General features: G+C 38.1%; 1 pseudogene; it reads right to left on the bottom strand.

Annotated features, from left to right (window-relative positions):
- Positions 1 to 5,181: 5,181 nt before the first annotated feature.
- LOC138088340 (HIG1 domain family member 1A, mitochondrial pseudogene) lies at positions 5,182 to 56,333 on the bottom strand (annotated as a pseudogene).
- Between the last annotated feature and the right edge of the window lie 15,756 nt (positions 56,334 to 72,089).

The following is a 72,089-nucleotide window of genomic DNA, read 5'->3' on the forward strand; positions in this document are numbered from 1 at the left end:
GCGTTAAGTCATGAGGTGTTTGTACATGGTTGCTGCTTAATACTATCTCTATTACATATTAAAGGGATACATACTATCTCTGTTTACATATTAAACCTCCTGCTCAATTCTCCCACAAGAAAGTTTGTGATTGGCCAACATCACTATCAGTTATCTGAAAATAAAAAGGGAGTCAGCAGTCACCTCAAAAGAGAGAACAGGTTCGATCCATGTATTTAATTATAGCAAACTTATTTCTTCTTGTATCATAGACTTTGGGGGTTGGACAATAAAGGGTGATCTTCAAATCATTAATGTTGATTTTGAGATGCTGATTCTAAAGTCTTTATGAAGGCCACAAGGCCAAGAAAAGCCAAGGCCTTCTTAAGGAAAAGGACCATTCAAGGAGGGGGATTTTGTCTTTAGATATTGTTTGCATAAATTTGTAATAACCAGGAGAGTGCAATATTTGGCACAGAAATAAGAGAATTCTATTACCAAAGTAATAGAACAGAGAGCTCAGAAACAGATCATTGTCTGTGGAAACTTGATAAATGCAGAGGTAGCATGTAGCCTCTGAGAAAAGGAGGATCTACTTAAATAATAATGGAAAAACATATTATCCATGAGGATTACTGTATTTTTAATTTCACACACTATGTAAGAATTAATTATTCCTCTAGAAATATAACAGAACTAAAATTTCCTTTGACCCATCTATCCCCAGTGTTAGCACTTATGCCCGCTATCCTTGGGTAATAAAAAGAACTAACATTTGTTTAATTTGAAATGGAAATTTGGCTAAGATATCATGAGACAAAAGGACATGTCAAAGGAGGTGCTCAACCATATTCAAAATTTATAAACATAGTATTAAGAAATAAGTTACATGACTCATCCCTTCATTCACATCAATTGCATTACAGTATTCAGAGTTAGAATGGGGAGGTTTCTTTGGAGAATGCTGCCCTGAAGCCCAAGAAAAGGGAACTGAGAAGGTCAATATATGTCACATGCAATGCAAAGACCACAGTGGACGGGAATCTGAGGGACACTTGGAAAATCCAACAGCAACAGCTATCTTGCTTCTTTGACAATGTAAGGAGAAGAGGTCAGACAGGACGCCCAGAATTTTCTGGGTGTAGGAAGTACGTGTTTTTAAGGACCCAGTATGTGTCACACGTAAGAGAGAGCTGTCCTGAAGTCATTATCTTCATTCCTATCAGGTTAACATGTGCGTGTTCAGTCATTTCTGACTTATTGCAACCCCATGGACTGTAGCCCACCAGGCTCCTCTGTCCGTGGGATTTCTCAGGCAAGTATATTGAAGTGGCTTAGCCATTTCCTCCTCCAAGGGATCTTCCCCACTCAGGGATTGAACCCAAGTCTCTTGCATCTCCTGCACTGACAGGCAGATTCTTTACCACTGTGCCACCTGGGAAGCCCATCAGGTTAACAGACCTTATACAAAGAAGCAAGCAATATCTTTGGGCTGAAAAAAGCGTGAGCAACCAACAAGAGTAGGGGTGTGTTTGTTCCCATCAAGCGGGATTCTTTTAGGAGATTCCCAGCAAGGGTGTTCTCTGGAGAACAAATGTTAGTACCAACAAGAAAAAGATTCAGCTCTAAACACCTGCCAAGTCCAGCATGCACCGATAGCAGACCAATGTAACAATACTGTCCAATAGGAACTTCTCTATCTTCTCCCTTCCTCCACTGCTATTAGCAAGAAGAGATTAAAGTAGCAGGTTAATTGAGGGGAAAAAAATTAAAAATTGACCACATGGTTACTTCCTCAAACACAGGCTTCCTTCTTGCCATAGAATTGAACTCAGAAAGGGAAGGGGGGAGGTATTTTAACTTTAAAGCAGGATTGAAATTTTGGCTGTCACGTGGACTGACTGTGTTGATACAAGCTTGAGACTGCATTTTATTGTTAGAGAGCTGTTTGTGTTACTTAAACATTACTAGAAAAATTATGGTGTCTGCTCTAATTTCCATGCTGAGACAGAAGAAAACTAGACCCAGAGAATGGATGTAATGGGGTGACGGGAGAAGCAAACAGCATGGCTGCATGTTTGTCCCACAACTGATGCTATTAAATGTAATAATTAGAACTGATTTAACTCTAAAAATAATCCTATTGGAGAGGTTCTATTATTGTTCTCACTTATTAGCAGAGGAGTCAGACTCAGATTAAATAACTTTTTACAGCAGATCCAAGAGGTAAATAACAGAACAGGATTGCTTCTTTATTCTTACAACAGGGGATGAAGGTGGCTTCAGGATGGAGAGGGAGTCAAAAGAAAGTTTGGAGAGTACATGATGAAGGAGCATTTCCTGTCTTGAAGTAAGGTGTTATACTTGAAAATAGATAGAAGGCAGAGTCTCTTCAGAGCATGAAAAAATACCTCCACTCTGCTGCTGCTGCTGCTGCTTAGTCGCTTCAGTCGTGTCCGACTCTGTGTGATCCCATAGACGGCAGCCCACCAGGCTCCGCCATCCCTGGGATTCTCCAGGCAAGAACACTGGAGTGGGTTGCCATTTCCTTCTCCAATGCATGAAAGAGAAAAGCGAAAATGAAGTCGCTCAGTCGTGTCCGACTCCTAGCGACCCCATGGACTGCAGCCCACCAGGCTCCTCCGTCCATGGATTTTTCCAGGCAAGAGTACTGGAGTGGGGTGCCACTGCCTTCTCCAACCTCCCCTCTGAGTTTCCTATAAACTCAAGTCAAGCACAAAGAGGTTTATTTACTCTTTCCTTGAGGTCAAAATTAGCCAAAAATGCAAGGATAGGCATATATGCATGGTTCTTTATCATGACTTTCTTATGTGTTCCATTGAATTAGTCACCTATTCCTACATTATATCATGCTTTTAATTGCCGTTGCTTTACAGTATGTATTCTGATTGGGTTGGGCAACTTAAATCTCTTTGATTTCCTTTTTTTAAGTTTTTTTAAGTATGGTTGTTTTTATACATTTATTCTTCCATGTAAATTTTAGAATGAATTTGCCATAGACCATTAAAAATCCTGGTGGGATTTTAATTGTGATTAATGTATAGACTGAGAGTAAATTTACATTTTAGAGTATTAATTCTACCTACCCATGAACAGACATCATTTCTATTAGTATCTCTTGAATGGCTTTCAGTAAAGTCTTAGTTTTTCCCATAAAGGTCTTGAAAATTTCTTGATCAATTGATTACTAGGTTTTTATAGTTTTTGTTATAGTTTTAGGGCTTCTCTGGTGGCTCAGTCAGTAAAGAATCTGCCCACAATGGAGGAGACTTGGATTCAATCCAAGGGTAGGGAAGCTCCCCTAGAAAAAGAAATGACAACCCACTCCAGTATTCTTGCCTGGAGAATTCTATGGACAGAGGAGACTGGTGGGCTACAGTCCAAGGGGTTGCAAAGAGTTAGATATGATTGAGCAATTAACACACTTAGTTAATACCTTGGAGAAGGCAACGGCACCCCACTCCAGTACTCTTGGCTGGAAAATCCCATGGACAGAGGAGCCTGGTGGGCTGCAGTCCATTGGGTCGCTAAGAGTTGGACACGACTGAGCGACTTCCCTTTCACTTTTCATTTTCATGCACTGGAGAAGGAAATGACAACCCACTCCAGTACTCTTGCCTGGAGAATCCCAGGGATGGAGAAGCCTGGTGGGCTGCCGTCTATGGGGTCGCACAGAGTCGGACACAACTGAAGTGACTTAGCAGCAGCAACAGCAGCAGTTAATACCTTCTTCTAATACATCTTGCAGTACATTATGTTGGTAATGGAGGAACTACTGATTTTCATTTGATATTATAGTCTATATTTTATTCAGTATTTTATATCTTATTTGGTTATCTAAGTGACTATCTTGTTATTAGTACTAATGGTCTGTTATGACCCTTCACAGAGGCAGATGCTCATTGGTGAAAAGGAGAGAAATGCGAACACAACTTTTTATCACGGCAAAGATGTGTAGATTTTCAGATAAGCAAATTTTAACTACTGAATCAGTATTTTAACATTATATTAATATTTTTACTATTTTCTAAATAGTTTTATCTACTGGGTATATGTGGGAAATGTGAAATAGGCATTTGCTAAGTTTCTGGCATTACCCACTTGCTAGGTTAGACATGTTGTATTCATGAGCTGGAAATCTTTATATTAATGCCCCCAGTGAAGAATCATTAACCATGTTTTACAGCTATAGAAAATGAGTTTCTTTTTGTGTGTGTGTGTGTGTGTGTGTGTGTGTGTGTTCATTTACTTTAATAACACTATATTTACCATATTATCACCATGGAATGTAAATTCAGGTTAGACGAGAATTTCACAAGTACAACAAAGCATTCTGTGATATACCAAAGTTTGTATAATGTCTGACCGAACCAGCTGCTCATCAATGACTTCCATTATAGGCATTTCATTTAGCTGATGATTCTTTTGGAGAAAATAAACATACTGCCCACATTTAAAGTGTTTTTCATTTACCTTTGCATTAGCACTTAAAATACATGTTTCAAAATAATTTAAAATTATTCTAATATAACAGCAGCAAAATATAATTCTGCAATTACAAAGGGATCTACAAGTTAAGTTACTCTCATGTTTATAACTATGATTCTAAAATAAATACTGCTTCAAAGTGGCTCTGTTACCAGCTTTTTAGGTATGGTTTAAAAACACGCACAGACTTGCAGGGAGGTTTATAATGTTGTATTCCATGCACTGTTCTGAAAGGGTTCCTCAAGAGCCAACCAGCCCTTGACACAGTACTCAGTCCACAAGGCCGTCAGAAAGTTAAATTAACTGGGGTAAATAGGATTCCTACATTACATCAAAAGCATATGATATTCTGCAGCAACTGGGAGCATTTTTAGGATTGGCATGTTGTCTTCTTCAGAACTAATTTCAACAGAAGAGTTTAAGAAGGTGGACAGGTACCACTAACAAGTGTATTTAAAAGTGACATGTTTCTTTTGTGTTGCTCTGACTTCCCTGAATGACCTAGCTAGTGAACTAGTCACCAGTAACTTGGTCACCAGGCAAATCAAGCCTGCAAGAAAGGAAGCCAGTATTCAAATTACCATGTTCTTGTCTGACCCAAACAATTTATTTTCAGCATAAACATATAACCTTAATATGAGATGTCTAACTAAAGCAAGCATTACCAACAAGACCAAGACAGCAACTCCTCTTCTAAGGTTTAGGTTTTCCCCAGAATTCTTGATACAGGGAATAGCCCATACCAAGGGTCATTGCTCCCACAACAAAGCCTTGGGCTGCCACACACATTTGGATCAGGTGAACAGACATTTTAGTATTTCCCCTGCTCTTCAATCTATATAATCCATATGGAACAATTGCTGCAAAACCTGCCATTTCAATTGGGACAAATGGTGCCTCTCTAGCTTTTCAGATAAGTTTAGATCCCTGATCTTCATCCTATGAAGAAAGAGAAATATCTGTCGCTTGACACAGTGACTGAAGAATCTTCAACTTTAAGACGTTTCAGGTTCCTACCGGTCTCTTGAAAATGAGTTTCAAACAATTTAATTAACATGACCTATTGATTTGGTGTAAACTGAGCTGACATTCTTTATTTTTACTGAAATGAAAAAAATGAAATTATAAAAAAAGTACAGGGAGGGAGGAGGGAGGGCGGTTCAGGATGGGGAACACATGTATACTTGTGGCGGATACATGTTGATGTATGGCAAAACCAATGCAATATTGTAAAGTAATTAACCTCCAATTAAAATAAACAAATTTATATTTAAAATAAAAATAAAAATATTTATATTAAAAACAAATTTAGCATTTGAATTGCATTTTTCAAAAGATTTAAAATATGCTTTCATTAACCTAAAGAACCCATTTAGACACAGAGACCACGCTGAGTGAATAAAATAGGTAGTACTCTGGTTCAGGAGAAAAACTTTTTTTAAATAAGGCTGGACCAATTTTCCCTAGAAGCTTGTCTTCTAGACCATTTATGGAATTAAATTGGTTTAGAAGACTAAATCAGTTGCCATATAAGCACATTCTCTCCCAGATTCTAGAGAAGAGTTGAGTATTGCACATTGTGGCAGAGATTGCTAGAGGCCTACTTGGTTTTCTCCTTCCTGATAGAACTCTGGGGAAAGTTCCCTGCTGACAAAGGGCATTTGCCAGCATCCTAGCACACAGAAGAATTAAAGGAAAATCTTTGGGTGGTACTTTTAGGCAGTTTACATTGCCCTCCCTCTTTCTCTTGCTCCTGGTCTGTAACTGGGTTGCGGTGGTTGGAGATCAAGCAGAAATCTAGGTCAATGAGGAAAATTATAAATGGAAATACAGGCTAAGATTGCCAGAGCAGGTAAAATAGGGGGCCCTGGTGACTGTGGAGTTACCATACAGCCCCAGACCACCCACCTCTGAATTTCTTCTACACAAGAGAAAATGAACTTCTACCACGTATATGTCACTGTTTTTCTGAATTTCTAATATAGCTGCTGAATACATATCCTGACACAAACATTATTTTAAAAAGATACTTTGAGACAAATATCAAATATATGTATATGTACACATATGCATACTGTGTAGATCTCACATATATACACTTATGTGCATTTGTACACATGTATATTATGTTGTACACATATAAATGGGCATTTGTACATATAATGTGTATATTCAGTATATATATTTTTTATGCACACACACACATCCAATTCTGTAAGTCCTTTGCAATTGTTACATTGCACAAACTTAACTTAGTTATTCTATCATGGCTACTGTGGATATTTGCTGTGCTGATTTGACAAGAGCAGCACAAGTTGTTGGTCATGTCACCAGCAAAATTCATTAAAAAAAGGGAAAGGAAGACACAAAGAAATCAGTTTTATTTCCCATGTTGCACAGCATGGTTGGTGGGAATGGGGAATTACTAACATTTGTTTGGTGGAAAACTAAAGATTGCTATTCCTTTCTTTCTGTTTTTAAATTTGTGAATTAGAGATTTCAAATTATAATTTTTATAGAAGTGTAAACTAAGAGAAAAAATCAGCACGTAAATAAGGACTAATGGTAAACCAAGTCTTTGGCTGGTAATACTTTATTTGTAAGGGTAGTATTAAAACTACCATCCCTTCTTCTTCCATCTGTAAGGCTATATTTTACTTGAATTATATCAGCACAATTATATCTTTAACAAAAAGCTCCTTCAAAGAAAATTTCATTTAATTAGAAAAGAAGTGAAGAAGGCATGTCACACTTGGTGATATAAGGCCACTTCTGTCATCAGAGTGTGAAAATCGTTTCTCCAGATGGCAGTTTCTTGCTTAGATGAGCTCATGATTCCCAACAGTAGGGTTGTTTTTTATTTTCTCTTTCTGAAGCATACTTACTTTCATTTATATGTGAATGGTTAACTTTTAATTATATGACTTTTTGACAAAAAAAAAAAAAATTCAACCACCATCTATTTCCAAGGTATTTTTCAAAACAAAATGTCATGTTCTTGAACTTCACCTCTTTTTAGGATGACAAGTGATGATTAGCTACATTAAAAATGTAACTAAAAAAAAAAAACCCACATAATTCCATGTGATACAATTTGCCAGTTTAGCAAGATGTAAAGGTTGGTAGAAATGATATACCAGGTCTGCTAATTCTTAACAAGCAATATTTTTAGGTTAGTAGGTAATAGATACCTTCCATGCAGGTAGGATAAACAAATAAGAACATACTGGTAGTTAAAAAGTATTGCTTTATTATTAGCCTTTAAAAATAACCTCTGTGTGAAAGGAATTGTGCTGTGTGTTAGGGTAACAATGTTGAGCAAAACAAAGAGATTCCTGACCTCAAACAGATAAGACAGTTATATGGTCATATTTTTATAGTCCCATTGCTGTTTGAAATAAGGGAGATGGTCATAAGAGCATGTCTTAGAAAGACCTGGTATATTCCAAGGGGTCAGAGAAGTCTTCATCTGAGGAGTAATACTGAAATAAGATCTCAAGAATGACTGGAAGTTAACTGAACAAAACTGTGGAAAAACAGAGAGGAAATCAATGTGTCTGAAAGTCAGGAAGCAAACGAGAAAAAGATCCAGGAGTCAGCAGATGTCCCTTCAGTTCAGTTCAGTGGCTCAGTCGTGTCCAACTCTTTGCGACCGCATGAATCGCAGCATGTCAGGCCTCCCTGTCCATCACCAACTCCCAGAGTTCACTCAGACTCATGTCCATCGAGTCCGTGATGCCATCCAGCCATCTCATCCTCTGTCGTCCCCTTCTCCTCCTGCCCCCAATCCCTCCCAGCATCAGAGTCTTTTCCGATGAGTCAACTCTTCGCATGAGGTGGCCAAAGTACTGGAGCTTCAGCTTTAGCATCATTCCTTCCAAAGAAATCCCAGGGTTGAGCTCCTTCAGAATGGACTGGTTGGATCTCCTTGCAGTCCAAGGGACTCTCAAGAGTCTTCTCCAGCACCACAGTTCAAAAGCATCAATTCTTCGGCGCTCAGCCTTCTTCACAGTCCAACTCTCACATCCATACGTGACCACTGGAAAAACCATAGCCTTGACTAGATGGACCTTAGTCGGCAAAGTAATGTCTCTGCTTTTGAATATGCTATCTAGGTTGGTCATAACTTTTCTTCCAAGGAGTAAGTGCCTTTTAATTTCATGGCTACAGTCACCATCTGCAGTGATTTTGGAGCCCCCCAAAATAAAGTCTGACACTGTTTCCACTGTTTCCCCATCTATTTCCCATGAAGTGATGGGACCGGATGCCATGATCTTCGTTTTCTGAATGTTGAGCTTTAAGCCAACTTTTTCACTCTCCTCTTTCACTTTCATCAAGAGGCTTTTTAGTTCCTCTTCGCTTTCTGCCATAAGGGTGAAAGATATGTCATCAGATATGTCATCTGCATATCTGAGGTTATTGATATTTCTCCTGCCAATCTTGATTCCAGCTTGTGTTTCTCAGGGAGGGCCTTTTAGATCTTGTTTAGGATTTTGGTCTTTATTCTAGGAATGTAGGAAAGTTTTTAATAATTTTAAGCAGGAAAATGATATAATCAGATTTTGTATTTTAAATTATCACCATAGCTAGAGTATAGACCCTGCACTGTATAAGAAATGAGTAGGAGTGGTTAAAGATAGACCTAGTGGAAACATTGAGAAGGCACATTGATGTGAATTAAAGGAAATTAATCCCCAGTATTACATTTTATTCCGACAGACTTCCTGTCTCTCTAGATATAAAAACAAAGCTGTGTATATATGTAGACACATTATGGTATAGACAGAGAGGATAAAATCAAAGGAAATAGAGGAAAACAATATGAATAAAAAATGATAATTAGACCTCCTAACAGACTTAACGCAACACAGAGGTGTGAAGATAATGGAATATTTTTAAACTGTGGAACCAAAATAGTGATTACTATAGAACTCTATGGGATCTTGAACTGTTACTCAAGAATGAGTGTAAACTAAAAATATTTTCAGATACACTATGAAAGATTTTACTACTAGCATGCACTTAGTGAAAGAGATACTAAACAAGATACATTTCAGGAAGAAATAATAAGCCAAGAATGAAGAAGTTGGATGTGAAAAGCAATTATAAGTAAAGTAATTGAGAAAGACATGAGTAAATTCAAATAGCAAAAAAAATAAGTAATATTTATAAATTTAAAAACAAAATAATAATAGTTTTTAAGACAGAGAGGGGTGATCATATTTACATATTTACAGCATTTTAAGCTCCCTTTAAAGGAGGAAGGTAGAATTGTAGCTAAAATTCAGACATGGTTAGGTGAAGTTTATGTGTAAGAATTCTAAGGATCATCACTGAAGTGAAGTGAAGTGAGCTGAAGTCACTCACTCGTGTTCGACTCTTTGCGACCCCTTGGACTTGTAGCCAACCAGGCTTCTCTGTCCATGGGATTTTCCAGGCAAGGATACTGGAGTGGGTTGCCATTTCCTTCTCCAGGAAATCTTCCTGACCCAGGGATTGAACCCGGGCCTCTTGCAATGTAGGCAGACGCTTTACCATCTGAGCCACCAGGGAAGTCTTAAGGATCATCACTAAAATAATAGAAATAATACGGGTAACTTCCCAAATGTTGTTAAGGCAAATGGAAGAAATGCAAACCTTGATAAATGTAGGAAATACAATACAAAACAAAAAATTAAATATACAAATAATCACAAAACATAGAAATGATATACATATTATTGACATCTTTTCTCTCTGGGTCTCCAGCACTTCCACCTTAACTCACATGATAGGTTTACCATGGGAATGAGTGGTTTTAGTGGGAGGCCTGGCTCAACTTTGTGGAGCTGACACTTCACTTTTTAAGACAGTGAATTTAGGAAGACTTGGATATGCCTCTAGTTAAAAGGCTTCCATATTTCAGTGGCAAAGAGTGAAATGTATATATTTTTTCTTATAGTTTAGATTTAAATGAGATTATATCGATTTCCTATAATTTCCTACAGAGTAAAGCATTTTTTAAAACATATGGGCATAATTTCACAGTTGCTTATCCTCAGTGAGACTTCTTTGCAGAACAGAGATAATTGACCTGATCTTACAGAGTCTTTCTAAATATATCAGAGTGGAGTCAGCATGCAAGCCTTTCACATTCCCTGAGGGTCTACATCTGCTACAAGTGGCTCCTGCAGCAGATGGGGGACTGTGCAGAGATCCTTAGCAGCTTCGTGGTACTTTTATTTATGAACGTCCTATTCATCTGCAGTCTAATCAGTCAGAAAGCTAATCAACCCCAAAGTATCTGCTTATTTACATTGCTCCATTTTGAAGTAAGAGATCCTAAAATTCTATTTCGGCCCACATTCTATGATTGGGCCTATAGGTCAGTTGAAACCAGTCTTGCCTCTCAGGCCAGATTTTGGTACATTATCTGAAAAGTATCTTCCTGACCAAACACAAAAGAGATCAGGTGCCTCTGAGACTCAAGTTAGGTGGCAACAACCTAGCATAATTATATCATCTCTTTTTGTTAAAGTTTATAGAAAAAAGAAATAAGAGGAGGAAAAAGAGCAGCTGTTTTGGACAATGCCTGGTTATGTTCTGGTGCTCATGATGGCGGCTGTAGCTGTCAGTCTTGCATGCCCTGGATACCCTATAGGGAGAACTCCCACCAGCCCTGAATGTAATCTGTGCATGATCTTTCTTTGTGTTCCTGAAAATTGCAGTCAAGAAAGAATCCCAGGGTAGGGATATCAGTCAGGGAATTCCAGGGAGGGGGACCTGAATATTGTCAACTCAAGTTAAAGCAGATTTTAAAATGCCAGATGCTTCAGCAGGTGTCTCCAGGTCATCAGCATCAGACCAAGACAATCTTAACATGGAATTAAAGATCTAACCTCTCCTGTCTCCAACCAAGATGGAGCTAGGGAAACCTCATAATGGGCTTGTTTCAGGGACAAATGGAGTTTGGAAGTAAAGAGCTAATGTAGAATATATCCAGAATATACTTTCAGATGTGGTTTTCTCTAATGCTCTATAGAGAGAATTTCAATATTCTTCTACATTACTTTGCCTCTTTTCATAGCACTGACACAGTTTCTAAACAAGTTTTTTTTTCTCCAAGTTGTTGGAAATGAGTCATAAAATAAATGACTTGTGTTTGACTTTCAAGTATTTCTAGCACCAAGCATTAGCACTAAATGAAATCCTTCTAATATTTCCTATGGGTGGGAATGTGTCAGATGCCTTCGGCTTTTAGATTAAACTAGAGTCAATTTCAATTTGCTATGTTTCATCACACATAGAGCAGGTTTATTCAGAAACTATCCAGCATGTGTCAAGGTGTTATCTGACAGAAAATTCACCCTGTGCTTTAGAATAAATACAGGTGAATCACTTCCCTCCTCTATCTCTTCCAAACAAATTTATTTTGTTGAACATCTTGGGAATTCAGCCCAGAATGAGAGAACACAGAATGTTATAACTGAAAAAGAGGAAAAAAAAAAAAACCACCCCAAAACCTGAATAGATCAGCTAACCTAATCCTTTAGCTTTACAAGGGAGGAAACCAAAGATCCAGGTGAAAAGTTTCTCTTTGGGTCACAAAAAAGCAGGTAGCTTAAAATACTGATTTCCTGACAACCATTCTAGTGGTGTTTGAGCCATAAAAGGATCCTCCTGCTGTCAATAGCATTAAAAATTTTCTCTCTACTCACACTGAAGATGTATATTCCCCATAGAAAGAGAATTGCTGTGATATTTTCTTTGCTTCAGAAATGTTTTCCAGGTTTCTTGTCCCACTTTACCCCTTCATATCAGGTGTCTGTCTATGGATTTCTAGAAGTCTGTCTGGTTGACTCAGTTGGATGGCCTGTCCTGGCTTTGGGTTAAGTTTTTCCCTAAAGGCGACCTTCCCCTTGGACTCTCCCATCTCAGTCTAAGCTGTTTCAGCACTGAAAACACACACCAGACACTGCACATTCTCTGGTGCTTGAATTTGGTGCCTGCTCCTAGACTCAGATCAGCCTAAAGTCCCAGGATAATCTGAGAAGTCTTAGACATCTTCACAGCACTTGATGAGCCATCTAAAAACCAATATTCTTTCCCTAGTGGAATAGTAATACAAGTTCTCTGTAGTAAATTTAGAATATGAAGAATTTCAAAATGAAGCAAAAACCATCCACATTTTTCATCACCCACTCATAAATAGTTTTGGTTTATTTATTGATGCATTTAAGCATGTATTCATTCATGTATTTATTGATTCAATATGTCTTCATTAAGCACTCATTATATGATACAACCTGTTTTAAATCTTTAAGATAGAGCAAAGAAAGAAAAGTCCCTGCTTGTGGAATTTACAGTCTAGAGATCTGGAGAGTGAACAAGAAATTATAATACAGAGTAGTGAGTAAGAGGGGGAAGAAGAGTGCTATAAGATTACCTAAGAATAGCACCCATTCCCAGGTGGCGCTAGTGGTAAAGAACTCGCCTGTCAATGCAAGAGAAATAAGAGATGCAGATTTGATCCCAGGGTTAGGAAGATTCCCCTGGAGAAGAAAATGGCAACCCACTCAGAACTGTTGCCTGGAGAATCCCGAGGACAGAGGAACCTGGTGGGCTATGGTCCACAGGCTTGCAAAGAATCAAGCATGACTGAAGCGACTTAGCTCATGCACACACACACACACACACACACACACACACACACACACACACACACAGAGTACCTACCAAACTTGGAAGATTCAAGGAAGGCTCCCCCAGGGAAATCATGTCATAGGTGAGACCTGAAGGAAGTATATGATTTAATCAAATAAAAGTGGGGCAGGGTGGATGGAGGACTGTTTCAGGCAGAAGATACAGACTTGACAAAGACTACAAGGTGAAAGAGAAGAGTATGTGTGAATAACTAAAGGATATTCAATATGGTGGAAGTCTAGAACAGGAGGCAGTTAGCGGAAAAGGGCTAGGTGAGTGAAAAATACTGGCGCAAAGTCCTGCAGAGCCTTAGAAACCCAGGCTGGAATTTGGCTCTAGTTCCAAGAACGAAGGTATGCTCTTGAAGTTTTGAGCAGGGGAGTGACATGATCCAATCTGTTCCAAAAGAATAATTTTGGCTACAATGTGGAGGATGGATGAGATGAGGAGAAATCCAGAAGCAGAGATGCCATTTTAGAGATGTTTGCATAATTTCGGCAAAAGATAACCGTGGTCTAGAAAGGAAGTCAGGTTTGTGAGGATGGAAAGCAAAGCACAGACTTCAGAAATGTTTAGGCAGTAAAATCGACTTCACTCTGTATTTCAACCCAGGGGTCAATTTTCTCTTCCATGTCACACTGCCTTTCTCATGACTGAAAACTTCAGGTCTCAACTTGATGTCATCTTCTCAGAGAGGGTATTCCTGACCATCCTACTTGAAATGTCTTCCATCATCATTATGTCAGAACATCAATTTTATTCCTTCACAGAATTATGAAAATATTTAATGATTTTATTTCTTTTCAATGACATAATTAGTGCCTCTTTCCCACTAGACAAGGAGCAGCTACAAGGATGCAGGTACTATTTCGATGTTAGATCCATAAAGGCCCTTTGGACCTTCCACTTAGGTGATAGGGGTCTGGATTCAAATATATGTCAGCATATTTTTTCTCCATCCTGTAAGTTCTCAATTATTAAATAGGACCAACTTGAGATAATTGTGCATTCTCCTGTAACAGGATCCCATTTTGTTTTCTCCTTACATCAGGTTAATGGATAGGATTTGTGGATGATTTTGTTTGTCTGATCTATTTCTGCTAGATATAGAAGAGGATATAAACTGATATGTGAAGTTGAGTATAATCTATGTGAAAATATGTTCAGGTTTATGGACAGATGCTATACATCATAAGATACCAATAGCTCTCCAAAAGCTAAAATAATATCTGCAAAGTTAAATTGGATATAACAGTTTCCCTGGCAGTCTCTTTAAGTTCATCTTCTTGGACCATGGGTTGCTGTGATGATGAGAGGTGATGCTTATACATAAAAATAGTATTCACTTTTTCAATGAAAAAAGTGTATGTGTGTTTGTGTGTGAGTGTGTGTGTGCACACACATGCATGTTTAAATAAGCTTTGCTCAAAGCATGTATTCTTTGGAGTTAGACTTGAGGGAGCCATGGCTTTGTTCTTATTATCAAGGCAAACGTGAGTTCAATAAAGTTTTACAAGGTTCTTAAACCAATTTGGTCTCTCTGCTCTTATATGACCCTTAGGACTCAAAAAAAAGTAAAGCAACAAAATAAAGGGGACTCTTGATACATTTAAAATGTTTCTTCTAAGTTACTGTATTCTTGCCGGGCTTTTCATTCACTTTGATATTTGAAAGAACTGGAGATGTACAAAAATTTTGCATATCAAGGTCAATATGAGTGTAAGTGAATCTTTGAGATCATCAGAACCTGGAAGCAATGTGGGCGTGAGATGGAATCCAGTAACAAGCCACCTCCCAACCCAGAGCATTGCTGCCAACCTCCCTAACAGTTGGAATGAAGCTGTGACACCAGCTGCCTCTTTTGGGAAGGGAGAGAGGAGGATTTTTAATTCTCTGTGGTGAAACTTAAAGCTTTCATGCTAAAATCCTTTTCTCCTCCCACTCCTTTCCCTTTTTAGGAAGCTTGTGGCTGACCACCTGGTGTTCTGAATCATTAATTCATGGACGACATTCTATCAGGAATAATATGGAATAGACACCCTGGCAACTGCCATTGAAACCTTTTCAACTCCCCTTGCACTTTAATTCACTTCAATAATTATTAATTGTACACCTACAATCATACCCAACCTGGTGATAGGCAATGAGGCTTTCAAATGAAGAAAGCATAGAATTCTTACCCTGGAGATTTAAATTTTTTCATTTAATGCTGGATTCATTTTAGGAAGAGCTGATAAAATATTATATGAAACAGAAAATTTTCCAAAATTTACATAAGTTTTTCAAAGCACTATAGGAGTAAAAAAAAAAAGAGGAAAAAATAGCTTCAGTGCTTAAGTATTTTGCTAAGCAAGAGGTACCATACATGTATAGACGTTGGGTGCTTTTCACATGTCATCTCACTGAATTCTCAAAGCTACCTTAAGAGAAAGGAAAATTCCCACATGAGACAAGCAAAAATAGAGGTCTTAAAACTGGTTAACTAATCTTCTCACAATAGTTGATCCTTCAGTCAAGGAATCAGGAGTCCAAAGTCTGTTAGGATAGGTGTAAATGTCCACATGACTGTAATAGGTAAGGCAATCGAGAGGTTTAGAGAAACCACGAGGGACTCCAGGTAGAACAGACTGTCAGTTGTCTGAGTCTGGAGCATGTGTCAAGAGTGGCAAGAAAAATGAAGAATATCAAACAGCGGGTGACATGGGTATAGAAAACCAAGAGACAAAAAGGTGTAGGAGTACATAATCTGAAACTCAGATTAAATGATTAAAAATGCAGATTCTGTGGGAACTGAGGGAGCACAATGCCGATGAATGTAAAGCAAATCGCCACTAAGAGGACTTTCCCTACAACCTAGTTCTGGTTTTTGATGGCTCCTAGGTGCTGGAAACCTGTTCCAGGCAACTGGGGACAGATGAGTCAGAGATGCGGCTTCTGGAGTTAGGGATATTAACATCTTTGATGAATCATTATTTTCCAATTTGAAATTTCGGTAACTGTAAGAATTTTCTTTTAGCTTATATTTTCTTCATGAAGCCTTGAAATAAGGAATTTTCATTATATTTCTCAATTATGTGTGTGTGTGTGTGTGTGTGTGTTAGTAGCATAGTCGTGTGTGACTCCTTGTGACCCCATGGACTATATCCTGCCAAGTTCCTCTGTCCATGGAATTCTCCAGACAAGAATACTGGAGTGGGTGGCCATTTCCTTCTTCAGGGGATCTTCCCAACCCAGGGATCAAACCTGGGTCTCTCAATTATAAAGTTCAGGTAACTGGCCAAAAAGCAAATGATATTCTCCTCAGGTTATTGTAACTAAATATTTTGTATTTTCACTTTGTGCAGACATCCTGGGACTAAACTTGTTTTTCAAAATGTCATGGTTACCAAACAAGAAAATCAGCAGCACAATTGCTTAGCTTCACAGAGAACTGTATGATTAGTAATTTCCTCCTTACATATGTAAGGATATCCTTACATAATATCTTCTACAAAATACGTTTGAGGTTTTATGGTTATTCTCCTAATAAAATTTTCTCTGTGTTCTTGCATGCATTTAGAACAAAAGCATCAATCTGGCAAAGATCTCACCATCAACATGAGATGTCTCTCTAATTAAGGTCATCATATTCTGTTTAGTAATTAGAATCAGAAGAACAAGATGTACTGAGTTCTTGAATGATCACTGCAAGTACTATGAAGGACTGTACTATCTGCCAGTCACTGGAGGCCTCAGTGTACTGGGTCACTAGGTAGGAAACCAAAATGGATTCAAGTGCATTGCCACTTAACTGAAGTATATAGCTGATGTCTAAACATGTAACAATTAATTGGCCATGAAAATAATCACATCACAGACAACCTTAAACACATTTGAAACTGTTATGCCCTTAGATAACTGTACTGATTTTTCCTGGAAAGAAGTAAACATTTATTTTTTTTTATTTGAGATTCCTTTTTATTTGGAAATAATCAGAACATTTTTTTTTTAATTCCAGGAAGGAAATTATGTAAAGCAACAATACTGAGAATAAGGATTTGAATTGCCTCCAATGTTTATATTTTACAGAACTTTTTCCTAATTCTTAATTTTGATATATCCTGCTATAATAGTTGCAGTACAATTGCCTTTTTCTCCCAACTGATTCTATATTGATGACTGAGGAAATATCTAAGTCACTGATTCTCAAGTTATAGAGCAAAACAAGAATCACCCAAATAACTAATTTAAACTGTAAATTCTCCTAGTTATTCTGATGTAGGTAAGCCACAAAATACATACTGAGGTCTTTTATTAGTATTTAAAATTTTGTGTTTTGCTCAAAGCAATGTCAAATTTTTCATCCCCTTCATGAGATATGTTATGGTAGAAACAGTGCTGTGTTCAGACCCAAACCAAGGTTCCATCTACTTCATCATCAATGAATTAAATGACACAGGAGACATTTATTTCACCTTTAAAATGAAGTTGCCTCATATACCATTTTATCTCTATAAAGTCTATGCTATAATTGATTATATAGCCCCTATATTTCTTCTTCACCCAAAATACTATTAATTATATGCTAGTATTTGCACAAATATTGATATTCTTAACAATTTATTGAAAAATGTAGTCACTTTAAAAAGTTAACATGTGTATAAATAAAATATTGAAGTATTGAGAGAGAACTATACCAATTTCATTATAATTTTGCTTATTAGTGAAAATAAAACATTAATAGTAATAAAATATGAAGTTACCAAAGCAACAATCTATGTTCTGAGAGTAAATGAGATAATAGCTGTAAACCGCCTAATGCCCATGACATGAAACTTACTCAATAAATGCTTGATTTCTTCTTCTTCTTTTTTTTTTTTTTTTTTTCCCTGACATCTCAGCACAAAATGTAACCAGGTGAGCTGGATTGTCTCTTATCAACTCAGCGCCTTCCTTACTCTTTCCAAGGCTGGGAACTACATCTCTGCAAGCCCTTTCCCTGTGTGATTCTAGCTTCAGTTCAGTTCAGTCACTCAGTTGTGTCTGACTCTTTGCATCCCCATGGACTGCAGCATGCAGGGGACAGGGGCTTCCCTGTCCTTTACTAACTTCTAGAGCTTTCTCAAACTCATATCCATCGAGTTGGTGCTGCCATCCAATGATTCTAGCTTAGAGGTTGCTAATGAGGGAAACAGATTTGGAAGGCAAAAGAAAAGGGGAGACATATTCTCAAAAAGCACGTTGATGAGGCATGGTAGCTTTCTACAAGTATTTCTGTGGCTGCCTCTTCTGGGTCATGGGGACCACAAGCAATGGTTTCTCAGACTCCTGTGTGAGCTCCAGCTTCTCCACCCTCTCTAGTGTTTAAAACTGAAGTCATCAGTGACTGTTTCCCAGTCCTCTAGTTTACCACATTTGTGTAAACCTAATTCCTATTTTAATTGTCTTATTCCAGTGATACTTATAGTGTATCTATAAGTGTATCTATAGTGTATCTATAAGTACACTATAAATAAGTGATACTTATTTCTCTACCCAAACTGACTGATACACCGAAGTACCCTGACACATACTCTAATGTTATACTTTGCAACTAATATGTTTTCTAACAAACACTTATTGGATATAGGATACACCCAATGTGCATTCCAGTTCTCTTTAAGTGTTCCCAGGGAAACACATCTATTTTGGAAAAGCCTGGTTGTGTTTCATGTTTAACATGTAGGTCTCCAGCATTGCGTTTCATGAAAGCTAAGTGTGGCATATGCCAGATTAATGACCTCTGGCCATACTGTCTAAGCCAGAACAAGCTTAAGGAGACTTCCAACCTAAAATTGTAAGTGAAGGTATTCAAAGAACAATTAACATAGGCATTTAAACTCCTATTGGATGTTCAGTTCTATCATTTCAATCCAATTCTACATCAGTTTCTTATTTGACAGTCAGTACAGGACTTTGTTTTCAAGACTAGCTTTAAAATCCAACCTAAATAAATCCAAACTTTATTTCCCAGATGGTGAATTCTTTGTCTTGCAAAAACTCCCTGAAGGTAGGCTGAGTGCAGCTTTTGTCTACCAGTTGGAGAGATTAGTTTCACTCTTGTCAAGGCTAGATCTGACTGTAAGAGACATGACTCATTTCAAATCATAAAAATGCTATTCTTTGTCAAACAGAAGTTATGATATGACCTATGGTCAGATTATGTAAAAGGATTTTATTATCCAGTAACAACCATCATAGACACAAGATTGATAGCTCTTTTTATGCTATTCTGCTTTTGGTGTTTGCTTATTTAATTTGTTTTCATTTTAGCCTAGGAGACACATAATTTATAGGATATCTTTAGCCAGGAACATTATAAGATTAATCACCTGAGTTAGATATTTTAATCCTAATGTCATAGAAGAGCAAACTGAAGTTGAGAAAGATTAATAAACCTATTCAGGGTAATTAGTTAGGAAGTAGCAGAACTAGTACCCAATATTTGATCCATTTGATTCCATAATGGGTGTGCTTCTTACTCTTCAAGTTTGCTTCACACTATAGATCTTATTATTAAAAAAAAAATTATCCAGAAAGAAGCATTTCTTGTGACCCACCAAGCTGAATAAAGAATAAAATTTAGTGTTCAGTTGCTGCCCTCTTTTATCTCCTTAGGAGATTTTATTGAAATTGAAGACCGATGTGACCAGGACTCTAGCTTCTATGCACATCTTGCACAGCAGAGTCACAATAATTATTTTTTCTGCCAATCTACAGAAAGTTTGAACACTGCATGCCAGCGGGCACTCTTTGTAAGTGAGGCATCAGATGATTCCTGATACCAGTGTGACATTTGTCTATGTTTCAGCTAGACCATACTCATTTCACAGAGTTCTCCATGCCTTAGTTTTGGGCCCCTATAAATATTAAAATACCATTAAAAACTCTCCATAAATTTCCACGTTTACCTTGTGCTATGGTTTGACTAGACCATCCAGAGAGCTGTAACCCTGTAACTATGAATGAATACATTGGCAGGAATGGTCTTATGATCATATGTGCGCATGCGTGCTTAGTCGTTCAGTCATGTCCCCCTCTTTGTGACCCCATGGACTGTAGCCAGGCTCCTCTGTCCATGGGATTCTTCTCTCTCCATAGGATTCTCCAGATGAGAATACAGGAGTGGGTAGCCATTCCCTTCTCCAGGGGATCTTCCTGATGCAGGGATTGAACCCAGGTCTCCTGCATTGCAGGCAGGTTCTTTTCCATCTGAGCCACCAGGGACCATATGGGATGTGACAGACTCTCTGTCCCACTTCTCCTCTCTTCCAGCAGAGAAATGGAAGATTGGGGTGGGGGGAAGTAATGGGTCAAGGTCAACACCACGACACTTGGAGGTAGAAATTCAATATGAGGAGCCCTTTTCTCACTTGGGAGTCATAGTCTTTGGCTCCATTTATGAAGGGTTTCCTACTATGTGTCATACTGTAAGATAGGTCAGGGACTGGCTCTTCCTTGTAGTCTTGGAAAGCCTCGGGGTAGGGGTGGGCAGCTGAGTATGGTTATGCTATGCCTCTTGCCTCCTGAGTGGCACAATCTCAAAGGCTTAGATAAAGGGGAGATTTGGGTAAAGGGCCCTAAGAGTCCAGAATTTACTCTAAGTCAGAGTTCCCAAAATATCTATTTTATATGGATATTAATAGGAATTTCATAGTTAAGAGTGTCTAGAAAAGCATAACATAATCAGTTTTTAATATTTATAATATATTGCAGCATCTTAATGCTTTTGGAAAATCTTAAGGAAGTCTCTTACCTTTGTTCAATAGTTTCTCAAGTTTATTTGAGCACTGAACATTATTTTTAATGTTTTTTTTTCTTTAATTTTCTTGTGTAATAGTGTTCCATGGGACACTCAGTTTGGGAAGCTGTGGTCTAGGTGTTAGACTAAAAGGGCAGCAGAGGTCTCAAAGCATATGCTACGACCACAGATCCACATGGAGATCTGGGTCCAATATCCTGCTATAATGCGCATGTGCACACACACACACACACACACACACACACACACACACAGTGGATCAGTTTATACTCCTTCTTTTCTCACAAAACTGATAATACAGATCTTTCACTACAAAAGAGCAAATTCTTTCCATTCATTTTGGCAAATTGGCATCCTGGGTTGTGTAGGCTTGCCTAATGCCAGAGGAATACAATAAAAGTGGTACATCTATCTTCCAGCTGCTGATTCTGTTTTGAAGATAAATCAGTTCTAACTGGGTTGAATCTATTTTATGCTTTCAATTTTGTTCATTTGTTGCCTTTTGTTCTATTCAATCACATCTTGGAAAAACATTGATTTTTTTCTTTTTTTTCGGCCTAGCTTTCTTGTCTCCTGCAATATTAGCTTAAAATTTTTTTTGAGGGGCAGGGACTAGAGAGTATTTTCTCTTGGAATAGTCCCCATCTCAAGCAGGCAGTGTTTGGATTGTCCTTCAATGCATGAAGTATTCATCCTGGGCATAATTGACGGATCTTTTCTGACAACTAGTGGCATAGCTTTGTTAGACTGAGAACGTTCTATTACAGATAAAGATGAACATTTGATTAAAAATCATACACAGGTATTAGATGCCTGGGTAAGCCCTTATCAAAATGTTTTTTTCTAAAAAAATTGGAGATAAATCTTCTTTGAAAATACAGAAATATAGTTACTTAAATAAATAAGTGAGTTTTCTCTATTTTATGAAAAGTGGATAATGTGTCTAAGTCTTGGTAAGAGTACAGTCCAATTATGCCTGTTACTTATTGGAATAGACAGTAGAGTGCATTTTCTTGCATGAAGAGAGAGAAACAACAAATAAATATTGGTGGTCCTAAAATGAAATATCTTCAGAACTGAGAGAAAAACACTATGTCCTCTGCAAGCTTAACTAGTAAAGCACATGCACAATCTAAGTGACCTGACAATGGTGGAAGCTGAGGAAACAGGTGATACTAAAGTCTCTTGGCACCAGATCTGCCTGTCAGCCTTTGTAGCCAAAGGGAACTGCAACCTATTCAGATACAGGAAACACAATGCTAGACTAATCACAATCAGTTGTTATTTTCAGATTGAAGCAACATAACTTCAAGTGCATGTGGTTTTATGTATAAGTAGATGCTATACATTGCTATACTAAGAAGCTGAGGGTCTTGAAAAGAAGAAACAAAAACCAGTCTCCATGCAGGCAAAGGGTCTTAACTGTGAACTGAAGCACTCTATCTCCTTGACAAGTTGTCCCTACAGTGGGAAGGAGTGCTTCATGTTACCTTAGCTCTGAGAGACTCTTAAAGATCACCTAAATCCCTTTGTTCTGTTTCTATTTTGGCCAGGCAAAACTTTGATTTTACACTGGCTACCCACATGGCTCACCTACAGTAAGAGTGCACATATCTGCAGACAAGAACATTCCCGCCAGTTTTGAATGAGCTGTCTCTCTTATGGCAAGTCATCCTGGGGTAATAGGAAAAAAAATATATACTTCCTATATTTGCAAAATGGAAGCCTCCATTCCTCAAAATGGTAAATTCAATCTAGTATTGTTTCTAAAAACACTAAGTGAGTAGGTGTAAGAACTTCATGGAGCTACCATAAGTTTTGAAAAATTATCTTTTTCAATCTCAATATTGTACATTTTTCCTTCCAAAAAGTGGACAATAATAATTTTCATTACAAAATAGCTGTTTTCTAACAGTGTAATACACTAATCATTGCCATTAGATCTGATTATCAAACACAATTCCTTCTCTGTAGGTAATATTGCCTACAATAATACCCTTTACTGAAATTAATTATGAGCCAAGGCCCCCAAATTACTTTAGTTATTCCCAGAATTTTCTCTGTCCTATAATTTGTAATTTTCACAAGTAATTGAAATTATATGTCATACTCCATGTTAATAATTATTCATATATATGTGTAGAGAAATATATTTTCCTAATTCTTGCACTACTAAAGAAGCAAAATAAAAAAGAATTTTGGTAACTTGGGAGTGATTAATGAGAGGGAGGAAAGAAAATTCTTTGGCCCAATATAAAAAATGTTAAGTTCTGTTAGACAATCTCTATTGTTCTTCCATTTGGCTTAAAATGCATCAATATGAAAAAAAGCAACATGAATACAAAAAAGAAAGATATGTCAAAAAATGTCAGTGTATGGCAAAACCAATACAGTATTGTAAAGTAAAAAAAAAAAAAAGATGTAGAGATGAGAGTAGAACACGGACATTTTTAATCATTGTTTAAAACATTTCAAGCAAAGCAACTAAATAAAATGAAAGAAGCTACTGGAATAGGTAAGTATATCCATCAATTAACCCCCCCTGCCACCATCTCCACCAATTCTAATACTATTCCCTTCACACATAACTCTTAGGATGGGGATGCATATTAAGAGAAATTATACTTATGAGATCCTGAATAGAGGGCATGATGGTGGAATGGGGTGAACAAGACAAGTCAGAGAGATTTTAGAAAATAGACTAGATAAGACTTGGTGAAGAACTGGATACTGGGAGGATAACTGGGAGGAGTCTGGAATAACTTCCAGGATACTCAGTGCCTTTAGAGACAGTCTTAAAGAAAAAAGAACAAGCAGACCTCAGTGGAAATGATTGATTCATTTTTAAAAACAGATTTATTGATATATAATTCACCTACCATACAATTCCTATATTTTAAGTGTAAAATCTGTGGTTTTTAATATTTTCAGAGATATGTGCAAACATTAACACAGCCAATTTTAGAATATTTTATCAAAAAAAAGAACCTACAGCTAATCTTTCTATCTCAATAGATCTAGACTTTCTTATGAATAGAACCACATACTGCGTGGTCTTTTGTGAGTAGCTTCTTTCACTTAATATACTGTTATCAAGGTTTACCCACATTGTAGCATGTATTGGTAGTTCATTCTTTTTTATGGCCAAATAATAGTCCATTATATGGATGTACCACATTTGGTTATCCATTTGTTCCTTGGTAAAAATGTGGTTGGTTTCCACCTTTGACTATTATGAATAAAAACATAAATGGCTATAAACATTTGTGTACATGTAAAGAGCCTCTTGATGAGGCTGAAAGAAGAGAGTTAGCCACCAGTCCCATCACTTCATAACAAGTTGAAAGGGAAAAAGTGGAAGAAGTAACAGATTTTATTTTCTTTGGCTCCAAAATCACTATGATGGTGACTGTAGCCATGAAATTAAAAGATGCTTGCCCCTTGAAAGGAAAGCTATGACTAACCTAGGCAGCATATTAAAAACCAGAGACATCATTTTACTGACAAAGTCCATCTAGTCAAAGCTATGGTTTTTCGAGTTGTTGTATACTGATGTGAGTGTTGGTCTATAAAAAAGGTTGAGTGCCAAAGAACTAATGCTTTTGAATTATGGTGCTGGAGAAGACTCTTGAGAGTTCCTTGGACTGCAAGGATATCAAACCAGTCAATAATAAAGGAAATCAACCTCGAATATTCATTGGAAGGGCTGATGCTGAATCTGAAGCTCCAATACTTTGGCCACCTGATGCAAAGAGCCTACTCATTGGAAAAGACCCTGATGCTGGGAAAGATTGAAGGCGAAAGGAGAAGGGGGCAGGAGAGGATGAGATGGTTAGATGGCATCACTGAGTCAACTGACATGAATTTTAGCAAACTCCAGGAGATAGTGAAGGACAGGGGAGCTCGGTGTGTTGCAGTCAATGGGGTTGCAAAGAGTCAGACACAACTTAGTGACTGAACAACAACAACAACAAGTTTTTGTGTAGATATATGTTTTTATTTCTTTGGGGGTATATACCTAGGAGTCAAGAGGCTTTATATGGTTGTATTTAAAATTTACTTTTTCCCAGTTTCATTGTGGAACAGATTAGAAGAGCTCCTCATGCTGCCATGGTAGACTGATTTAATTTTGAATATGCAGAGTTTGGGATGCTTATTATTTATCTAGGTGGAGAGTCTGAGCAAGCAGAAAGAAATATGGAACTGGTAGTCAAGGAACAGACTTAAGTGGATACGTAGATTTAAAGGTTGACCTTCAAGCAGTGGTAAAAGTAATGGTCGAATGATAGAATGGTAGAGTAACAGAATTAGAAAAGGGTCAAGATCAGAACCTGAAAGAGTGTAAACACTTAAAGGACTTGGTGAAGGAATCTGAGAGGAACTGGTTTAGAGAAGTAAAAGCAAACCTAAGAAAGTGTTTTCTAAGGAAGAAAAGACTCAGTAAAGGATTTCAAACAGAAAATTGTCAGAAGTACCAGAACAAAGAATAATAAAATCAGAGCTAAAATGTTTCGAGATGTAAAAACCATTACATTTTACTTCTAAAAATTTAAGATTTTCAAGTGTGAAATATATTACAAGATTGACACATGTTATTGAATTTGACAATTAGAAAGACACTGGTGAATTCTGCCAGAGTGGTTGGGGTGTCCTGTGGGTGGTGAAACCAGATTGCAGAGGGTGGATTTACAAGGAAGTGGCATTGAGGGGTGTAAACTGTTAGGAGTTTGATTGAGGCTGATGTCCTAAACCTGTCATTTATCTGTGACTCTCCAAGATTCAGGCCATCACTGTATGGACAGGCACAAAGACCAGGCATCAAGATAGTGATCACAGTGTAGGCTTCATTCATCTGATTTGTTAACACTTTGAGAGTAGGAATGAGAGGAGTCTCAGGTCTTCTTAAATGTCCATGAGACCTACAGTGAGAAATACAATGAGGTCAACTGCCTTTTTTGGGAACACAACAATTACATGCATAATTAATGTGGATCAAAGCAAACCAGATTTGGTACTTTACTAGGGAGAAGTGAGTAAGGAGATGCTAGCTAGCTAGCTAAGTCGCTCAGTTGTGTCTGACTCTTTGCGACCCCGTGGACTGTGGCTCACCAGGCTCCTCTGTCCATGAGATTCTCCAGGCAAGAATACTGGAGTGGGTTGCCATTTGTAAGGAGAAGATGAAGGCTAAAATGAAGGTGTCAAGGAAGAGGCAGATTCTGAAAATTCAAACAATAACAAGAGGCCTAAGCTCCTGCAGAAGATGGGTAGGGATTTAGATAGTTTGTATATAAGGAATCAGGGATTCCCTGGTGGCTTAGTGGTAAAGAATTCACCTGCCGATGCAGGAGACATGGGTTAGAGCCCTGGTCTGGGAAGATCCCCTAGAGAAGGAAATGGCTACCCTCGTATTCTTGCCTGGGAAATCCCATGATGGACAGAGGAGAGTGGCATACTGCAGTCCATCCAGTTCCAAAGAGTTGGACATGACTGAGCGACTGGACAACAGCAACAACAGATACGTGGAACCAGGAGACTTATGGCCTCAGTTTTCTCAGGATAGAGGAAGTAAGGTTGAATGCTGGGAGGAAGTGTGTAGAACTGTGCTGGAAGCTGGAAGAGGGTGAAAAATGTGATTGTGAAGTTCAGTACATGCACAGGAGACTGGCATGACAAGCTAAGCCTTGCTTCATGTTCCTTGGTGCCCCTGATAGGATAGAATTTGGGGCTGTAAAGACCATTGGCCTTGACTAGAATAAGAGTGTCACATATTTATGTTCACTTTCATTTTTCTACTGTACCTTTGAGAAAAGGTTTTCAAATACATATGTTTGTGGAACAGTTTATGTAATGTTCAATAGTCTAATAGAATGAATAAAGACAATGTGATTGATATTTTATAGAACTCTTCAAATTAAAGAATGTCTCCTATTTTAAAATTGTCCTTCCTACTTTTGGAGGACAAAATGTCCATTCTTTACTAAAACTAGGAAATTGGACGATTATTTAAAAATTTTTGTCCTTATTTAGCAATAAAGCAGAAAAACATATATTCTCTAACATTCAATTTTTTTAGCCTGTAAAGTCCCCAAATCTGATCATCAGTGCTCTTGAGAATGTTTTCTGAACTGCGAGCATAATTAAGCAAATGAAAGAGGGGAATAAAAAATTTTTTAGCAACTTGAATATTTTTAGGTCCTAAATAGAAATTAGGACCTAAGGAATTGACATAAGGAAAACCTAATCCTCGGGGGTACATGAACATTAAGGTTCAGATGAGGGGTCGTTTAGGGATCCATAATGACAATATCTCATTGTGAAGCACTGCAGTGTCACTCTCAAATAGCTGCCATGGCAGAGACCATAGCTTATAATGTCATAGTCTATGTTGCCAAGGCAACAACACAGCCAGCAACAGAGGCTGACATTTTGAAACACACATGTGATTTCATTATTTACAAGCTATAGAGAGGAGAGCAGAGCCACTGTGGTGGCTTAGAAACATCTGTTCTAATACTGCCTATTTACTTTTAGAAAACAGCACATTATCACAGGTACCCACACTCATAAAGAGGCATAAGCAGACTCATTCATTCATTCATTCATTCAACAAGCATTTACCTACTGAGCATCTGCTATATCCCTAATGCTGGAAATGGGACATAGCCTTTGCTATTTTTGCTACATGCCTGATATATGATATAATGAAACTAGCACAGAGATCAACGTACAATGTCTTAATCTGAGGGGGAAAGGTAATGCTCAAACAAGCAAGAGGTTGTGATTCTCCCCCATCTGTCGTCATGAACCTTTGGATGGTGATAATCTCTGCTACTGTTTGTTTTCATTCTTCCCTCAAATAGCAATTTTAGTGGGGCATTTATCCTTCAAGATATTTTGTGAAAGGGGAACTCCTAATTGAATAATTTTGAAAAATGCAACAGCATATCTTGTTGCTACAGATTCACAGGAACATTTCTTGGTAGGGTGTCTCTCTAAAACTCTGTTATGCAGTGTTAGTCTTCCAACAGATACACTTTGGGAAAAGCCATATCAATGTCTATTATAAATTAAGATGATGGTGATGACACTGGCAATAAGTGCATTAGTCATGGGCAATTGAAAGGCAGTAAGCAACATACATACCACGGCATCAACCAAAGGCTGCATTCATAATTTATGAATCCCAAAGATGTTATTCAACCTTTATTACATCTTCCCGTCAGAAACAGGCAGCAGGCACCATGCAATATGAAAATGTTTCTCACAACATGCCTCGTTTATATGTCGTTTATGTACCTGCCTGATGAGCTCAAATTTAGTCATCTGAAAGCCAATCCTACTGGCTGTACTTAGGAGCATATTTAAATGGGTGAATGCAACACTCTTACTGAAGGCACTTATTTATTAAAGCATAGGCACAAATCTAAATACGGGGTAGGATGGCAATGGTACAGATTTGCAGGGGGACGGGGAGGCATGGCTCAGCTGTAGACAGATTCCCCCCTAAGATGGCTGTTAGCTAGTGATTTCTGCTCCGTGCCACTCCTGGCTTGAGATTTAGTGAGCAGCACCATGGTGCTGGCATGGCACTCAGGCTCATGGCTGGTTGAGTTATTGCTTTCAAAATAAAATCTCTCACTCTCAAACACCGTGGAGGACACTGGGATTCTTCTGTCTGCTTTTGTCATCAGTTTTATTCAGCTGGCACTGCCCTATTGCTACCTGGTCGTACAATTTAATTTGGGAGGGGAAGATAAATCATAGTTCTTATTCCCTACGGAGGGCAAGACGACTGAAGGAGCCACGCTGAGCCCCTTGCTGTGGAGAGGCTGCAAAGGTGTTATTAGATGGAGACAGTGCATAATTCTGATGGTCTTTGCAGCATCAGTGAGCAAATTGTATTCGTGGGCAGGTGCTCCTGAATAGCAGCATTGCCACGACTGTGTGTGGAGGATGAGGTCTGCGGGGAGGTTTGGCTCAAAGCCTTTCTCTGAGACAGCTTGGTGCAGGCACAGATGTCCCAAGTAGTAATGCGACAGAGCAGCCCTCATGCTGAGAAACACTGTATTGTCTGACTCTTTTCAACACCCTCTGCATATGTTCTTGTATTTTTATATCCATTTAGCTCTCACACTTCACTGATCTTTTAAATTTGTAAATTAACAAAAGAGACGTCTGTTTTGAGAGAACCTAAACTGGATTACATACTAAAAAAGAGAAGGCTTCTATCTAAAGGGTGCATGTGTGGGAAGAAGACCACCAGTTTTATCTGGGCTTCAGTTAAAATGCCAAATGGAGATTTTTTTAAATGCACATGAATATTCTTTTCTATGATATTAGAAAGTTGAAATCTAGTAGTTAGCAGAAAGCAAAAAGCAAATGTTTGGGGGCCTTCTGCTTCTGAAATGAGGATTTTCCGAATAGTTTCAGTCATTCTAGTTTCATTCATTCCTTCTTTGCTATGCTGCATCAGATCTTTTGATATATGCTAAGATTACATCTTAAAAAGGACAAGACTATATTACAGTACATGGCGTCCGATATAACTGGTGCTTTCAGTGTGAGAACAATATACTATTTCTTACCATTTCTAAATACCAGTTTCCTCAAGAGGTTAATGGGGATCATAGTGGAACCTCTTAAAGTGAGAATACTGTAAACATAAGAATGTTGTGAAGAAAAAGCACTATATATAAATACTTTATATAGTGTTTGGCATAGTACATGCTTCTCAAATAATATTTATTATCTTTCTCTAAAAATGAATAATCTGTCAAAAACTTAAAAAGGTGAAGTACTGACCTTATTTTCATGTATGTGTACTTGGGTCCTTGTATCTATGTGTTTTGTTTTTCAACTGAAAGTGAAGATATGTAGTGTAAATCATCATACTTGTTTGAGCTACAATTTCTACCCCTTGTGTGATGAGAGATGATTTAGAATAAATGTAAACTTGGTTTTCAGTAGTATTTGGATGCCACTAAAATGGTATGGAAAAAAGTGAGGAAGAATTCTAGATTTATAATTTTACTTTTATCACCAAGTTACTGTGAAGTGAGAGCATTTGAAATAATGCAGATTTTTAGAGAATAATCAGAAGGTGCAAGTAACCCAGAAGCTTGGTGTGTAGAGGCATTCATACTTATTCATTCATGTATTCACTCACTTAATGAATATTAATATCACATCTATCATGTTGCCTATGAGAGTTACTAGTTGTGAAAAATAGATGAGTAAGAGGTAAAAATCCTTGCCCTTAAGGAGCTCGCCACCTTAGCTGAGAGACAAACAAGTAAAAAAATAACATCAATGTAATATGCAAAGAATTATAAGCACAAATTCAGCTAATTTGATTTGCACAGCAAATTAACATCTCTCCCCTATTGAAAGGAACTGGAGGTCTTAATTCATAAATATATAGCACCACCTTTAAAATTCTTGAATAATTTTATTTCAACTAACTTTTACTTTTGCTTCATATATATACTCTCTCTTGAAAATGCTCAAGATTGTATATTTCTTTAAGCTTTTGTTAGCTTCTTATATTTTTTCTTTTAGAACAATTTACAGTTCAGTTTATTAAATGCCATCACAAACACAGGAGAGAATACAAAGAATTTAAAAGTAAAATAAACATAGTTCATTTTAAAGAAGTTATCATAAAATATTTATTTTTTATCAATATATGATATTAAGTAAAAGTAAATTTTATATGTTTTTGGTTTGATATAAAAAATGGATTTCAGAGGATAAGCCCCAAATGTAGCTGTGTTGATCAAAACAATTTTCTTTCTCTCTTCTCCTTTATTTATCCATCTCTCATTTCCTTCATTTTTCTTTCATTCTCTCTCCTCCCTTTATACTCCTTTCTCTCTCTTCATGTCATTTTTTCCCCTAAACTTGCTTCTTTAATCACATTTATGAAAATAGTCAAGTATTTCTTTTCTCTGAAGCAACAAATAGTCAGTCTTACATAGAATTAAGACATAAACTTGGAAATATCACTCATTTATTAATTGGCTTTAAAACTAAAACAAACAAACCCTATAAACATTTTCAACAGAAGTTATTTCCAAAAATTACATGGAGGAAGAGCCACATGTGAGTAGAAAGGACACTGGTGCCTGGCTCTCCCTCTAAAATGTTATTTTTCTCAGGGAAGTTTCTTTACATCATGGGTTCCTACAATTATTAGGGTTCCTACAATTATTATCAGTAAAATGAGGTGGTACATTGACTGTCTCACAATTTTGAGTATCAGAATACTTTTTTTTTCAAGTAAAAGCTAACAAGTTATACCATCACATGAAACAGTAAAAAAAATAATTGGGTTAGCCAAAGTGAAGGTGAGCAGCTGAATGGGTAGGTCCTTGGTGCATCTGAGGAGCCCAGGGCACCAAAGAATGTAGTTTGAAAACTTCTGAGCTAGAAAATCTCTAAGGGCTTTCCTAGTGCTAACAGTGCGTGACTACAGGCACTAAATAATTCACACTAAATTACACTTTAAAATCAATGGATGCCTCCCATTTTCAAGGAAGAAGTAACCAACGTTCTTTCTGCTTATGACATGTACTGCCTTTTTAGCAACAAAACTCAGTAACCTAGAACTAATCTGCCTGAAAATTATCCATGACCAGGAAGAAATTTAGGCATAAAATAGACTGCTATTATTAGATCAGTAGATGGGGGCTATTGAAAATCATGTATTTTATATACCATGAAAAGAGACCTTTAAATGTAATAATCTAATATAGTAGTTCTTTAACTATTTGATTACACTATGATTTCCCTTCAAACAACCTCTATTGACCTACAGTGCAGTTGAATGTACTATTATCTACATTTTTCTATGTATGTACAATGTGCTGTGCTTAGTCGCTCAGTCATGTCCAACTCTTTGAGACCCCATTGACTGTAATCCCCTAGGTTTCTCTGTTCATGGGGATTCTCCAGGCAAGAATACTGGAATGGGTTGCCATGCCCTCCTCCAGGGGATCTTCCCAACCCAGGGATTGAACCCAGGTCTCCTGTATTGCTGGTAGATTTTCTACTGTCTGAGCCACCAGGGAAGCCCACCTATATACAATAATTAATATCTATTCACCAGAAAAGATATGTAACATTAGAAAGTTAATGAGTCAATGTTTGATTTTAGCATTTCTTTTATAAGGGAAGCTTCACATATTTATTTTGCTAACACCATCTATTACCATCAATTACTCATTTTGTACACACTTTATTCATCTATTCACATTAATTTCTTGGGCTCCAAAATCACTGCAGATGGTGACTGCAGTCATGAAACTAAAAAGATGCTTGCTCCTTGGAAGGAAAGCTATGACCAACCTAGACAGCATTTTAAAAAGCAGAGACATTACTTTTCCAACAAAGGTCCGTCTAGTCAAAGCTCTGGTTTTTCCAGTAGTCGTGTATGGATGTGAGAGTTGGACTGTAAAGAAAACTGAAAGTGAAATTCACTCAGTTGTGTCTGACTTTTTGCAACCTCATGGACTATATAGTCCATGGAAAGAAAGCTGAGCGCTGAAGAACTGATGTTCTTGAACTGTGGTATTGGAGAAAACTCTTGAGATTCCCTTGGACACCACAGAGATCCAACCAGTCCATCCTAAAGGAAATCAGTTCGAATACTCATTGGAATGACTGATGATGAAGCTGAAACTCCAATACTTTGGCCACCTGATGAAAAGAACTGACTCATTTAAAAGACACTGATGCTGGGAAAGATTGAAGGCAGGAGGAGACGGGGACGACAGAGGATAAGATGGTTGGATGACATTACCGACTCAATGGACATGAGTTTGAGTAAGCTCCGGAAGCTGGTGATGGACAGGGAAGCCTAGTGTGCTGCAGTCCATGGGGTCGCAAAGAGTCGGACATGACTGAGCAATTGAACTGAACTGACTGACTGATGATTCACATTAAAGATAGGCAGAGAATTCCATTTAAAGTTCTTGATAGGATATGTTTTCTTCTTTACATCTCTCCCATAGGACCAGAGCTGCTTCTTTCTGCAGTGGCAGCTCATTATATTACAGGTATTAGGGATGGGAGGTGGATAACCCAGCAGATTTTCATTTCATGGAGGAGTTCCTCTCACAGTATTATCAGATAAAAAATGTTAACTTGATGTAAGGAGGATTACATCATGTTTTTACTTTTGTTACAATTGTAGATGGAGTTTTTCTTTACCAAGAATTGAGAGCTGGGATTTGGAGGGTGTGTGTGGAAATGTTCACCAGAACAGGAAGTACACTGTGTCATGCCTGCCTTCTTTTTATTAATGAAATGGAAGGTATATTAAGGCTTGGTAGGCTCATACATCTATTATTGTTATGGGTCTTGTCTTTTGGGTGAAGTGATTCATTAGGGTAAAGAATCTTCCTTTACCTTCCTGTACTCCTTATATTAGGCTTCCCTGGTGGCTCAGCAGTAAAGATCCCACTTCAGTGTAGCAGATGCTGGTTCGATCTCTGGGTCGGGAAGATCTCCTGAAGAAGGGCATGGCAGCCTCCTCCAGTATTCTTGTCTGGAGAAGCCCTGGACAGAGGAGCCTTGTGGGTTACAGCCCATAGGGTTGCACAGAGTTGGACACGACTGAAGCAACTTAGCATGCACAAACACACTCCATATATCAACACATTTTATACCATGTGATAAAATTTACCTTTTCATGGTTCTTAGATACTTAGTCACATTGGAAATGTCACTCTATTTGCACACATTATTTGTGCTTAGTATTGAAATAGCCAATTCTACCTTGTGTCCCAAGAGTAGCCTGAAAAAGTTGTGAAATCTGTGGTCCATTCAGCATGAGTGAGAAGAGCTAAATATTTTTTATTCTCAACCAAAAGTCACTTTTGGCATGCATGTTTTCTCATCCTGGTGGTTAACACACACACACACACACAAAATCAATAATATTCAGCACATCTTTAGTTTCTAATTCTTTTCAGAGTCTGGAGTGTTGTGTTAGGAAATTCAGAGGCTGCCTCCAAGACCAAAAGGAAAGAATGCCGTAATCAATAGGAATGTCTGCCAGAGGTACAGACGGAAGCAGTGACATATTCAATAAATCTGTCATATTTGTATTATTAGAAAATGTTGTTTAATGTATTTATTTAGTTATTTGAGAATGCTCAGACATCTTATCTTGCTCAAAGTTTATCAGGATGGAGTTTTACTCAAAATTTGCCATTATTTTGATTGCTCTATACAGTTTCGGTAAGTGCTGGTATCTGAAGTATTTTTCTGGTAACAGCTATTTTTTTTCCTGCTCCAATAAATTGGCATTTAAGCAGATTTTTGTGCATTTTTAACAACTCCAAACTGCTATTTTAAAATTTCTAGCATTTTAGATATATCTTTGGCATTAATGAAACACTAATACATGAAGCAGCCTCATGGAATACCTCTGTAACTTTATTATAACTCTGTTATTAGGAACCCTGTTCATTATATTTTCAATGTCTCATCTGTAAAAAAAGAAAATGTTGATACAATTTCTCCTGGAGTCCAGCATGTGGAACACATTTATATCTGTTGTTCAACTGGTTTGCTACCTACCATTAAGTGCCATGTTTACATTTTTGCCCTGGCTTCTAGGAAACCTAGTAGAAACTTGATGTAAATTTCTTCTCATTTACAAGTAGTTCTGTCTTTTTGATTGGATTAATGGTTTTTGGTTTGTTACCCCATTCCATTTTCATCGTCTTAAATTCTGTCTCAAATTGGATAAATTTTAAAGTAAAGTAAAAAATCTACACCTTTTCCATCTTATTCACACTCTTTCTTTTTCCAGCTTGTATGCTTTTGTGTGAGTCTGAAATGCTCTTGAAAGCAGTAACTGAGACAAGGGCTTTTGCGCGGATGGTGTTAGGGAAGTTAGAAGAGAGAAAAGGAAGGGACAAGAGACAGTGAAACAAAAGGAGGGGCAGCCAATCCTCTGGGAATGTGCCACCATGGTTTCTGTGAGGCACCATAGAAGCTCTCTCCAGCCAAGACTTTTTGAAGTGTCATAGAGAACACACCTCAGGAATGTCTTCTTCTGTGAAAGAAAGGATCAGATTCCTTCTACCCTCTCCGTCAGTCAAAATGAGCCTCCTGGACAGATAAGTGTCACACCCACCCCATAATGTGGCATCCAAGAGTCTCCAGGCTAAAAACATGACAGATATATCGAGCTGTCGGGTTACACTGGTGAAAACCCATTGCTGTAGCACTGCTCAGGAAAAACAGTGAGTCAGATGGATGCGAAGCAGTGGGCAAGAAACGTCCTATCTGCTTTTCAGCTCCAGGTAGCACACCCTGAGGGCATGGCCTGAGTTTTCCCTCTAAGACCCGACCCCACTGTATGCTGCAGATCAGCATGAGGGCGGCATATACCGCACCCCTTCCTTGGTAGTCAGAGCACAGGGCCACACCATTTTGTTTATAGAGTGGGTCTTTTTTTGGGAGAAGAAATTCACTTAGTGAAAGATAAAAGGGATGTAATCAAGGAGTCTTCAAGGATCTCCCAGAGGTGGAGAATTGGGAATTACCTCAGTGGTTTTACTGAGATTTCTGGGATGGTGAAAATGATTCTTTTTCTGAACTGACATCTGTCAAATACACCTGGGTCTGTGTGACTAGGAATTAGTTTGCCATAGAGTTTGAATCATAGGAGCTGCCAATTAAGCAGAAAGGAGAATGCAGAATCTTGGTTATTGTTTACTCTATTTTCCTTCGCTTATCTTTGCCTCCTTCCTAACCCTCAACTTCCAATAATTGGCCCCCTTTCTCCATCTGAAGAGCTCTTACCAAATATCAAAAACTAGCATGAAGGTATATGCTACTCTTGTCTTCTCAGCTCCCACAGAACAATCTGGTATTTCCACTGGTGAATAGGTTTAAATCTGTTGTTAGCCATGGGATCAGTTTACTAGATCCTTTATAGGACGTGGAAGCATATGTGACAACAGTTTACACTCCTGGTGGAGAAAACTGATAGATGTTCAAAGATGGAAAGCTGGACGTTGTTGCCTAGGCAGTAGTAGCATTTAGTGTTTAGAGGCAAAGTCTCCAGGTTGCTGATCTGGCTTCAACACATTCTGGCTATGTGGCCTTTGGAAAATTTACTTATCCTCTGTAGGCCTCGGTTCTTTCAACCAATAAGAGATTGTAAATTATGTAAATCGTATAGGTCTTTTGTGAGGAACAAATGAGGTTGTTTATGAAAATTGCTTAATATAGTGCCATGCACAAAGAAAGTGATTAACAAGGCTAGTTAGTAGTATACCAACCACTACAGTAAGAAAATGGAGAAGGTAGAGCCAGAGACTCCAAGGGATCCAGAAGTCAGGAAAATTAAGACGTGGTGAATTCTGTGACTGATACAAATCAACAAAGAAGATAAACCACATAATCTTGCAGCCCAACCAACTTATTGTCCCCATAGTCATGCTCTTTTATGGGGCCTAATTTCCCCTCTTAATGGCTATGCCAACTCTTAGTCCCAATAGCTAAAACACCCCAGCAGACTCAAAGGAATTTCTCTCATTAATTTGGTTCTTCCCCTTACCTACTTTGGGTCTTCCAGCTGCCATCTTAATACAGATGAACTAAAAGACGTTGCTGCAGCAAGGGTAGTGCAAAACAGTCACTCCGCACAAACTCATCAAAGCAAATCAAACTTCTGATTTCTCCAAGAGCATAGGAGAAATGTTTCCAAACAAAACTTTAGAAATCAAGAAGAACGAGAATATGATGTTGATCTCAATAATTAAAAGCCATTAGGTAAATAGTCACTGACTAGATATTTTCACTGCATCCACTTTAGAACTGATTTTTCATTTGATAACTTTAATCTCCTAGTCCATAAAAGTGTATCATCTTTAGTTTGGAAAACTGTTTTAAATTTTTTTCTGTTCTATTATAGAAAACTAAACTAATAGTAGACAAGGTTATCTCATGTACAACTATCAGTGTTTGGGAACAGTTGCTAAACAGATAGAAAGTCATGCTTTTGCAGAGAATGAGTTTTTAAACCAGTGCTAATCTCTGTCTGGCTTCCCTGGTGGCTCAGACAGTAAAAGCGTCTGCCCGCAATGTGGGAGACCCAGGTTTGATTCCTGGGTCGGGAAGATCCCCTGGAGAAGGAAATGGAAATCCACTCCAGCACTCTTGCCTGGAAAATCCCATGGACGGAGGAGCCTGATAGGCTACAGTCTATGGGGTCGCAAAGAGTCTATTTTAATATTGCATTTTAAATTAGATCTCTTTTCAACCTAGTTAATTCTCTGTTCTGTGGGTGTAGACCCACATTGTCATAAATGTTAAGGAGCAATGGAAACATATTATTCCATGTCTTCATCATATTCTTTGATATGATATTGATACTATTTCCTATTGACTGAATACCAAAGAACTAATAATCTCTGAAAATGTAGCAGAATGCCTTGTATTCTCCAGATGAAGTGTTATTGTTTATCCACACAGAATTCATCTGCAGGGTAAGCTAAAATTGAATTTTACATATCACCAAGTACTCAGGTAACCATTGAACTGAAGATTTCAGAAGTCAACATTGTTTGACTTATTTTAAAATCAAGTAGATATAAATGAATTTCATGGGAAAGAAAAAAGAATACCTAGTCAGGAAGGGAGTTTGATTGTGATGAGCCTATCAAGGGTGAGTAAGATGTCAACAGTCTCTTCAAAGCAGTTAAATTGCTTGGTTAATTGGAGTATTTTCCACATTGAAGGAAGTGTGCCGTAGGTAGTCCATGAGCTCAGAGTTAAAATGCATTGTCTCAGTTAAGAAGGAAATTATGCATTTTCAATTATTTTTTAATTCTTCTGATTACGTGTGTGAGATAGCCTCAGCTTGATGCTAAGTGTCTTGTTTTTCCAACATTTACAAATTTCTTTTCTTAACATATAAGGAGAAGGGCTTAAGTTTTTGCTTTCTGTAGGGAAGAACATCAATAACAATATAAAAATAATAGCAAATGATTTTTAGAGCTCTATGTACCAGGTAGGCTTCCCAGGTAGCTCAGTGATAAAACAATCCACCTGCCAATGCAAGAGGCACAAGAGATGTAGGTTTGATACCTGGGTCAGGAGGGTCCCCTGGAGTAGAAAAAGGCAACCCACCCCAGTATTCTTGCCTGGAAAATACCATGGAGAAGAGCTGGCAGGCTACAGTCCATGGGGCTGCAAAGAGTCAGGCATAACTGAGCATGCATACACATGTACCAGGTAAACTTATAAGAACCTCACATATGTAAACTCACAGAGAAGTTCAGTTTATCTATACAGGAAAGTGGGTAAGTCATATATTCAGAGTAATGATTTTTAAAAAACTGAACTCATCCTTTTAACCTGCACCCTAGAGAAGAAACAGAATATAGCAAGCATTCCTCTGTTGGAAGACCTTTTCTATTCCTACATCATGTTAGTGCTAAGTTGCTTCGGTTGTGTCCAACTCTTTGCAACGCTATGGACTGTAGCCCACCTGGCTCCTGTGCCCATGGGATTCTCCAGGCAAGAATATTGGAGTGGGTTGCCACGTCCTCCTCCAGGGGATCTTCCTGACCCAGGGATCAAACCCACATATTCTGTGGCTCCTACACCACAGGCAGATTTTTTACTGCTGAGCCATCAGGGAAGCCCACTATTCCTACCTACCCGAGGGTAATTGTATCCTGACTTCTAACAACTTAGATTAATTTTGCCTCTTAACATATTATATGAATAGATACACCTGTATATCCTTCTTGTGCTCAACGTTTTGTTTGTGAGATTCATCCATAACATTATTTGGAATTATAAATTATTTATTTTCATTGCTGAATACTATTCCAATATTTAAAGATATCACCATTCATTTATCCATTCCATTATCATCCATTCCATTATTGTCCATTTGTACAGTTTCCAACTTGGAGCTGCAAAGAATGGTGCTGCTATGAATATGCTATTACATGTCTTTTGACAAATACATAAGTATATTTCTATTGTGTGTATGCTCTATGAGTAGAATTGTTGAATCATAGGTATGCCTTGAATCAACTTTAGTAGAAGAGTTTTCCAAAGTGATTATACCAATTTACATTTATACCTGTAGTTTGTGAGTATTCCACTTACTCCATAATCCTCTCAATACTTGCTACTTTTTTTCATTTTAGCCATTCTAAAGGAGCCAAAGAAACACACCAGATATTCTAGACTAAGCTTCTAGGAATTTAGTCATCCTGAAGAACTGGATTGCCAGGTGAGCTGTGCCTTTTTCATGACCCATATCAGCAAAACAGATCCCCTTTCTCTATTTCTCTTTTCTTTTTACAACATTTAAAAATTGTAAAATATAGCATAATATATATAGAAAAGCTGTAAAGCTTAATAAATAACAGAGTGAACATTATTCATCAGCATCCAGATTAAGAAAGAGAACACTGTCTCCAGCTCCCAGAAGACCGTGTCTGTTTCTTTTGACCTTAAATTTCTACCTCCAACAACCTGACTTTTTGATGATAGTTCTGTAAAAATTTCCTAATATTTCTTAATAGTTCTACCACATATATGTAAACATGTTAGCTTACTTTCTTTTTTATTTTGAAGACAGTCATCCTGAACTATTGTTGAATGTCATGCTTCTCTGTGAGGGTATTACATGTTACATGTATTGATAGCATAGTAGTTTGCATTGCTTTATGATACCCTATTGCATATATTAAAATTATTTATTCATTCTAATGTTAAAAGACTTTGGGCTTATTGCCTGTTGTTGGCCATCCTGAATAATGCTGCTATGAGAATTCTTATGTGTTCTTTGTACATGTGTATAGGTTAATGGTATATGCCTAACATGTTTTTCACTTTTAATAGGTAATGCAGGAGATGTGGGTATGATCCCTGGGTCAGGAAGATCCCCTGGAGAAGAAACTGTCAACCCACTCCAGTATTCTTGCCTGGGAAATTCTATAGACAGAGGAGCCTGTCAGGCCTCAGTCCATGGGATCACAAAGAACTGAACATGACTGAATGACTAAACAACAGCAACAGAATTTTCAGAAATTGTTTTGCTAATTTAAACTATTACTGGAAGTTTATAAGAATAGATATTGTTCTAAATTCTTACCCACACTTGTTATTGGTAGCCTTTATGTGACCTAGCCATTATGTTGTAATATTACATTGTGGTTTTTAATTTGTATTTCCATGATGATGGAGGAAGTTTAACACCTTTGCACGTTTATTGGTTCTTTGGATTTCATTCTTTGTGAATGGCCTGTTCAAGTCTTTTGCCTGTTCTTCTACTGGATAGTCTGACCTATTGATTTCATTTTCAGAAATACTTTATATATTCTGGATACTAGTTTTGTGCCATGAAGTTCAGTTCAGTCGCTCAGTCGTGTCCAACTCTTTGCGACCCCATGAATCGCAGCATGCCAGGCCTCCCTGTCCATCACCATCTCCCAGAGTTCACTCAGACTCATGTCCATCGAGTCAGTGATGCCATCCAGCCATCTCATTCTCTGTCGTCCCCTTCTCCTCCTGCCCCCAATCCCTCCCAGCATCAGAGTCTTTTCCAATGAGTCAACTCTTCGCATGAAGTGGCCAAAGTACTGGAGTTTCAGCTTTAGCATCATTTCTTCCAAAGAACACCCAGGGTTGATCTCCTTCAGAATGGACTGGTTGGATCTCCTTGCAGTCCAAGGGACTCTCAAGAGTCTTCTCCAACACCACAGTTCAAAAGCATCAATTCTTCAGTGCTCAGCTTTTTTCACAGTCCAATTCTCACATCCATACATGACCACTGGAGAAACCATAGCCTTGACTAGATGGACCTTTGTTGGCAAAGTAATGTCTCTGCTTTTGAATATGTTATCTAGGTTGGTCATAACTTTCCCTCATTATTAGAAAAATGCAAATGAAAACTACAGTGAGATATCACCTCACATCGGTCAGAATGGCCATCATCAAAAGTCCACAAACAATAAATGCTGGAGAGGGTGTGGAGAAAAGGGAATGCTCTTGCACTGCTGGTAGGGATGTAAATTGATAGAGCCACTATGGAAGATGGTATGGAGATTCCTTAAAAAACTAGGAATGAAACCACCATGTGACCCCACAATGCCACTACTAGGCATACACCCTGAGAAAACCAAAACTGAAAAAGACGCATATACGACAGTGCTCATTGAAGCACTATTTACAATGCTGGGACATGGAAGCAACCTAGATGGCCATAGATGGATGAATGGATAAAGAAATTGTGGTGCATATGTACAGTGGAATGTTAGCCATAAAAAGGAATGTGTTTGAGTAAGTTCTAATGAGGTGGATGAACCTAGAGTCTATTACACAGAGTGAAGCAAGTCAGAAAGAGAAAGACAATTATAGCCTCTTGAGAAACCTGTATGCAGGCCAGAAAGCAACAGTTAGAATTGGACATGGAACAACAGACTGGTTCCAAATAGGAAAAGGAGTAGGTCAAGGCTGTATACTGCCACCTTGATTATTTAACTAATATGCAGAGAACATTATGAGAAACGCTGGGCTGGAAGAAGCACAAGCTGGAATCAAGATTGCCGGGAGAAATATCAATAACCTCAGACAGGCAGATGACACCACCCTTATGGGAGAAAGTGAAGAGGAACTAAAAAGCCTCTTGTTGAAAGTGAAAGAGGAGAGTGAAAAAGTTGGCTTAAAGCTCAACATTCAGAAAATGAAGATCATGGCATCTGGTCCCATCACTTCATGGGAAATAGATGGGAAAACAGTGGAAACAGTGTCAGACTTTATCTTGGGGGGCTCCAAAATGACCAACCTAGATAGTATATTCAAAAACAGAGACATTACTTTGCCGACTAAGGTCCGTCTAGTCTAGGCTATGGTTTTTTCAGTGGTCATGTATGGATGTGAGAGTTGGACTGTGAAGAAGGCTGAGCACTGAAGAATTGATGCTTTTGAACTTTGGTGTTGGAGAAGACTTTTGAGAGTCCCTTGGACTGCAAGGAGATCCAACCAGTCCATTCTGAAGGAGATCAACCCTGGGATTATTTTGGAAGGAATGATGCTAAAGCTGAAGCTCCAGTACTTTGGCCATCTCAAGCGAAGAGTTGACTCACTGGAAAAGACTCTGATTGAGGGCAGGAGGAGAAGGGGATGACAGAGTATGAGATGGCTGGATGGCATCACTGACTCGATGGACGTGAGTCTGAGTGAACTCCGGGAGATGGTGATAGACGGGGAGGCCTGGCGTGCTGCGATTCATGGGTTCGCAAAGAGTCAGACACAACTGAGCAACTGAACTGAACTGAACTGATTGCAGCCATGATATTAAAAGACACTTACTCCTTGGAAGGAAAGTTATGACCAGCCTAGATAGCATATTCAAAAGCAGAGACATTACTTTACCAACAAAGGTCCATCTAGTTAAGGCTATGGTTTTTCCTGTGGTCATGTATGGATGTGAGAGTTGGACTGTGAAAAAAGCTGAGTGCCAAAGAATTGATGCTTTTGAACTGTGGTGTTGGAGAAGGCTCTTGAGAGTCCCTTGGACTGCAAGGAGATCCAACCAGTCCATTCTAAAGGAGATCAGTCCTGGGTGTTTTTTGGAAGGAATGATGCTAAAGCTGAAACTCCAATACTTTGGCCACCTCATGCGAAGAGTTGACTCATTGGAAAAGACTCTGATACTGGGAGGGATTGGGGGCAGGAGGAGAAGGGCATGACAGAGGATGAGATGGCTGGATGGCATCACCGACTCGATGGACATCATTTTGTGTAAACTTCGGGAGTTGGTGATGGACAGGGAGGCTTGGTGTGCTGTAATTCATGGGGTTGCAAAGAGTCAGACACAACTGAGCAAGTGGACTGAACTGAACTGAACTGAATGCATATATATGGAGTCAGAAAGGTGGTACTGATGAACCTATTTGCAGGGCAGTCATGGAGATGCAAACATAAAGAACAGACTTATGCCCACGAGGTGGCAGTGGAAAGGAGAGCGTGGTATGAATGGAGAGAGTAGCATGAAAACATGCACTGCTGCTGCTGCTGCTGCTAAGTCGCTTCAGTTGTGTCCGACTCTGTGGAACCCCATAGATGGCAGCCCACCAGGCTCCCCTGTCCCTGGGATTCTCCAGGCAAGAACACTGGAGTGGGCTGCCATTTCCTTCTCCAATGAGTGAAAGTGAAAAGTGAAAGTGAAGCCGCTCAGTCGTGTCCAACTCTTCCCGACCCCATAGACTGCAGCCTACCAGGTTCCTCGTCCATACCATAGGTTAAATAGATAGCCAATAGCAACTTGCTGTATGACTCAGGGAGCTTAAACCCGGGCTCTGTAACAACCTAAAGAGGTGGGATGGGGTGGGTGGTGGAAGGGAGGTTTAAAAGGGAGGGGACATATGTATACCTATGGCTGATTCATGTTGATATATGACAGAAACCAACATAACATTATAAAGCAATTATCCTTCAATTAAAAAAAAAATACCAGGCCAGCCTCATCAGGAAGCATGGTATCAGGTGGAATGCATTTTTGTTATAAGAATAAGGCTATCTCAAAAGCTGATTTTCAGGAATTATCAGCATAAACATGGTTGACCCAGTCTTGTCTCTATCAAAATTACTTTGAGGGCAGAACAAGAAAAGAGGCTGAAATCTCATTTTCTAAGAGTCAGGTCTCTTGCATTCATGAGTTAATTGAAGCCCAAGGCAGACAGTTGGGGGTGGAACTGTGGGGGGGATAAAAAAAATCACCAGTATAGAGAGAATGTTCAATTATTCAACTGTTATTTTGTTTTTGTTTTTCTTTGTCTTGTGTTTTCAAAGCCCTGTGAGAAAAAAACTCAGACCACAAAAAGGATGAATCTAATACTGGTGCAAAAAGAACTGAAACCCAAGATAAATGAGCTGTTTGTAATAGTACACGATCTCAAAATGAATTGTTTCCTGACATATTCAAACTATAACCTAGAGTACAAAGAAAAACTGCACATTTGATTATTTATCCTCTGTTGGTAGTCTTTGAGTAACAAGAAATGAAAATGAAATGTGGAGAATGGAAGTAATGTGAATGTTTTAAAAGAAAATTCTGGGAACGAAGTGTGAGATTTACTTATTTCAGAGAAGGAATGGGCCACAAATTATTAGATTAGTAAATGATGACCCGCTGCTGCTGCTGCTGCTAAGTCGCTTCAGTCGTGTCCGACTCTGTGCGACCCCATAGACGGCAGCCCACCAGGCTCCCCTGTCCCTGGGATTCTCCAGGCAAGAATACTGGAGTGGGTTGCCATTTCCTTCTCCAGTGCATGAAAGTGAAAAGCAAAAGTAAAGTCGCTCAGCCGTGTCCTACTCTTAGCCACCCCATGGACTGCAGCCTACCAGGCTCCTCCATCCATGGGATTTTCCAAGCAAGAGTCCTGGAGTGGGGTGCCATTGCCTTCTCCAAAATGATGACCCTAATAGCAAACAATTGCTTTTCAGAGGTGTTTACTAATCTGGCAGAGAGGAAATAAGTATTCAAAATATTTCAATAAATGTTCTATAGATACTCTTCATCTGATTTTCAACATAGCCATTTGACACAGCAGAATAAGCCCTCACACTGTTCTGTTCCTAGCCACATGTTTGTACAATGAGCTTTATACTGTTTTCAATAAATATTTTACTGAAACCTAATTCTAATAAATACTTCAATAACCTGCTGTTATGAATGTAACTAAATTAATCAGAAAAATATTTTTACCTTGGTTTTCAGAGTAAAACACGTATAAATAATCAAAATTCTTTAATTGTCAACTAGAATCTTTTTTTAGTATTTTCACTAAATTATTGATGTTTCCTCTGAAACATATAAGGTTTTTAATGACCAGACTTTACGGGTGAGACATTTTGAGTTTCTCTTGGTTTCTACCTTTTGTAGATTGGTAAAGCATCACAATTGTCCTATAATTAAACTCTTCAACAATCACAGTTTGAGCTTTTCATTTAGCTATTTAGTACTTATTTTTCCAGGGCATTGTTGTTATCCATATGGGAGAGGAGCAGCAGATTGCCTATCTATCTGTTCCCTTTGAAATTTCTGCTAAACCATAAAATATGGTGTTTTCTTTCTGGTTTCTTGTCATTGTTCTCTACAATCAAGAAACATAGTGAAGCAGAGTAGGAATATCTCAATCTCTCATGGAAAAGTCTTGATGCACCTGTCCAGACTCATTTGGGAACATAGGGCTTACCTACATATAACAATGTATGTGTTAATTTAAAAAAATCTCAGGACTATAAAAGCCAGGATGCAAACTGCTGTCTGGAAGTCACTCATGGTCAGTAACCTCTATATACATCCCTAGATATGTGTACATAAACTTGAATTGCTTCTATGGTGAAGTAGTTTCACTTCATGATGCTCAGAGGTAAAGGTATCTATTTAGAAATAATAAAACTATTTTTATTATTGCCAACAAAGGTACATATAGTCACAGCTATGGTTTTTCCAGTAATCATGTATGGATGTGAGGGGTGGACCATAAAGAAAGCTGAGTGTGTTGTAGTCCATGGGGTCACAAAGGGTCGGACACAACTGAGCAACTGAACAACAACTACCAAACTATTTTAGGTAATCTTTTGTTTATTATTGATAGTAAGTTCTTTTCTTAGCCATACAGATACAGTTATATATCACTCAAGTCTAGGCATGAAAGGGAAGGCTCACACAGATGGGATTTTAAAGAACATGTAATAAAAGAGCTGTCTACAAAGGAGTGGACAGAGACAAAGGAACCATCAAAGGGTGCAGAAGCACTCACATACTATCAATACCAAAAGTGAAAGGCATTACCAGTTCTCAGCTAGAAGAAGCAACGAGAAGAAATAGTCCTACTACAACTTAGTGAGAGAAGGAAGGGTCATGAAGAAGGCAAGCAAGATGGGAATGGAAATTCTTTGCCCTCTCTACTCCTGCCCTCCAATCTCTCTCCATCGTCTCGGGTTGAGGTTGGATGCGGCAAGGAGATGGGGATTGGGGTGCAAAGTGAAAAGAAGTAAACTTACTAAATTAAAAAAAAAATCACTGAAGGAGTATAACTCAAGATTATTGTAAGGTTCTATTTTGCCATTAGCTTTTTGTTTTTATTGGTATTGTTTTATTGTTACCAGTCAGGCTAATTCCATGACCCATTGTTGGAGGCAGTATAAATTTCAAGCATCCATGGCATAATGAGCACTGAATAAATCTCTGTTGAATGAAAATATGAATGAGTAAATGGGAAATTTAGCTGAATCTTCTATTTGGAATTTTTCAAACTTACATTAATAAATGCCATGGTACTATTTTTATAATAATTTTAGGATTTAAGTATTCTTTATAAATTTCTTCTTCTTTTTATTCCTGTTGCTCCACTCTAACATTGAAGCTTATCAGTTCATTTCCGTAAGCGCCTTGAGATGGATGAGCCCTATGTTTTCCATTGTCAAGCCAGAATGCTTATTTCAAATCAACCAGGTATTCCTTAATAGAGGCTGGAGGAATTCAGTCCCCAGGCCTTGCATTCCAAAGAAAGAGGATGAAATATTATTAACTTAAATTAAACACTGCACTATGTTTTTTCCTCTGTTTTATTCCAGTAAGTCATCAAATACTTTAAATTAGAAAATGGCCCTTGTCAAGTGAGATAGTCATTTTCTATGCTTGAAATACAGCTTGCTGTGTGCCAGGAGGGACCGACAATGCTTTAAATAAGCTCTTTCTCCTCCCACCATGTAAACCCTAAAATGGTTGACCATTTTCAGTGATAACAGTAAATATCAATAAATTAATAGCAACCATCTATTAGGTACCTACTATGCTTAAACCAGATCTTCCTGGTGGCTCAGACAGTAAAGCGTCTTCCTGCAATGTGGGAGACCCGGGTTCTATTCCTGGGTTGGGAAGATCCCCTGGAGAAGGAAATGGCAATCCACTCCAGCACTCTTGCCTGGAAAATCCCATGGACAGAGCAGCCTGATAGGTTACAGTCCATGGGGTTGCAAAGAGTCGGACACGACTGAGCGACTTCATTTTCTATGCTTAAACCTCATTTGCATCCTCTAATTCAATTATCCAGTTTTACGAAGTTGGAACGGTTGTAAAATTTTACAGAGCAGATAACCTTGCCCAGGACTGTGCAGTCAGAGTAGGAGAGAACATATATTTGGAGCCCAGACTGTGTGATACCAAAACTTTTGTTCTTAACCCTCTTTTGACTCCCACTCGATTGAATATAGTTCAGGCTGAAATTAGAAAAGCTCATGTCTCCCAGGATTCTGTAGAGATGTTGTTGAGAGCAGAAAACTAAAAATTTCATTTCTGCCTTTTGTGGTATAGGGGAAGAAAACTTAGATAACACTATGGAGAGTGGCTGTAATGAGAGAAGTCAAGAACATGCACAATGATAAAAGTGAAGTTTTGAAGGAAAAGCTATCACAGTTTACTAAAGGAGAATGTTGTCATACTACTCTGCTCTCCTTCCATTGGTACATAGTTTCAAAATGGAGTCAACTTGACCCGTCGCTGCCCTTCTGTAGAGTTAGCGCTCCCAAGAAACTTTAAGCAGCAGATGCTACATAAATGCTTTGGTGACAACACTACTAGTCCAGGTAATTTCCGCTTACTTTGACTGCTGTTTCTTGATAATTATGATGCCATTGGACTCTAGATTTCCATATTAGTTTTGGTCTCTAGGCTGGTGGCCCATTCGGCTTCCCTTTCCTGGTTTTGGGGAATGAATCTTGCTCTTAACCTTTGGCTGTGTCTCACCTTCTCATGTCATCATTTGCAATAGCTTTAAGGGAAAACACTTGCTTTTAAGTCTTGATCCACTAAGCCACTTCCAACCAAGCCAACCCCCAACATACCTACTCAGAGATGGAAAGTTGTCTACCTTTTTTTTAAAGGAAAAATAAAAAACCTTTATGCACGCATGTTCAGTCACTCAGTCATATCCGACTCTGTGAAACCCCATGGACTGTAGCACACCAGGGTCCTCTGTCCATGGAATTTTCCAGGCAAGAATACTGGAGTGGGTTGCCACAGGGGATCTGCTGGACCCGAGGATGGAAACCAGTCTCCTGTGTCTCCTGCACTGGCACGCAGATAATTTATCACTAGCACCACCTGGGAAGCCCTAAAAACCTTTATAAATTTACTCATATTTAAGTATGGCAGTTCTCACGTATTCTCTTCAAACAACATTTAATATGTGTTTTTTTTGTGCAATAAAACTATGCAATAAACTCTTCAATCCCTAGGGTTCCATCTTTACATATAAAAAAGAAGACTTATTGTAGAGTGTTTCATAGTAGAGAAGTTTGTTGGAGTCAGTTAACTTTCAATGCTTCTTAAAAATGACTTTTTAAATTTTAATTATTTATTTTATTTTAATTTTTTAAAAACTTTTAATTTTATATTGGGGTATAGCTGATTAACAATGTTCTGACAGACATGTATATGTATGTACATATATGTTTGTATACATGTATATATATGTATGTATATGTATGCATGTATATATGTATATGTATGTATATGTGTCTGATAGACACGTATATGTATGTATATAAATGTTCCTTCACTGTTCACTGGAAAAATGACTTTTTACCATTTTTAATATAAGCAAAGTGAGGAGGGGCTCAGAAAAGATCTAATCTGCATTACTGACTTTAGGAATGCTAGAATGTTAAAGCAAGTGAGATGTAGATACCCCAAATCCAAATGCCGCTCAGAAGATGGAAAAGCAGACATAGATTTACAGAAAAGAGCGAGCGCCTAGTACAGACTACAGAGTTAAGTCTCCTCGACTCAGATCCCATCTGTAGTACCTACTAGCGGTACAACTTTAGACACATTTCTTAACTTTTTTTTCTCTGCTTCTGTTTTATCTGTAAAATGTGAATAATTATAATTAGAGCACCTTGTATTATATGCGGTTGTATGAGAATTGAATGTGTGCCATGCTTAGTCGCTCAGTCATATCTGACTCTTTGTGACCTTGTGGACTGTAGCCCGCCAGGCTCCTCTGTCCATGGGGATTCTCCAGGTAAGAATACTGGAGTGGGTTGCCAAGCCCTCCTCCAGGGGATCTTCCCAATCCAGGGATCAAATCCAGGTCTCCCTCATTCAGGCAAATTCTTTACCATCTGAGCCACCAGGGAAGCCCTGAGAATTGAATGATACTAAAGTAAAGCATTGGGAGCTCTAAGAGAGGTGCCTAGATTGGGAAGTGCTTGATGAAAGGCAGCTGTCATTATAATCAACAACTAGCCATGTGACCACTGCAAGTCACAGACCTTAGGAGCTCACTGTCTTCCTTCTCAACAGCACTGGCCTTTGATCTAGAAGTTTCTTATCTCTCTGATAAAGTATTCTTTCACTAGAAATAGGCTTCTTTGACCAAATGGCAACCAGTTAAATTCTGACTGGTAGCATCTCGCACATTTTAATATTTGTAAGCTCTAATGGAAATCCCCTCCCACCCTCATACAATATGTCAAACTAAAGAAGGAGACAGCAAGAACAGAAATCCCATCACTCCTATTATTCCCCATGCATGATTCCAATGCACTACTGTTTGTCTGGTATCTGCAATAACTCCCAAGAAACCTCATTCTGTCACTAGAGATACAGCCTTTTAGGATTTGCCTGTATTGTTTGTCACGCTTTGCAGCTTTGACTTTAATCTCTCAGCCAGACTGGTTGTCTTCTAAAGAGAGGTCATTCTAAACCCTATTCAGGTAATGTATTTTCCTTTGCTCTTTTGTTCTCTTCTTTTTGAGCTCCCTTCCCCTTTAGGATTAGAGACAAGAATCACAGACAGGATTCATTCAAAATCCATGCCTCTCTCCTCCTCTTTTGTGTTAGGAGAATGTAGTATTTGAGTTCAACACTGGGGACAAACAGACATCATTCCTGGCTCCCCAGCTTATTAGCTGCTTAAGACAAGGCAATTTTATTGATATCCTTGAGCCTCAGTAAATAATGTTATTCTGATAAACAAGATGGCACAATTAATCGCATACTGCATACAGTAACCTCTCAATAGTGGTATCAATTATTGTTATGCTTTCCGCTCTCTAACATCTGGCATACTTTTCCATGTTTCTTCTCTGCAGCAACGTCAAGATCTTTATACTTCATTCGTCAGTCTGTTCTCTCCCTCCCAACAGCCCCCTGGAAAAGTACATCCTCTCAGTTATCTATTCACCACTTGATGTCACTCAAATTTTGGATCCTGTTACCCTCATTAAGACTAAAATACTTCTGGTTTGGTGATCTCCCATATTCCTTTCAAAACACTTATTCTAACCCTTCTGTTTGATTATCTGAAGAACCATACAATAAAAGCAACTACCACTCCACTGTTCCTAATGCACAAGGGTAAAGCTTCAATAATCCTCTCACCACGTTTTCTAAAGGCCCCTTTTCTGAAGCACCAGAGCACTCTGGGGGAGAGCTCCTGGAGCTGCTGGTGACACAGGTGTTGGGCAGACTTGAAGCTGACCGCAGCTGCCTCACACAGATGCTCCCAGCACAGCTCTGTCCCCACAGTCACCCCAAAGCCTGAGAGTTTGGAAGTTGAAAGGAATCCCTGGTACCTGTACATCTAGATCAGATGGTAAGCACAGAATAAAGCTTAAGGATTTGGGTTTTAGACTCAAGACAGAAATAAAGTCAGATCCCAGCAGTGTTGCTTTATATCTGTTTGGCCTTGATCAAGTTATTTTAACTTTTCTGACTTTTAGTTTAACAAAGAATTAAGAAAGCAGTATCTGCCTTTTAAAGAAAGGATAAAATGGTATCATGCATTTGAAAGGGCTTAATAAATTGCTTGGCAAATATACTATTATTATCATCGTTACTGTAAAAAAGAAGTACAGCTGAAAATGTAAATATACACATATATGAAAATATATACATACCTCTTCAGCTGCATTTAAAATTTATAATGATTACTATTGTAATAATATAAAATGTCAGGCAATTTATATGTAAAATATTCATTCATCTCTTTCTTCTCTGCTATGATGCTTCCTTCAGCTGTTATATTCTCCTTGGAATAATACAACAGCTTTTAACTGGTCATCATTCTGTTCTGCTCCTGTATCGTTCATCTCCATTATTCACAAAGTGCTTTTTTTTTTACTTTCTTTCTTTCTTTCTTTTTTCAATTTTTTTTATTGAAGGATAATTGCTTTACAGAATTTCGTTGTCTTCTGTCAAACCTCAACATGAACGTAAACTAGATCATGAATGAATTTTCATCGCATTTAGGAAAAACCCAGGCTTTAATAAGCCCAGTCTAGATCCTGTCTACTTCTCTTTCTTCATGTGGTATCAGGCCTCCCCACCCCGTAGCTAAATTTCAGCCTAGTAGTCTCCCTGCAGTTCTTCAGGGGCGTGTGTTTCTTCCCTCCGCCTGGAGTTCACCTCACCAATCTATTTGCCTGTTATTACATTCTGTTTCAGAAGGTCTCAGCAATGTTTCCTCAAAGAGGCCTTTCTGAATACATTTGAATCAGTTCTAATGAGATGGATGAAACTGGAGCCGATTATACAGAGTGAAGTAAGCCAGAAAGAAAAACACCAATACAGTATACTAACACATATATATGGAATTTAGAAAGATGGCAATGATGACCCTGTATGCAAGACAGCAAAAGAGACACAGACATGTAGAACGGACTTTTGGACTCAGAGGGAGAGGGAGAGGGTGGGATGATTCGGGAGAATGGCATTGAAACATGTATACTATCATGTAAGAAACGAATCGCCAGTCTATGTCCGATGCAGGATACAGCATGCTTGGGGTTGGTGCACAGGGATGACCCAAAGAGATGTTATGGGGAGGGAGGTGAGAGGGGGGTTCATGTTTGGGAACGCATGTACACCTGTGGTGGATTCATGTCAATGTATGGCAAAACCAATACAGTATTGTAAAGTAAAATAAAGTAAAAATAAAAATTAAAAAAAAAAAAAACTTCACATCCTACTTCCTAAAAACAAAACAAAACAAAACAAAGAGGCCTTTCTTCACCCCCATCTGTGTTTATGCCCCTTTTATATTTTCCTATATTACTGTGAATTTTTCTTTATAAAATATACTTATTTGCATTTCTACATTTATGTGTATGACTCTCAGTTTATCATCTGTTTCATGACTCGTCCATAAGCTCAATGAACACAGGGGTCATACCTATTTTGTGTGTATCTTTATGCCAGGTGTCTAACCCAGGATCAGACCCATGGCTTCATGAATATTTGAAGAAACAATGTTGAGTGAATTTGACAAATAGAGGATGAACATTCTTACTACTCTTACCTTAGCATACTTGTCACCATTGGCAGCATCAGCAGGCTCTTCACAAGAGTAGCTGTGGTTTACTGAAAGGCTGCCATGGGCTAGGTCCTGTGTTATTACTTTTCCTGTGTATATGGACATTTCATCTTCACTACCATCCTACCATACTTTACAGATGAGAAAAAAATGAATGTTCAAGGATATATAGCTATGGTAGGGCCCAGAATCAAATCCATACCTAGCTGACTTAAGACATTGACCTTGACACAGAAGAGAAAACTGAGTAGGTTATCATTTATCCAGAGGAATAAATTAGTGTTTGCTTTTTCTTTAAAAATCCTAATTTTTAAAATTTCCCTCAAAAGGTACATTATGGTTCTTAACATTTCCAAATGACTAAGAAAGCAACCATGAATCAAAATTGTTTTCTTTCAATGCTAACTGAAAATTAATAAAAAATTGTCTGTGTCCTAAGCTATGACAAACCTAGACAGTGTATTAAAAACCAGAGGCATCACTTTGCTGACAAAGGCCTGTATAGTCAAGGCTATGGTTTTTTCCAGTAGTCTTATATGGATGTGAGAGTTGGACCATAAAGAAGGCTGAGCACCAAAGAATTGATGTTCTTGAATTGTGATGCTGGAGAAAACTCTTGAGAGTCCCTTGGACTGCAAGGAGATCAAACTAGTCAATGCTAAAGGAAATCAACCTTGAATATTCATTAGGACTGCTCCTGAAGCTGAAGCTCCAGTCCTTTGGCCACCTGCCGTGAAGAACCAACTCATTGGAGAAGATCTTGATGCTGAGAAAGATTGCAGGCAAAAGGAGAAGGGGGAAGCAGAGGATGAAATGGTTGGATAGCATCACCGACTCAATAGACATGAATTTGAGCAAACTCTGGGAGATAGTGGAAAGCAGAGGAGCCTGATATGCTGTAGTCCATGGAGTCACAGAGTCAGACACAACTTAGTGACTGAACAACAACAACAAGCTCAGTAAGTCTTTTCATGATGTTTCTATTCTTTCAGGCTGTCATGTAGGAAGAAATATTGGTCAGACATTAGTGAACCACTGCACTGATCCTAGAAAGGTCATTTGCCCCATCACTCTATATAGCTACCTCACCACTGACCGTGCTTTTTTTAAATAGCAAATAAAACAGAGTCCATCTTAGTTTATAAAGAAAAAAAGAAGCATTGTAGTGTAATGGAATTTTATTTGTGACTTTCCATGGCAGAAGTATTGTATCATCTTAAATGCTCACGTGTGCTTAGTTGCTCAGTTGTGGCTAACTCTTTGCGATCCCATGAACTGCAGTCTGCCAGGCTCCATAGGGATTCTCCAGGCAAGAATACTGAAGTGGGTTGCCATGCCCTCCTCCAGGGGATCTTCCCAACCCAGGGAATGAACCCAGGGCTCCTGCATTTCAGGTGGATTCTTTACCATCTGAGCCTCCAGAGTAGCCCAAGAACACTGGAGAGAGTAGCCTATCTGTTCTCCAGGGGATCTTCCAGACCCAGAATCAAACCGGGGTCTCCTGCATTGCAGGTGGATTCTTTACCAGTGGAGCTAGCAGGGAAGCCCTAGGCAACGTGTTTTAATTATTTAATCATTCCAGAATTTGGTTACAAACCATTGATCTCAATAAATTGTCACTCCACTTTCCTATAAGAATAAGGAAAAAGAAGATATTTACATCTCAGAGATATGGAGATTCTTAAAAAAACACTCCAGGACTTTGTATGGGCAATATTCAGACCGCAAGGAAAATGTGCCTTTTTCTGGCTGGCCTTTTAAAATGTCATATTAGTTAGCTTTGGGTAAGAGATGGCCAACTGCACAGAATGTTAAGCTGACCTTGAGTAACAAGGTCACCAGTACTCAGATTTCTCCTTTAAATTTATCTGTTTGGCATCCATGTGAGTGTCTAGAAGCATTAGAAATACTTCTTGGTCTTATGCTTGTGGTATTATATACATTCACTCCCATTAAACTTGACCCTATACCTCTTACCAAGGAAAAACATGTGCTTCATTATTTTGATGTGACTATTATAACCTATTTCATTAGCTCAGAGTACAAAGATGGTGACATTACTAGTCAGCCTGGGCTGCCATAACAACATACCATCGACCAAGTGGGTTAAATAACAGAATTTAATTTTCTCACAATTCTGAAGACTGGAAGGCCAAGATCGAGATTCTGGTTAACTTGCCTCTTGGTGAGAGCTCCTTTCTGACTTGCAGATGGCCACTTTTCCCCTGCGTTCTCACACAGCGGACACAGATGTGACCTTGGTGTCTCAGAAGGACATTAATCCTATCAGAACTGGGCCCAATCCTTATGACTTCCCATTTAACTTTCAGTTCAGTTCAGTTCAGTTGCTCAGTCATGTCCGACTCTTTGTGACCCCATGAATCGCAGCATGCCAGGCCTCCCTGTCCATCACCAACTCCCGGAGATCACTCAAACTCATGTCCATTGAGTCGGTGATGCCATCCAGCCATCTCATTCTCTGTCGTCCCCTTCTCCTCCTGCCCCTAATCCCTCCCAGCATCACAGTCTTTTCCAATGAGTCAACTCTTCACATGAGGTGGCCAAAGTACTGGAGTTTCAGCTTTAGCATTATTCCTTCCAAAGAAATCCCAGGGCTGATCTCCTTCAGAATGGAGTGGTTGGATCTCCTTGCAGTCCAAGGGACTCTCAAGAGTCTTCTCCAACACCACAGTTCAAAAGCATCCATTCTTTGGCGCTCAGCCTTCTTCACAGTCCAACTCTCACATCCATACATGACCACAGGAAAAACCATAGCCTTGACTAGACGGACCTTAGTCGGCAAAGTAATGTCTCTGCTTTTGAATATGCTATCTAGGCTGGTCATAACTTTTCTTCCAAGGAGTAAGTGTCTTTTAATTTCATGGCTGCAATCACCATCTGCAGTGATTTTGGAGTCCAAAAAAATAAATTCTGACACTGTTTCCACTGTTTCCCCATTTATTTGCCATGAAGTGATAGGACCAGATGCCATGATCTTCGTTTTCTGAATGTTGAGCTTTAAGCCAACTTTTTCACTCTCCACTTTCACTTTAATTAGCTCCAAAAACCTCCATCTCCAAGTATTGTCACACTGGGAATAAGGGCTACAACGTATGAATGTTGGGGGCACAAAAACATTCTGTCCATAATAGTCACCTTTATAGTCCAGTTTCCACACAGTCAAATGAGCAGATAACTAATAATCCCCTTCTTGAGGTCACATTCTACCCCTAAATTATTTAAGAACACTTTTGCTTTAATCTTTGCAAAAAGTCCATTCTGCTTTTAAACACTAAGCATAGAAAATATAAATGTCAGGTTGATTTGCCAGTGGAGCCCAGCTTTCTGCCTATGTTACTCTGTTGCTACAATAAGAAATTAACACTAGACATACAGAACCCTATGCTTCAGTGAGTCCCTAATTGGCCCCAGATCTGAACAGGTCATGCTGCTGCTAAGTCACTTCAGTTGTGTCCGATGCTATGTGACACCGTGGACTGTAGGCCTCCAGGCTCCTCTGTCCATGGCATTCTCCAGGCATTCTCCACTAAAGTGGGTTGCCATGCCCTCCTCCAGGGGATCTTCCTGACCCAGGGATAGAACCCACGTCTCTTGTGTCTCCTGCATTGGCAGGCAGGTTCTTTACCACTAGTGCCACCTGGGAAGCCCAGAACAGGTCACAGTAGTGCCCATGATTTGGGTTCCATAATGACAATTCAACCACTAGAACACTGAACTAAACACAGCCCTTGCCTTCATCACTTGAGTCTAGGTACTGAACCAGAGTCACCAGTCCAGACTTCTCCATTCCTGAGACTTTTTTTTCAGGGTCTTGATTTCTTGTCCAGCCATAAAACACTAGTAAGACCATCTCCATCTGTCATAACAGTCCTGAATTTTGAAAGAAGGGGTCCTTTATGCAGTCTGTTTACCTTTCCCCCAGCAACCAGAACCACATAGCGAGGGCTAGTATTCAGAGGAACATCCTTTCTCAAGTCTGCAAACATCTTCTAATATCATTCCCCTAAGACTAGGGGTGTATAAGACCCTTAAAACTGCAAAGCTGGAAAACCCCATTAAAATGATTCTTCCGGAGGAGAAATTATATATACAAGGCAGTGGCCAAAAGAGGCAAATTTTATTCACTTACCAACTTTATTTATACCATCATCTACCAACCCACCAAGCAATCAAGAGTATCTTCCTTAGGACCCAACCAACTTAGAAAGTAAGTTGGGAATTATCAATATTTAAAATTAATGGTCTTTAGTCAACTGATATTTTCTGTAATTTTTAAGGAAATAGAAATCATAGGAAAATCTAGGCAACAACACCTAAAAAAGTACAAGTAGAAACAAGACACATAGTGAAACCTGGACAAGAGGATGATGACCCTGGGGTGATGGCCCTGGAAACGTTTCCAGATGATGTGAAGGGCTTGGCTACTGGGGCAGGCTTCTTAAGAGGATGTGGCAGAAACACTTTGTATAAACCATCCATGCTACTTTCATTTCTAGAGTTTGTTATTTTTTAAGCTACTTCAAGTTTCAAAAGACATTTAAGATTCAGAATTGTCAACAGAGGTTTTTCCAATATCTGGTGATTACGACAAACTTCACATTAAACTGCTATACAATAAAAAACTGGGGAAAAAATGTGTCAGTATTCATAAGATAATTTGAAGACTTTCTGGGGGTTTAAAAAATTCACTAGGTTCTCCATTTTCCTTCTTTCTGACCGTATGTGACTTCTTTTAAAATATTTATTCCTAAATTATGCTTTAATGACTATCTTCAGGTTTGTATTACTTAAATATCCTTTGCTTATAGAAGAAATAGCATTTTTATTCAGTTTGGCTAAAATATTACTTAGCTTTTTGTTCTATGGGTTTTTCTGTCTTTTCTGCCTTATGTGTCTATCACACATACTTCAACTGTAACTGCTATTTTGAGGCTTCAGTTCAGTCGGTTCAATTCAGTCGCTCAGTTGTGTCCGACTCTTTGTAACACCATGGACTGTAGCACGTCAGGCTTTGCTGTCCACCACCAACTACCAGAGCTTGTTCAAACTCATGTTCATCAAGTCAGTGATGCCATCCAACCATCTCATCTTCTGTTGTCCCCTTCTCCTCCTACCTTCAATCTTTCCCAGCATCAGGGTATTTTCCAATGAGTCAATTCTTTGCATCAGGTGACCAAAGTATTGGAGTTTCAGCTTCAGCTTCCAGTGAATATTCAGGACTGATTTCCTTTAGGATTGACTGGTTGGATCTCCTTGCAGTCCAAAGGACTCAACAGTCTTCTCCAACACCACAGTTCAAAAGCATCAATTCTTCAGCGCTTGGCTTTTCTTTATAGTACAACTCTTGCATCCATACACGGCTACTGGAAAAACCATAGCTTTGACTAGTTGGACCTTGGTCAGCAAAGTAATGTCTCTGCTTTTTAATATGCTGTCTAGGTTGGTCATAGCTTTTCTTCCAAGGAGCAAGTGTCTTTTAATTTCATGACTGCAGTCACCATCTGCAGTAATTTTGGAGCCCAAGAAAATAAAGTCTGTCACTATTTCCATTATTTCCCCATCTATTTGCCATGAAGTGATGGGACCAGAGGCCATGATCTTAGTTTTTTGAATGTCGAGTTTTAAGCCAGCTTTTCCACTGTCCTCTTTTACTTTCATCAAGAGGCTCTTCAATTCCTCTTCGCTTTCTGCCATAAGAGTGGCTTCATCTGCATATCTGAGGTTATTGATGTTATGAGGCTTACAAATGTTTAAAGATGAATGTATGTGTTAGTAGGAGATGAATGTATATGTTTATAGGGCAAACCAAATTATCCAAGTTTGCTTCTTAAATCAATAAACTCTGCCAAATACCCAATTATTTTAATTTTTAAAAAATGATGTATGTGACTAATATTCTCCCATATTAAGCTATTCTCCTTCACTAATTCAAACTATTTAGATTCAGTTTCTTCAAAAAAATTAAGACAAAATTCTTTTAAACTTGCTTTTTTATCAGAAAAAAATGTTATTATTCTAAGTCAGGTCGAAAAACTTGTGACTATTTGTCTTAAAAGCCACAAGAAGTGTAAATGTTGAGGTCAAGTTGTTATAGGCCACGTTTATATTGTAATATTTGTGGCATTTTTGAGGTTTCAGAGTAAATAGTTATTTTGAGTCCCTATGCTTTAAAGAGGTTAGCCCCATCGTAGTCTATTTCTACCTGAATATTTATTTCTTTTTGACAACCTCTTCTACCTTAAGCTTTTAACAAACATGATGCTTTTGTCAAGTATTTGTTACAACAGGGAGTTTCTAACCACCTGCTACCCGATTATTAAATACTTTTCCACTTGTTGATTGTCATATTCTTCTCCTCCATATTTCCTTATTTTTTATTCCTCCCTTCTCTCCACCCCCATACTCTCTTCCTTTCTTTCTTATCCAATATGCTTTGACTTCTGGTTCCCAACTCTGCTTGGCACTGGGGACACTGAAATAAATAAACCATATTCCCTGCTCTACAGGAATTTTCATTTTGTTGGCAAAGATGGGAACTGAAACTGACAGATGTGTGGTAAATATGATTGCAGAGATATATGAAGAGGATTATGGGAGCAATGAGGCAAGACTAAAGTGCCTCAACATCTTAGTTACTGGAGAGGGGGCAGGGCAAATTCATATTCAAAGACAGAAGGAACAAATTTAAGGTCTGAGATACATGACTATGACACCCACACATTTCTGGATCATGAGTTTCAAAATATAAATCAGCTTATCTCTTAAAAATAATATTCTTTTAAAAATACGACTTTCCATATTTATACAAACATCTGAAAATATGCATTAATGTGAAATCAACTTGTCTCCTTCCAATAATCAAACCATTGAAGTCAGCTTCTTTGGTGTAGCAGGAAATCCCTTAAGATTGTCAGAAGTGCTAACTCACTCCAGTGATTGGATTCTCAGAGTTCAATTTAAAAAGAAATAGCACATCTGGTCATAAGATTTAAAATATTTATGAGGGTAAAAGGCCTTTAAAGGTTTGTTTGTTTGTTTTTTTTAACTATTAATTCACAGCTAGATGGAATGAGAATACTTTGGAATCTTTTACTTCAGTATAATTACTATGACAAAACGTACCAACCATTTCCCTTTTGGTTTAGCTTGAGGATCAAATGAATGCTTGATTTCCTGATAATTTTAAGGTAGTTTCTCTGTATCTTTCCCTCAAGAGAATTTTGATCTTTACTGTTGTTGAGAGAAGGCAGTAGAAAAAGGAACTCCAGTTTATGAAAGATCATCAGCACATTCTACTCAGTAGAATGCCAGGTATCTAAAGTGATTCAGTTGAGCAACTGGCTAAGTTGGGAGATGTTTAGAACATCTTAGGAGGAGGTAAATGGGCAGTAAGACATTTAATACACAGGAACAACTGCTTATAGAATAAACCATTGGGACTTCTCTGGCATTTTTAGAAAGACTGATAAGATAGGAAAGTGTCCCTTCTGCAAGCTGGCATGTATTGCACTGGGAAGCATTTGCAAGTAGAGATGTTAATAATATGTCTCTCGTCTCTAACTACCAGCATCTAGCATAGTGCCTGACCAGAGTGTGTGCTCAATAAATTTCACTTAATGTGTGAAGCAATGAATGTGATGTGCAGACTGCAACATAATAAAAAATAATTACCAAGTATAGCTAGGTAAAGTGAAAGTCACTCAGTTGTGTCTGACTCTTTGCGACCCCGTGGACTATACAGTCCATGGAATTCTCTAGGCCAGAATACTGGAGTGGGTAGGCTTTCCCTTCTCCAGGGGATCTTCCCAACCCAGGGATTGAACCCAGGTCTCCCACATTGCAGGCAAATTCTTTACCAGCTGAGCCACAAGGGAAGCACATACCTAGCCTCTGTCCCTGGGATTCTCCAGGCAAGAATACTGGAGTGGGTTGCCATTTTCTTCTCCAATGCATGAAAGTGAAAAGTGAAAGTGAAGTCGTTCAGTCGTGCCCGAGTCTTAGCGACCTCATGGACTGCAGCCTACCATGAGATTTTCCAGGCAAGAGTACTGGAGTGGATTGCCATTGCCTTCTCCGAGATAGCTAGGTAAGGGGTGGACAAATTAAGTTGCCTTGTGTATTTGAAATGTGCAATTTCATTTTCCTTGGTATTATTCTAAGATAGCATCTGTTTTTACCATCCTAATAATAAATCTTGAAGAAATACATGCCATAGTCTCATCTGACATGACTATAAAGAATATATAAGACTTTAATAAATGTACAAAAGTAGAAATGAAGACTCTGCTGAGTTAAGAGAATTTGGTAATGAGTTACTTAGTCTGCCTACACAGTGAGGGGGAGATAGAGTAATACAGTAATGATCCACTTAATTATTTCTAAAGTATTTTTGATAGACACGTGTCATAACTTAGCAGATGTGACAGTGACATTGATTTTGCAGTGACAGATTCTTTCATTACATATTTTACAGTTTATTATGGTGTTTTCCCCCCAATATTTAGCCTTTGTTTCTATTGCTACTTAAACTTACTTTGTCTTGATTTTGGGGGGCTTCCCAGGTGGCTCAGTGGTAGAGTCTGCTAGCCAAAGCAGGAGACCCAAGAAATGCGGGTTCAATTCCTGGGTTGGGAAGATCCACTGGAGGAGGGCACTGCACTCCAGCATTCTTGCCTAGAAAATCCCACGGATAGAGGAGCCTGGAGGGCTACAGTTTTTATTTTTGTCTTGACTTTTAAAAGGATGGATTTTATCTTGCAGGCTGAGACATGCATTACATTCTAATTCCCATTAAGATCAAAAAAAGATAGAATTCTTACCAATAAGAGCTCTGTCTCTGTCTCACAGAACTAACATTTCACATTGCTATTTGGTTCTCATTTTAGCAAAGCATCTATTTTAGTTAATTTCTGCTACAACCATTGCCAGATTACCAAATTCTCTTTTCCTTGTAACACTAAAATCAAAATGCTAATAAGGACTAGTGAATCAGGCTTATCTTGCTTATACATTTTGCAAAATAAGGATGCTGTTTGTAGAAGTGCTATGTTCCTAACATTTTACTATGAACTTACATTTCAATTCTTCTGTCGCTTATTTTCCTTTTCCTTTTCTTATTTTTATTTGAAACCCAGTATCCATTAAAAAAAAAAAAAGATTGGATTGGGCATTGTTTTTTTCTGGAGCATTTCCCTTCTTTTTTGATTAGAGGCTTTTATTTTCTATGTTTCAATGTTCAGATGTTGTTTAACCAAAAGCATTTATTTGTACCTATTCATTTTAGCTATCATGGTAGCAAAATAGGAGATTTATATGAAATGATAGATTTCAGGTTTAAATTGTTCACTTACCAATTTATTTACACATTCATTTATAAATTTGAATTGAGCTCTATAAGTTGGAGTCTACTTACTGTCTTTTGTTTTCTTATTTATAGATACTGTTTCTATTATATCCAAAACTGAGAACTATGTTATAGCAGACTGCAGATTATTTAGGGTCCTTGACCAAACACTTATTTCAGACTTATGATGAGATAGACAGTATGCTTCACCTGGGGAGTTGGGAATTAATTAAACCTGGTACCTACTTCAAGGAGTCTAAGGAGATAGAAAAATGTATGAAAATACGTCATACTCAAATGCTTTCATAGGTATTAGAAAATCCAACTCAAGCTGGCATTTTGTTGACTTGCTATCAAGGAGCTCAAAGGTAGGAGAAAAGTCAGCACAATCTAACCTTGACCTTTATTCCGTTTCTTTGTGCTGCTTTAGCCTCTTGCCTTCTCCCATATATTGATTTATCCTCAGGCTAACTTATCTGCTGGTTCTAAACAGAAGCAGGGACTCTGTGCTTCCTCCATTTTCAACCATCATGAAAATTATACACTTTACCTTGATTGGAATATTTCTGAGTCAAGTGTGGCTAGAGGAGTCCCTGTTTCTGGCTTCCTTTTCCTTAACTAATTGCTATCCCGAGAGAACGTGATAAGTCTTATTGATTTGTGCCCTTGAGCAGAGGGTAGAGGTGGTGTCTCCCAAACCACAAAGCTACCAAGCAAAAGAGAAAGACAGTTACTTAGAGGAAGGTTCAAGTAGTGTAACAAAAGAGAACGGTAAAATAGGAAATTGGCATTGGTAAGGCAGCCAGTGACAATCTGGACGGCATCAGTTTTCCACCCACTCCCACTTCATGTTCAGACTCAGCATTTTATTATTATGGTATCCTGATTACAAAATTGTTCAAATAGTTCTGTGTGCCAAGTAATATGACTTTGTAGGTTCTTGCAGCAAGAGAAAGTCTATTCTTCTATTTCATAAATTGGTGCTAAACTGGTGATTTCATTTTAACACAATAACGCCATGGAAATGATCCTGTTCTATGCTTGCTTCCCAAAAGGCTTTATGTACTTCCACTCACTCTTAGAACCCTGCTGCTGCCACCCTGTGAACTAGCCCAATGTGGTTGGCCGAAGGCTGGAAGTCCACACAGAGACAAGTAGTCATTCCAGCTCAGGCCATCCCAGACTGATCAGTGACCCAGCATTGACCACAGACACATAAGTGAGCCTAGTCTGGACAAGAAGGATCTGGTAGGGAGGGCACAGCAAGGATTTATGTAGGGCCAAGGTTGTTTAGTCGTGATTCTGCAATCCAATAAACTCTTTAAAACAAAAGCATTTTAATTAATTTTCAGTAAATCCATTTGGCAGCAAAAACAAATCTAAATTTATTGAAAGGCTACTTACACTCTTTCTTTACCCAAACTAGTGTGAATATCTACTTTACTGAAAAATATATTAATGTACTTGATGACAGGCTGCTGCTGCTGCAGGTCCTACTGGGGGTTTTACAAAATATATTATAAATGAACTTCCCTAGTGATACGGTGGATAGCAATCCGCCTGCCAGTGAGGGGGACATGGGTTTGATTCTTGGCCTGGGAAGATTCCGTATGCTGTGGAGCAACTAAGACCTTGTGCCACAACAACTGAGTCTGAGTTCTAGAGCCCACAAGGTGCAACTACTGAGCCCGCGTGCTATAACTACTGAAGCCCACATGCCTAGAGCACATGCTCCGCAACAAGAGAAGCCACCTCAATGAGAAGCCTGTGCACCACTAAGAAGAATAAGCAGCCCTTGCTTGCTGCAGCTGGAGAAAGCCCGTGTGCAGCAATGAAGACCGAATACAGCCAAAATATATATAATATATATACACATACTTACATACATATATATACTTGTATACATATACATATAAAATTGTATACATATATGTGTGCAAAGTTTTAGCTTTTTAAATTATATAAAGAAAAACCCAAATCGAACCAGAACCAAAACAAACAGATCACTTGACTTTTGAAAATATCAGACTCAAGAATTCAGGGACCCCAAAATTATTTTGCACAGAATGTCACCCCCATTTTTTTCCCTCTTGCCATCCTACTCATGAAGAATGTTCCCTAATCTTCTTACACTGTTTTTTGTTTGTTTGTTTATTTGTTTTAATTTCCCTTCTCCCTCCTCCTTCAAAATCCCTCTCTTGCAGCCTCTCAGTGTCTGACTTCAGCCTCCCTCCTACTCTGGGATTTTCCTCCACCACCTTTTTCCTTAAATAGTACTACTGCTATCTTTCTCAGCTCCCCAGTTTGCACCTTCGTGTATCACACAGCTCAGCGAGTCAAAAGATATTCCTTGACATTTGCTTTCTTTTGAAGGGAAGTGGAGATTGGAGATCAAGAGCTAAAAATGATGACTAATGTTCTACCCTTTCACACTTATAAACAAATATAGATAATGATATATTACTGATGCTCCAATAGGAGTGTAAAAGATCAGTTAGGCTGAGATACAAAGAAAGTAGTGATCAATTCAGTCCAGGGTAGTGAAACGTTGTTAAAGAAGTTTATAGAGAAACCATGTTCTGGAAGAGTTGACCTATAGTGACATGTGGGGAATGAAATTCAGAACCAGCTGATCTAAGTAGGGGAGGCAGCTTTTGAAAAGGAACACTGTGGGTTCAACTGGGAATTTTAGTGAACTACATATAGCTTATGGAGCTGGAGCATATGGTGGGAGACGAGGAAGAGGAGTTAGGCAAAGGCCAAGTCATAAGAAAACTTTCTCTGAAATAAGCTTTCAAGTATGTATAAGACTGTCAGTGGATCAGAAGTCAAGAGAAACTTCAAAAATATGAAAAGCAGATAGGGTGTGATGGAAGAAATATAAGACCACTAAACAGAAGCTATCAAAACAGATGGAGGAATAAATTCAGCACAAAATCTCCACCATGAAGGGCATAATGAAAAAAAAAAAGACCAAAGATCTGAGGAAAGATATTCTGAGAAAGAGAGACAAAATTGAAGACCTTATACCCAATAAATAGTTCAAAGAATAATCAAAATCGATATAGTTATAAATTTGAATATATTCTATAATTAAGATCCATGGAAATTTAAGGGAGGATATTACATTTATAAAATAAGAAATAGCATAGACAATTACAAATAAGAAAGAAACAAAATGGCCAGGAAGTGAAAAATATAATTGTTAAAATTAAACAATTAATAGATGAACTGCACAGCATAATGGAAGCAGCTGAAAAGCTAATTAAAAGTTAAAAAAAATAACATACTGACACTTACTGGATCACTTAAATGTCAAGCACTTCTAAGTGCTGTGTATACATTTTATTTACTTCTTCCTCACAACAGTCAAATAAGCAATACTATTACGATCTTTATTTTAAATAAAAAGTTAAACTGCAGTACTTTTATAAAACTCACTTAAAACCACACCAACCCCAGAGAACACATACTAACCACTGTATAGCGTACAGAAGACTGAATCTAAGAATCACTTTAGAATGCAATACAAGAAGATAAAAAGATGGGTATAAAGAAATAAAGGTTAAGAACAAGGAGAACAGATCTAGAAGCTACAGCCTCTAAGAGCTTAGCGTGAGCTATCAGGGAACCCCAACGAAAAGAAAGCAATATCTAAATGTATGAGAGTTAAAATTTCTTAGAATTAAAAACAGGTAAGATTCTTCATTTAAGAGAAGTGATTAAGTGCTAAACAAGACAATTTAGGCAACGGAGACAAAGTTTAGGATTTAAGAAGAGGATTGCCATAATCAGACTTTTTTCTTTCATAAAGATCAATTCACAGGCAGCATTAAGCATGAATTACAGACTCAAGATTATAGGCAAGGTACTACCTATCAGATAGTTGCAGTAGTCTAGACAAGAGACAATGAGTCTACACTGAGGAAGGAGGGATAAGGAAGAACAACCAAGCACAGAGTCAGAAAACTGATGCTAATAATAATGGTGAGATATCAAAATGTCACATCACATACCATAAAAGTTTAAGGACATTAAAAAAAAGTTAATGAAATATAGCCACGACCTAAAACATTTGTTAATCTAGGGTCTCCAACAGTAGCATAGAAGAATTGAATCACAAAGTGTCATGAAAAACACAAATCAAAATATGAAATATTCTTATCCAATACAAGTGTTGAAAAAAAATAGTAATTTCTTTATAGTAGTATATCCCAAAGTTTATTATAAAACACTAGTTCTATAAGATGATTTGTGGAAAATTAAAGAGTCATAATCTTACAAGGTTGGGAAAATTTAAAAACAGGGTTTACCCTTAGAGCCTCAAATTATGCCTTAGCAAATTAAAGAGTCTCAGAAGTATTATAATAATGAAATATGCTGAAGTTTTAGAATGGAATATTCCTCAGAAATATTTAGTCATATCCCATGACACTAATTTATATATATATATATATTATGTATATGCTGCTAAGTCACTTCAGTCATGTCCAACTCTGTGCAACCCCATAGATGGCAGCCCACCAGGCTCCCCGTCCCTGGGATTCTCCAGGCAAGAACACTGGAGTGGGTTGCCATTGCCTTCTCCAATGCATGAAAGTGAAAAGTGAAAGTGAAGTTGCTCAGTCGTGTCTGACTCCTAGCGACCCCAAGGACTGCAGCCTACAAGGCTCCTCTGTCCATGGGATTTTCCAGGCAAGAGTACTGAAGTGGGTTGCCATTGCCTTCTCCATATATATATATATATATATATATATGGAAATAGATAGGCTTCCCCAGTGGCTCAGCGGTAAAGAATCTGCCTGCAATGCAGGAGCCACAGGAAACGCAGGTTCAATCCCTGGGTCAGGAAAATCCACTGGAGAAGGACATGGCAACCCACTCCAGTATTCTTGCCTGGAAAATCCCATGGACAGAGAAGCCTGGTGGGCTACAGTCCATAGGGTCTAAAAGAGTCAGACATGACTGAAGCAACTTAGTTCGCATGCATGCATACAATTTTAGAGGCATATATTAATGCATTTATAGGAATCTAACTTTTATTATTCATATGCTATATATTCAAAGTGTGAGATATAGCTGTAAAGTGTTATTATGCCTTTCAAATATTTTATAGAAAAGGAGGCTGTGAGGATAAATGAGGAAAATTCAAATAGAACATAACTTAGTGTAAGTATTAACAATATTACTCAAAAGATTAGCTGTAATAATAAATCTAAAGTCTTTACTCTCTTTAATGTTAAAGGAAAGCAAAATACAATAATTGCTTAAACCACTATCCATTGGTAGATAACCAGATTCCTTCTGTCCCCCATCTGAGCTCCTTTTTGGCTCAGGAGGGGCTGCAATTAAGGAAAGAAAGCTAACTGCTGTGCTAAACAAGTTCAAAATCTCACCACCACGATAGAAGCTTGTTTTATGCTCACATCTGAGTCTGATATGGATCAGACTCTTCTAAGTTGTAATTCAGCATCCCAGACTGCTTTCATATTGTGGCTTCAAGGTCATTTTAGCATCATCCAGATAGCACATGACATGAAATAGAAACATCAGATCCTTAACTGTCTTACACTGGAAGTTAACACACATCATTTCCATACACATTCTATTTACCAGAGCCAGAAATGTGGCCCCACAGAGATTTTGAGGAGCACATTCATAGCTTTGATTGGTATATCTTCCTGATGAATGACCTTTTTATCATTTTTATTTCCCTTCATCGCTGGTAATATTTGTCATCCTGAAGCCCACTTTAATATGGCCACTTCAGCTTTCTTCTGATTCATGTCTGCATGATACATATTTTTTTCCTGTAACTTATCTGTATCATTATATCTAAATTTCACTGTTATTATCTCTAGCTTGAAGATGGTTTTATATGCTATTTGATTACACTAAACTAGTGCCTTTTCAGTCTATTCCCCAGCATGATCTTTTACAAATTCAAGTATGATCTTATTATCCTGCTTAAAAACCATCACTGACATTTTGTTTTTAAAATTAAGTCCACACACCTTATCCTTAATTATAAGTCCAAAGATGATCTGTCCTCTAGGACACTTCCAATATTGTTACTGACATACTTTCCCTCACATTTCGTACTATAGACATACTGAACTTTTTTCAACTCCAGTAATTTAACTTCTGAATTGCCTCCCACTGTTCATCATGCTACCTCATTCTTCAAAGGACTAGCTTCTTTCTGTATTTATTTCACTTGGATATTCTATCATCGAAAGTCTACTTTGACCTGTAAATTCTGGATTAAGTCCTCTTCCTTTATGGTCCCACCATACCATCTATTCCTTTATCACAGCACTGATGAATTGGCATTATACTTGCCTATTAAATTGGCACATCCCCCATCAGATTGTAAATTCCCCCAAAGTTAGGATGTATCCATTCAGTTCACAGTTGTACATCTGGCACTTACCATAGAATCCTTTGACATTTAATTAATACCTGTTGAGTGAGTGGCTGAATTTTTGAATATTATTAATGACTTCAGCAAAAAACTTTGGTGCAGTAATAAACCCATTAGCTGGTTCATATCTTGAAAATGAGAAGTGAAAGGACAGGGAGAAAGTTGAAGTCAGTTGAACATTTCTTGAAAAAATGACAAAGGAGAGCGTGGTGACTTGGTGTTCAAGGGACCGTACGACTGTATGCTCTCCCACCCTCCATGCCCAGCAAGATGCTCGGTGATTCCAAGCCAGAGAAAATCCTTTTCTAGTTCTTCTTAAGATGAGAGAATAAAATTCTTAGATTATAATATAAACTCTTAGAGATTCAAATCAGGTACTTGAAAGTTGAATTCTCTCCAAAAGTAAACTGATCTTTTATTATGAATTACTACATACAGAACTGTGCATGAGATAGAGTCACCTTCAATATTTAACTCAAGAAGAATGCTCATATAAGCATATCTAGGTCAAGAAGTAGAAAAGTGTGGTGCCCCAAAGCCTGTCCTTTTGCTTTCTCCAAATCACTATTTCCTCCCTCCTTTGAATATGTAGCCTCTATCTTGAAATTTATGGTAATCACATCCTTGCTTTCCACATTATTTCACCAGTATCGCAAAATACTCTGGTATAATTTTGCCTCTTTAGCTAACAGTAGAAATGGACTTACATATTAGCATTTTTAAGTGGCTAGCTTCTTTTCTTCATTCTAACTTTTGGGTTTTTAAAATATTCACTTATCCAGAATGTGTGCACGGTATTTGATTCAGAGGCATATTACTATGATTCAAAAATAATGATCATTTGGTTCCCAACCTTCCACTTTTTACCCCTGGGCAACACAATGAAAGCCAAGTCAAATTTTTGCATACAAACTTTGAAGTCTGTCTCAGAGATGAGAAGCAGAGGGGGGAAAATTTGTCTGCTTATGCGTAGAAGCTAGAAAAGGCTTCCTTTTCCTCCCTTCCCAAAGAGGAAATAGAAAAACTTCACTCTTTGGGCACATGGATCTCTGATTGAAACTTGATCGTTTATTCTCTATGTCTTTTTACACTCATTTTTGTCTTTTTCATCCTTTGTTTCTTTGTGCCTTATTCTTAAGATGTTTTATTCTGATCTATCTCCAGTTTACTAATTCTCTTCTTAATCTTTCCCTGAATTCTTAATTTTGATCATGATAATTTTCATTTTTGTTCCCAGTTACCTGATAAAATTCTAAATTTTGTCTCATTTCGTTGAGCACAGTAAATGCATTGTTTAGTTGCTAAGTCATCTCTTTTGTGACCCCATGGACTGTAGCCCTCCAGGCTCCTCTGTCCATGGGATTTCCCAGGCAAGAATACTGGCATGGGCTGCCATTTCCTTCTCTGTGGGATCTTTCCCATCCAGGGGTTGAACCTGCATCTCCTGCACTGCAGGCGGATTCTTTACCACTGAACCACTAGGGAAGCCCAGAGTAAATAGAGTTATTTAAAATTTTCTAATATCTGAAGTCTCCCATTGGTCTTTTTCTATTGTTTTATGTTTCTATTTGTTTTCATACTTGTGATCTAATCTTTTGATGTACTTGGGCTTTTTGTTTGCTTTATTTTTATATTTTAAAGTATATGAAATATAAAAAAAATATTAAGAGACTTTATATTTTATATTCTAAAATAATTATAGATTCTTGGAACACTGCAAAGATATTACAGAAAAATCGTGTGTACCTCTCACTCAGTTCCCCCCACTGGTTACATTTTGTGTAACTGTATGTAATATCAACCCAGGTTGGTAAACTGGTAAACCATAGATTCATGTAGCCACTATCCCTATCAAGATACAGAACTATTCCATCCCCACAAAGATCTCGCCCATGCTCTCCCTTAAAGTTACGGTTCCATGCACCCCTATAACCCCTGTAATCCCTACCCATGGAAACCACCAATCTGTTTTCCATCTTTTTATATATGGGGGGAGGGGGTGCAGAGAGAATAATACAGGATGTGATCTTTAGAAATTGGCTTTTTTCATTAATTTTTTATTGTGAGTTAATACATTTGCAAAATTATAAAACTGGTTTGAGGTGATGCTATATTCCCCCCGCACCCCCCTCCCCTGCCACCTTTTCAAAGATTGCTTCTGATGCCAAATACCTGGTATTCTAGCACTCTGAAACCACCTTAGTTAAAGTTTGAAGACAAATCTTAACAATGTGAGAGGCACTCCTTGTGAAGGACTATCTAATGGCTTCACACTGCTAGGATAGACCTTTATAGGATTTTAACCCAAAGTTTAAGGAGCAGAGTGGATTCACTATGATCCTTCCCTTGGTAGGCTCAGGAACCCAGTCTCCACTCTCAGCTTCTTAGCCTCTCAACTTTTTCTCCTGGAATCACTTATCATCCTCAAGTAAAACAAAGCTCCAAGTGCCTGACTTGCCTTCATGAGCCTCTCTTCTTTTCTGGACTCTAGCACAGTAATTTTTCTCTCTCTTGTTAAATTTACTTGTCTTCAAGCAAGTGATTTTTTTGTACATTTTGTCCCCATTCTCTAATTATCCCCAGCAGTGAGTGGGTCTCAATCACCTTATCTGCTATTATCTGCTAAAAAAATGTTTCCTATACTTATGTTTTCTTTGACCTATACAGATTTTAAAATGTTTCAATTTAAATTTTAAAGACTGAATTTTTAAATAAAAAGTGGGATATCTGATTTATATTGATGTCTGAATTCACTCAAGACAAACATCAGGTAAAGATAAACAGGGGATGCTGTACCCTTAGGAAAAGCACTTGCTCTCAATTTGGCTACAGTCTTCCCTCACCCCTAGTGTCTGTATCCATCCACTTTACTCATGTAAATAACAAGGTATCTTGGCCACTAGAGCATTTTTATTTTTTATTTAAAGAAAAATTTAAATTGAAAAATTAAAATTTTTAAATTTAAAATTTAATACTACTTTTATGTTGTCCCTAGAATTTTTTAGTAAATGAGATCGTCACTACTTTAAAATTTGACCATTTTCATTCTTTTCTTCATCATTTATAAATAGATATGAGGTAAATAATATTCCTTGTACTAGTCCCATTAAATGACTGAGCCTCTATCCAACCAATGTCTTTCTTACCTCCCAACAGCCTAGCCTCTCCTGATAACTCTAAATCCACTAGGAATATTTGTTTACAATCAGTCCTTATTATTATTGCCGAAGACAGAAAACTGGAAAGTATCCTCAGTTATCATTACAAGAGACACTTTTGTTAAAATTCCCTGAGTTACCCTTGACTCACATGGTAAATTTACTTCTCAGAAATTATTTTTCTACTCGATGTAATCATGATTACACCTCCTATACCTCATGGAGTATAAATAAACAGGAAAATAAGAACTACATTACAAATTATGTAGGATCAAAGTTGTACTTAGACTTTATTATCATCTTTTTATCAGTGTGAATCATTGTGTGCACATCTAACATCTAGTGAAGAACCATTGTTGACCATGTGTTTTTCTTGTTTCATGTCCATGTATAGCTTCAAATTTATAGGAAGAAAATATTGGTTCTCAAAGGGCTTAAATTTTATCTGGGAAGAGAGACACATAGAAAGCTGTATAAAATATACATGAAATACTTCTCTATATGTAAGATGACAGGATAAAAGGAAGTATATTATACCACTGTGTATATTATACCAGAATGCCAATTAGAACAGCAATAAGAATTGGGGGGTTATAAACAAGAAAGGCTCTTGAGAAAAGGTCTGGGGTGAGATTTTGATGAAAGTGTAGACATGGACTGATAGGAAAGAGTGTTGAAGTTATTCCTGCAAGTGGTATTTTCTGCAGAGCTTTTATTTCCAGGAGCTAAATCCACATTTACTCTTTTTCTGAAGAATTTTGTAGGAGATTTTGTAGTGTGTTGGCATAGAGTTGATTTTATTTTAATGCTCAAGAAT

The sequence above is a fragment of the Capricornis sumatraensis genome, chromosome 11, assembly GCF_032405125.1.
Source record: "Capricornis sumatraensis isolate serow.1 chromosome 11, serow.2, whole genome shotgun sequence".
Classification (NCBI taxonomy): domain Eukaryota; kingdom Metazoa; phylum Chordata; class Mammalia; order Artiodactyla; family Bovidae; genus Capricornis; species Capricornis sumatraensis.